We start from the raw sequence: 72,089 nt of genomic DNA on the forward strand, positions 1-72,089 counted from the left end.
TTGGCCTGACGCGTGCTGACTGAGCCTTCGAGGGTCAAAGGTGTACCCTGGACCGTGATACATCTTGACAGAAGGTCCATGATCTTAGGGAGCAAAAAGGATCTTGCCTTCTGCAGGGGGAGAGATGCGGACGTCTCCCTCATGTTCCACATCCGTGAGGACTACGCTCGCGGAGCTCTGTGAGGGCTGGTCCATAGAGTTAAAGTCTTTACCCTCCGGGATCACGGAGTGAGACCCGTAGGTAGCTTAATGACTTCTCGTTTTTTTGTAATCATTCCCCGCGGGTTAGGCAGGTGAAAATACAAATAACACCAACTAATTATTTATATATATTTTTGATTATTTGAATTTAGTTTGATTACTTTTGGTCTAATTTAGTATTTTTTTTGAATGGTTATATTTATTTACATTTATAAATTTACTTTCATAATGGTCAATAATTTTTTTAGGTAAAGATCAATTTTTGATTAGTTTTTTTAAATAATTATTTTAATTATTATTACATCAAGTATATCGACTTGGATATAAAGATAACACAATAAGGGATGACTCATTTTATGAGTGAGAGAAGAATCACAACAATGTAGAAGTAAAGTCTAAAGGAATGAGAAAGACTATTTAACTTTTTTTTTTTTCAATTATATATACTTTTGGCTCTTCACTTATTGATTAATGTGTAAAAATATATATTTATTTTGTAAAAAATGTTAGAATATCTTAAGTCATAATTAGTATTTTTATTATTTTAGTTAGATATATTTTTAAGATTGAAAATATTTAATTGTGACTTGATTTATTTTATTGTGTAGATAAATGTGAGAAAAATTACAATCAATTGAATTAAGCTTGATTTAAAGAAGAATTGGAAGTCGCCGTTACTTTTCTCAAGTTTACTACCCAAAGTTCTATATACCATTTTGGATTAGTCAATATTTCCATTGGGCCAAGTTTAATTTTCACACTTTGCAAGCCCAATAATTGATTGTCCATGTGATTCGACTCAATTACTGTCCAAGAATGAAAGCCAGCGTAAAAGCTTTTCCAGTGTACAACAAAGGTGGAACACGGTCCCCTTCAATAGCCAAACTACCCATCGTGTCCCACGTACCTGACGCTGGCAACAGAAGCACGACATATGTCCTACTTGTCCCTCTTTCCCACTCCGCCTGACGCAAATGGGACATTTTGTCCCCAAATTTTCTCAGCTTTTTTTTTTTTGCTGGAGAACCAATCTCTATTGCAGAAACACCAGAAGAAAAACAAATGTTCACAGGCAGTCAAACCAGAAAAAAGAAAGAAAAAAAAAAACAAATGTTCACATGGCCACAAGAGGGACCAAGTCCTCTGCAGAAAACAAGCCAGAAACCGAATTTGAAAACGCCCACTTTGCAAGCTTGTGAGCAGCTAGAACACCTGCACGGGGTGTCCATTCGATCTTCACATCGGGGAGTGCATCGAGCATCTCCACCAGCTGCCAGAAAACACCAGCCAGCCGCCAATCCAGAGTCCTCCGAGCATGTAAACCATGCACCAGCAGTTGACAATCCGAGGCAATAACCATCAGGTTCCAGCCCCTCATAGTGCACCACTTCACCGCATTAACCAACGCCACCAATTCAGCCTCCAGCGGCTGGTTTGCCTCATAACACACAGCCATAGCCTCTGACAAATTGCCCTCCGAGATAGCCACCACTATCCCAGCTGCAGCACGAAGATCCTTGAACGCTGCATCCACTAGTAACACCGGATTACCTGTGTATATTGTAGCAGGGTTGTGCTGCAGACCACCAGCATTTGTAGGAGACTCCCAAGCCGAGTGGAGGTAGGCAGTAGCACTAGTCACCTTGGCAAGAACACCTCTCCAAGTAGGACTAATCTGATCGTGAAAAGCTCTATTGCGGGCAGTCCACAAAGCATCAAACAAGCAAACCCCAAATCTCCAAAGCTCACCCGAGACTTCAACATCAGCACCTTGCAAGAACTCCGGAGATAAGAGCCACACCACCATGTCTCTAGGAGCACCAAAGTTAAGTGTATCACTTCTAATAGCCCAACGACTTGCAAACCACACGGCCTTAGCAAGCGGACACTTGAAGAATAGGTGTAGGGCCGAGTCCTCCGCTTCACCACAAATCACACATCTAGTGCTATTTCTGAAGATCCTTTGAAGCCGGTTCCCAAACGGAATGATATCTCTACAAAGTTTCCAAAAGAAACATTTTCAACCGCTCAGTGATTTGAAGCTTCCAAATCTGGAGCCATATTTGATCCGTCTCACCCCAGCGACTCTTGATAATGGATTTATACGCCACGCTAGGGGAGAACATACCATTAGTAGCATCTTTCCACACGAGAAGATCATCTTGAGAGCTTGGAAACCACTGAATTCGATGCAGAGAGCTAGCCACACTTGGCACAAACCATCTTTGAACCGAACTAGCTATCCACTCACCATCCGCTCCAATCAGGGTAGAGACCTTGATTGGATTCGGCACACACAATGGATTGAAGGCAGCTCTAGACTTATCCCAATCTAGCCAAGGTATCCATGGGGAGGCCCACAGATCCACCTTCCCCCCGTCCGCAAGGATCCAACAAGCTTCGTTTCGAATCAAATCCCTCGTCGCCATGATACCTTTGGCCCCGAAAGAAGCATTCCTTGGCAAATCCGAATTCCAAAATGCTTGCTCCCTATTCCCCCAATACTTAGCCTTAAAGACCTTACACCATAAGGAATCCTCCTCCTTTGCAAGTTTCCAACCAAGCTTCGCCACCAAGGCAAGGTTAACATCTCCGAACTTCTTGAAATTAAGCCCACCTCTATCCAAAGGTAAGCAAAGAGAGTTCCAATCACAAAGAGCTAGGAACCGATCCTTAGACTCACTACCCATCCACCAGAACTTCCGGACAGCCTGATCCATCTCATGACACAGGGTTTTGGGGAAAAGGTAGGTAGCCATAGAATACACCGGGGTACTCTAAGCTACAGCGCGGATCAGAGTGGACCTACCTGCTTGGGATAAAAGCTTGCACCTCTACCCTTCAATCTTTGAAAAAATCTTGTCCTTAATATACCTCAGATTTTTAGTCTTACTATTCGACCAGATAATCGGGTTCCCCAGGAATCTATCCTCCTTGCCAAGCTTCCGGAACCCCAGAAACTGCGACAACTCAGCCTGGGTGTCTTCGTTGACATTTTTTGAGCAAATATAAGCAGATTTCTGAACATTCAGACATTGACCAGACCAAGACCAAAGAGTTGGACACATTCCATCACAGCCCCCACTTCTTCAAGATTGGCTTTACAGAATACAAAGATATCATCCGCATACATTAAGTGAGAGATAGAGGGGCTCTGAGGGCTAACCTTAAAACCCGAGAGCAATCCTGTCTCTTCCTTTCGCAATAGCATCCTTGAAAGCACCTCACTACACAAAATGAAGAGATAGGGCGAAATAGGGTCGCCTTGACGAAGACCTCTACCAGGGCAGAACTGTTTCAGCGGGCCTCCATTTAGTAAGATGGAAAAGGACACAGAACTAATACATTGCATAACCATTAGGATGAATTTGGACTCAAATCCAAAAGCCTCCATGGTTCTTCTCAGGAAACTCCACTCAATCCGGTCATAAGCTTTGGACATATCCAGCTTGAGACCAACAAACCCAGCTCTCCCCTTTAACTTGTTGAAAGAATCCAGAACTTCATGAGCCATTATACTATTCTCAGCGATCCATCTCCCCGGAACAAAGGCCGACTGGTAAGGCGAAATTAGCATCTACAGGAGGGGCCGAAGCCGATTCGCCAAGATCTTAGAAATAATCTTATAAGTAAAGTTGCAGAGGCTTATGGGGCGGAACTCATCAAAACATTTGGCCCCGGTCTTCTTAGGAATCAACACAATAAAAGTCTGATTAATCTCCTTTACAAACTCCCCGGTCTCAAAGAATTGGATCACCGTAGCTACCACATCACTACCCACTATCTCCCAGTGGTCTTTAAAAAATTTTCTAGGCATACCGTCCGGCCCCGGGGCTTTGAGGGAAGGCATAGACCACACCACTTTTTTGATCTCCTCCACAGAGGGAACTCGGACAAGGGACTGATTGGCCTCCTCCGAGATCGAGTTCGAAACCAAGTCATCAAGCAGAGGGTCAGGTGGGAAAGTCGACGACAAAATCGACACAAAATTCGACCGAAAATACTCACCAACCAGCTGACGCCCTTCAATCCAATCAGTCTCATTCAAGCAGACCGCATTAATAAAATTCCTCTTACGTTTGATCACCGTGGCAGCATGAAAAAACTTTGAGTTTCTATCCCCATTGCAATACCAGAGTTCTCTAGACTTTTGCTTTCAAATTTCCGCATAACGCGATTCGACCTCATCAATTTCAAGAAGAATATCCGCCTCCAACTTCAAATTGGACTCCGAGGGCGTCCGCCGTTGCACTTCCAACAAGAGATTATTGAGGGTCTTAAGTTTCTCTTTACATATCCCGAAATGCGTTTTATTCCATTTTGCCAAGCACCGTCGAGTATTGTCCAAACGGGCAACTAGTTGGAAACTCCTGACCCCCCTAACATCTATGGCCCAAGCCTGTTGAATAACCGTTTTACACCCCTCATCCCTGCTCCAGGCATCAAGATACCTGAGCGGGGTATGAAATCTCTCACGATCCAAAAGGAGGTCCAAAACCAGAGGGGCATGATCTGAATCCTTAATGGCCAAAGCGCGCACCCCAGCCTTCGGATAAGACACCATCCACTCTGGGTCACACAAAGCATGATCAAGCCTCTCCTTAATGAGATCTTGAAAGCTCCTCCCATTAGTCCAAGTAAAAAGGTTCCCCACGCATCCAAAATCCACACCCCCCGTGGCATCCAGGAGATCATTGAGATCACTACTGTCACTCTCCTCCACCTCGCGACCTCCGAACTTATCCTGTTGACCCGTGATGGTATTGAGATCACCCATCAAGAGCCAAGGATGGTTTAAAGCCAAAACATCCATGGTTCTTTCTATTGGAAATTATTTTACCAGGATCCTAGATCTACTCACAAGTATGTTTATTAACATCCTAAATAAGAACTTTCTAAAACGATAAATTAAACACATATAAAGTTTAGGAAACCTTACATTGGGTGCAGCGGAATAATATGACTCCTTCCGTTCAGATATCTAGCCCTTGATTCCTTTCTGTAGCAGAGCATTATCAATATCTGAACCTGGATCTCTTTCTCTGAATCTTTGATGCTGAAACTCCTTTGCTGATGATCTTTCTTCACGATCTTCCTCACTATGATTGAGGTATCACTTGCTGTGTGTGGGCACTACTCTCACATTAAGGATTTCGAAATTCAAGAGGGAAGAGAAAGAAGAAGTGGCAGCTAAAGATAGGGAGAGAGAAAGGCTCAGGTTTTTCTCTGAAGGAAAAATAGAAAATTTAAGTGTAATTTTCCTGAAGCCTTCACTATCTATTTATAGCATTCCCCTAGGGTTGGGTTTGAATTATTTGGCATTAAAATAATGAAAATATCAGTTTAAATTTCCTACAAAAGTGGCTGGCCCTATACTAGTGGATTTGGGCCTCACTTTTTGCAATTTTGCAGTTTTACCTTTTCTGCATCTGATTTTCTCAAAAACGCCAATTTTCTAATTCAACCATTTAAATGTCAATTCTAACTATTTAATAACTATGAATAATTATTAAATAATATTGTCATTTATCATATTTATTAATTGAACCATACAAAGTATCATAATTAACAAATATGCCCCTAAAACTCTTTCTTTACAATTTCGCCCCTTACTTAGTGAAAAATTCACAAATAGACATTCTAATTTGAGAATTATAATTGATTAATCAAAACCAATTACATGAGTCTTACAAGCAATATTATCTCAACTAGTGGGGGGACCATGGGTCTATATAACCGAGCTTCCAATAAGTAGATCAAGAATTTAGCACTAAAATTCACTAACTTATTAATTCTTCGTTGAATCCACGCATAGAACTTAGAATTGCACTCTCAGTATATAGAATGCTCTATATGTTCCACCATATAGACACATCATTAGTTATCCATTGTTATAATCCTAATGTGATCAATTATCCTCTATATGAATGATCTACACAGTAAAGGGATTAAATTACCGTAACACCCTACTATGTATTTTATCCTTAAAACACTTGACCCCGTATAAATGATATTTCAGCTTATGTGAAATGAGATCTCCACCATTTATTTTCGTTTGGTCAAGCTCGAAGGAGATCATCCTTTGCTTACTATTCGCTAGATAGAAGCTATAGATTCCATGTTTATGCTAGCGCTCCCACTCAATTGCACTACCGTGTTCCCAAAAAGTACGTATCACCCTGACCTAAAAGTAGGCTTAACTAACAATTCAAAGAACACGAATAGCCTTTCAAGATTGAGCCTAATCATAACAGGATTAAGATCATTTGATCTAGGATCAACTAGGCGATATTGACTTGAATAGATTTTACGGTAAGTTTAATTAAATCTAAGTCAAAGTTCAATATCGGTCCCTTCCGATGCATACTCCATGCATCCAACCTGAGCTTTACTTTAACCAATGCTCTGGAAAGAACATAGCACTTCTCCAAATGCAAGTAAACTCTGTTGTAGATTATCATATCAGTAAAACCCTGTGTTTGATAAATCTAGGAAACTTTATTCACATAGTCATGTTTACTTTCCAATGTGTTGACGACACAATAAACAGGATCAAGTATGTGAAAAGGGTTTCAGATGAATTTATACATTATGTACATATAATCATGAAATAAATCATGTGAACCATGCAACATTAAATGTTATTTCTGATCTATATTAATAAGTAAATCTGATTATATTGAAATGAGTTTTATTTAGGGCATAAAACCCAACAAACTCCCCCTTGCACTAATATAAAACAAAAAGTGTGTTTCAAATAATCTCAACACCTTGATATACAAATCAAGTGTAGTAGTAGTAAACTCCTCATAATAGGATCTGAAAGGTTGAATTAAACACAACCTTTTCTCCACTATTACTCTTCCTTTAATCACAAAATCATTGATAATGTGAAATTCCTCTCTATCTCTCTTGGGATACTGGATTCTATATCTTTGGCAACTACATTTGGTTAATTAGGAAATTAACACTAGTAGTTTAAGGCAATTTGGAATGATGCCAAAAATGTATAGAACTTTCCTTAGACTGAATAAGTACCTTTCCTGCAACCTTAACATTCAGTCCCTCTCTGGTAGACCTAGAGACTTCAGATAGGTTTTTACACTTCTCCAAAATCACTACTCCACCCCCAGAGTAATCACCATCTTATCAGAAATATTTACTAGCACATAGGCAAATTTCGAAATCTGATGTGGTGTAGTCTAAGAGTTTTAAACACACTCTTATAGACTAACATATAGTTCCTCTTCTTAATCTTAGGATTTGCTTGATTGTCTTCCAATGTTCTTCTCCTGGATTAATCTGATACCTACTCATTACTCCCACTCAACAGCAGGTGTCTGGTCTAAGGCATACAAAAGCATATCTAAGACCTCTCACTGTTGATATAAGAAATTCTTTCATGGCTTTATCTTTTCTGGAATAGTTAAGACTTTTCCTTAGATAAATAAAATCTATACCTAAGAAGTTGTGAAGCTTCTATAGATTGCCATTAGAAAGAAAATGCTTCAGCATCTTACTAAAATAAGTTGCTTGCATTAGAGTAAGTAATTACCAGGTATACCACAAGCCATAGGTTTAGATAAACTCAAACCTATAATACTAGGAACAGGAAGTTTTGTTAAGTCCATTGAATGGACTTATAAACAAAAATTTCCTTTTATGTCCTTGTAATAGAAAACTTTAGGTTATTCCATGTGAATGGATTAAACCATAGTTCTATTGGCTTTCTTCTTAGTTTCTTATCTTGACAATCCATTACTTGTTTAAACTCACAATGGATTTTAATCACTAGTGTCTCTCAAGTCATAAGAAGGTGAGTTCCTAGAAACTCTCCCACTACGACAAGGCACCGTGAATTATGTCTAAGAAAACTAAATGGTATTGATCTCTTCGGTTGTGACAAGACAACAGAGGCAGTGGGATCATCATATGTTATATAAGATGATAGAACACTTTTGGAATCAAGAATTAAATATCTCCTTTATTTGCTACTTGTTTTTCAGACTTAGTCATTTTCTTAGAAAAGTAGTATTTGTTTGAACAAACACTTTCTTATCTATTGACAATGGGATGGTCCACCCCTAATCACTTAGAATAGCTAACAAACCATGGTTAACAGTTCTAGCTTTTCTTAAGATTTTAATTAGGTCATCCATGAATCTAGTAATGTTTTACATTAAGTATACAACCATTACATCATTCTGAAATTGTATTACCATAGAAGGATTTAGGCAACGACTAGTAACTAATCATCAATATGCAACTCGAAATTTACGGGAGGTAAGTTTGGATATAATTCAAAAATCAATTTAATGATCTTTGAACTGCATATCTACTAACTATTTCTCCACCCCTATCAGTTCGCAAGATCTTTAACCACTTACCTTAATGGTTTTAACCATTGCTAGAAATTAATGAAAATTTTCAAACATTTTAAATTTCTTTGCTAAAAGGTATAATCTAGAGTTATCGTTTTAAGAATACAACGAAAAACTCATATCCACCCCTGAATGTACATCCATCTGCGAATGAGATGAACTACTTTCAGTGGATATAGGCATATTAACTCTTTGCAGAGATTGATCTTGTCAAATCCACTATGAACAAGATACAAATGCCATAGATTAAAAAAAATGTGGTAGTGTCTATGATGACATAGGTTTAGTTACATCAAAAAGTTCTTAGAATACTGCAAGTGGATCCTGGTCACAGAATACCTAACTCATATTCCATACAGTTTTAATCCATTAATAGAAGATGGATATTAAACACTTGAGAAAGTGTAACTGTATTGTATCTGGAATTAGAAATATAAGAAAATTTCTATTTGGAATCTAAAATTAAAGTCAAAGACTTAAATTTATACCAAATATTATGAGTAATTCTATCTTGGACCAAAGACTACTAATACAAACTCTAAGTCAGATTTTCCCATACAAGTAGGAGATTTCTAAGATTGAGGATTTATATCAATTGGGAATAGAATTTCGGGATTATAATCATATGCGTCATTTAATTTCTTAAGAGAAAATATAATGACATGAAATGATTTATAGACCATCCATCCAATGATATATTATGGAGCTAATTCGAAATGAATAAGCTAAGAGGAATTAGGATAATTTCGTTTATAAATAAGAATCCAACGATGCTTCGATTAGCGAAAGACAAAGTAATCTTATTTATGTAATCTTCTTGTTTCATATTGTAAAAATACTAGTCTAAGGTGTCATCAATTGATGAACAGCTAGATGTTGCATATACAATATTTATCTTTCGAGATCTTACACTATTATGTATGTCTAATGGTGAAAATCCATTAGGGATTTATCTCATTAGAAAAACAAACATGTTAGACCAACAATGAAGATTCAAAATTAAACTACAACTTAATAACAGAAAATAACATGGTTCAATATAAATTCATACACAATTCAGAAATTATAAACATATAGCAAGTAGGAATGACTAGTGAAAATACTAAAACATACAATCCTAAATAATTTCCAAGGTTTTCAACAACCGATACGGTGTCCGGTAGGCGAGAGTCAAAGTATCATTTATTGAATAGAGTTGTCGACTCATCTAAAATAGAAACCATTCTAGCAACCTTTTATTCGATCAAAATAAGAATCCAACGTTGTCCCGGTAGGCGAGAGTCAAGGTTATTCTCATTTTATGAGCTTCCACCATTGTTTCATGTTTTATGAGTTTATCTCTAAGTAGTCACCGTAGGGGAGAGTCTAAATAGAGACGAAAACTCACAAAACACTTATCAAATGAAATCTTACGGTGTTAAATGCGTTCAACGAATAACCATCCATAGGGGGACGAAGTCTAGCGTCTCGAGGTTATATTGAAAACATTTAACTTTTGTAAGACCAACAATGGAGATCGAATATCTTAATAATAATCAAGCTCATTATTTAAAGTGAGTTGTATTTTCTTTGATTCTCTTTATTTAATTTATTTATTTTAAATATATATTTATTTAAAATTTCATATTTAGAATGAAAAATTCTAAATATAAATTTTAATTTAATATTTATAAATTTTACTTAGATGGATATAAAAATAACATGAATTATTTCCATCTTAGTAATAATTTCCAATAAATATTTAGAAAAATATTCAATTTAAGTTGTTACAAAATTAATATAAATTAATTTACAACTCAAATTTAATTTTCTATAAATATATATTGCATTTCAAAAAATTAAAGTATTTAAGAATACAATTTTCGAAAATGCATGTTAAAATAAAAAATTAATCCTGGAAAAATTATTCTAATTTAATGTTGGCCCAAAATTAATTAATAAAATTAATTTACAACAAAAAATATAATTTTCCTATTTAATTAAATATATAAGAAATTTTTTAAATATTTAAGTATAATGATGAAAATCAACTTAAATATTAATTTTCTATTTAATTAAATACACTAGAAAAATACTTCAAGCAAAAATATCATCTATCTAGATTTTACTTTGACTAATTAATTCAATTTCTAATAATATACTTTAAATCAATTTATTTTAAATTAATCAATAAATGAAAAAATCATTGATTTAAGTTGATCCAAGAATTAATTAAAATAAATAATTAATTTACAACTTAATCTATTTTTCAAGATAAAATTCGAAATTCCAGCATTTAAGAAATGCAATTTCGAAATTTGATTAATAAAATAAAGAAAAAATATATTTTGAAAATTATTTAAATTTAGTTGAAAAAATAAATTTCAACTAAAAATAATTTTCTATATAATTAAATGTCATGAAAAAGAAATATTTAAGTATGATGATAAAAATCAACTTAGATATTCAATTTTCAAATTAATTAAATGTATTAAATTCAAGAAATAAATAATTAAGTGTAGAGAAGACTTAATTATTAGTCTCTAGTTTAATACTAGGAAAAATATACTTAAAATAAATTGTACCAAAATTAATTATATAAATAATTAATTTCACAATGTATAATATTTTCCTATTTAATATTAGAAATAATAAGTAGTCTAGAAATAACTATCTAGAAAATATCTTATTTGACTAAGTATCTTTTCCACAAAATTTGAAAAAAAAATATCTAATTTAAGTTGTATTAGAAAAAATCTAGAACTTAAATATTTTTCAAATTTAAATTTAATTAAATATCAAAAATTAAGTTGTAACCACTTAATTTGAAAATATTCCATTTTAAGTTAATATTCGAAAAGATATTAACTTAAAAAATATCTAAAGAATCTTAATAACCAATGCCTAAAATTCCTCAACTTAATTTTGAAATTTGAAATTCAAAAGATATTCAGATTTAAGTTGGTTAGTTGTAGATAACTAAATATCAACTTAAATAAGAATATTTAATGAAAAATTTAAATTAAGTTCCAGAAAGAATCTAGATGGTTATAATTCTATATTTAATTAAATACAAGAAAATACATATAGTTTAGCTTAGAATAAAGAATTCTTTAAACTATAATTTTCTTAATTAATTTCAAAATAAATGAAATTAATTATGTTGCTAATCAATTTTATTAGGTTAAACTAGTGTAATTAACCTAGTACAGTTGTTCAAATCAGGCAAATGGGCCTTCACAATTGGGGTGGTTCATGTGAGGGGGTGCTGGGTTCAGTATGTCGTACCCACTTCTATGGCTCCCAACTCTCACACAAGGCCCAAAAGAGAGGAATTTAACCTTAATAAGAACAACTGTTATTAATTGAATAAGCCCAATAACTAAATGGGCCTAAATAAATTCTATCAAGAACTATGATAATTTATTTTAGCAACAACAACATATATGCATCTATAATAAAATTAAACACATAGGCTCACACAGGCACACTTTGGATGGATCCAATCATGTTGCTAGGTCATACACAGATGAAAGAAGATTGTAAATATACCTGTTACAAATTATTATCTTGACCAAGGGAGCCATCAGATCATTAGATCTGGCAAAAAGTAACCATGGCTATTTGCAATCAAGTAATAATAGGTTTTGAAAACTTACACATAAGCTAAAACACATACTCCTGCAACAAAGTTGGATAGTTGGATGTAGGATTTATTTAATTTTAAATTAAATATTTAATTTCGAAAATAATTAATTAAATAAAAAAAATTCGAAAAATAAAAAAAAATTTGAAGAATTCGAATTTTTATTTTTTTTAAAAAAAATTAAATTTAAAATTAAACCTACAATTTTTGAAAAATTAGGTTTCAACCAACCTAGATATCATTTCAAAAAAAATTTGCTAACTACTTTTAAATTTTAAATGTTATTTTATAAATAAAAATTAAATAAAAAATTAGAAAAGATAAATAAATATCTTTTTCAAATTTTAAATGTAATTTAAATAAATAAAATAACAAAATTTAAAAAATTAGCAAAATATCTTATATCATTTAAAAATTACATGATTATAAATATCTTATTTTTAAATTTAAAATAAGATAAGATATAATCAAATTTTAAAATAAGATAGATTTTTAAGCAAGAAGATAGACACTAATTCTATTCAAATTCAAATTACACTAATATCTTGAATTAAATTTAAAAAATATTAAATTAATTCAAAAAGATAATTAGAATTGAATTAGGAATAGTAATAGTATAAATATAAAACTATACCAAAAATCGGAAGTTAATTCCATGAAAAAGCATGAAAAATCGAAGAAAAACAAAAAAATTGTGAACTGTACGGACAGTTTCGCGATCCCAGGAAAATTTCAGCACAACCCCGATTTTTTCAAATCTTCAAAAATTCATAACTAATTCAAATAAAATCGAAATTGAGTTTTGTAAAAGGCTAACTTGCTTAATTTTTCCCATAATATCCAATAAAAATAATTCCAGAAACAAAATCGCAAATATTTTTTCACGAAAATTTACAAACATCAATCAATCATCAAATAACACTCAATACAACATGATACCATCCAAAGAACATACAAACAATCGTTTTAAAGTCCAAATTTCTTGCAAGTAAATCAATTACCATGGCTCTGAGGTCAGTTGTTGGAAATTATTTTACCAGGATCTTAGATCTACTCACAAATATGTTTATTAACATCCTAAATAAGAACTTTCTAAAACGATAAATTAAACACATATAAAGTTTAGGAAACTTTACATTGGGTGCAGCGGAATAATATGACTCCTTCCGTTCAGATATCTAGCCCTTGATTCCTTTCTGTAGCAGAGCATTATCAATATCTGAACCTGGATCTCTTTCTCTGAATCTTTGATGCTGAAACTCCTTTGCTGATGATCTTTCTTCACGATCTTCCTCACTATGATTGAGGTATCACTTGCTGTGTGTGGGCACTACTCTCACACTAAGGATTTCGAAATTCAAGAGGGAAGAGAAAGAAGAAGTGGCAGCTAAAGATAGGGAGAGAGAAAGGCTCAGGTTTTTCTCTGAAGGAAAAATAGAAAATTTAAGTGTAATTTTCCTGAAGCCTTCACTATCTATTTATAGCATTCCACTAGGGTTGGGTTTGAATTATTTGGCATTAAAATAATGAAAATATCAGTTTAAATTTCCTACAAAAGTGGCTGGCCCTATACTAGTGGATTTGGGCCTCACTTTTTGCAATTTTGCAGTTTTACCTTTTCTGCATCTGATTTTCTCAAAAATGCCAATTTTCTAATTCAACCATTTAAATGCCAATTCTAACTATTTAATAACTATGAATAATTATTAAATAATATTGTCATTTATCATATTTATTAATTGAACCATACAAAGTATCATAATTAACAAATATGCCCCTAAAACTCTTTCTTTACAATTTCGCCCCTTACTTAGTGAAAAATTCACAAATAGACATAGTCTAATTTGAGAATTATAATTGATTAATCAAAACCAATTACATGAGTCTTACAAGCAATATTATCTCAACTAGTGGGGGGACCATGGGTCTATATAACCGAGCTTCCAATAAGTAGATCAAGAATTTAGCACTAAAATTCACTAACTTATTAATTCTTCGTTGAATCCACGCATAGAACTTAGAATTGCACTCTCAGTATATAGAATGCTCTATATGTTCCACCATATAGACACATCATTAGTTATCCATTGTTATAATCCTAATGTGATCAATTATCCTCTATATGAATGATCTACACAGTAAATGGATTAAATTACCGTAACACCCTACTATGTATTTTATCCTTAAAACACTTGACCCCGTATAAATGATATTTCAGCTTATGTGAAATGAGATCTCCACCATTTATTTTCGTTTGGTCAAGCTCGAAGGAGATCATCCTTTGCTTACTATTCGCCAGATAGAAGCTATAGATTCCATGTTTATGCTAGCGCTCCCACTCAATTGCACTACCGTGTTCCCAAAAAGTACGTATCACCCTGACCTAAAAGTAGGCTTAACTAACAATTCAAAGAACACGAATAGCCTTTCAAGATTGAGCCTAATCATAACAGGATTAAGATCATTTGATCTAGGATCAACTAGGCGATATTGACTTGAATAGATTTTACGGTAAGTTTAATTAAATCTAAGTCAAAGTTCAATATCGGTCCCTTCCGATGCATACTCCATGCATCCAACCTGAGCTTTACTTTAACCAATGCTCTAGAAAGAACATAGCACTTCTCCAAATGCAAGTAAACTCTGTTGTAGATTATCATATCAGTAAAACCCTGTGTCTGATAAATCTAGGAAACTTTATTCACATAGTCATGTTTACTTTCCAATGTGTTGACGACACAATAAACAGAATCAAGTATGTGAAAAGGGTTTCAGATGAATTTATACATTATGTACATATAATCATGAAATAAATCATGTGAACCATGCAACATTAAATGTTATTTCTGATCTATATTAATAAGTAAATCTGATTATATTGAAATGAGTTTTATTTAGGGCATAAAACCCAACACTTTCTTCCCAAAAATCTTTCCTTTCCTGGTACACGAAATGGTACACAAAAATACCATATTTGAGGAGCAAATTTGTACTATAAAAAGAAACCAAATACAATGAGAAAAGGGCATCAGATTTTAGAGTAGATAAATATATTTTCTCATCTTGTTCTCTCTTATTTCTATTTTATTTTACTTATTTTAGTAACAAAAATAAGTGAACTATTTTAGAAATATTGGTGAGGTTAGATTATAGCTTTTGTATTCCTTATTTCTATTATTGATATTGATTCTTTTGTGCTTCATCTTAATATCTCATTTATTAAATTGTTCTTCATCTTCTAATTTTTCTTCCAAAGTTAATAGTATCTTTTGTATAAGTTCAGTCATGCTTTTCTTATGTAAGCTAGGTTATTAATTATTTTGGTGTATTTATTATATTGTATGTCGTTTACTGCATTCTGCCTTTAGTGGTATTTTGTCGATTTATGATATATAATATGATATGCTCTTAAGTTAGAAGTGATGTTCAATTTATGCAAGATTAATTAATTTGTGCTTTTAATATATATCTTTCGGTTGTAATTAATGGTGTAGAATTACAACTGCGTTCTGAATTAATATCGGTATTAGAATAGGATTTGCATAATTACATTTCTACCTTACCAAGCTCTTTATCTGATCACTCTCTTTCTCTCATCATTTTATTTTTAATTCATTCTAATTTCTACCTTTTTCTATTTATACTAATCTTTAGTGGTAATTTACCTCCCTGTGGATACGACATATAGCCTAATTACTACCGCGACCGCAGTGTAACTAATTGGGCGACATCACTTATTAATTTTACTTATTAATCAATACTTTGAATATTATAATTTTGTAAATACGGGTTTGGTTGGCCTGTTTGTACACTTAGTTAGGGATGTGCAGAAAGTCATCCAATCCAATTACAACCGACCGAATCGATCCAATAAAATCGGATATCCAATCATAATTAGATCATATCGGATGTAAATTTTGAAAATCCAATTGGATCGGACAACCGATCCAATAGATAACCGACCAATCGATCCAATTATCATCTAATAGTCATCCAATTATATTTATATTTTTTTAAAATACATTTATAATTTTACATATTTAATATATTTTATTAATTGATTTAATATTCATTTAACACATGATATTAAAGAAAAAAACCTTAAATTTAAAATATTCATTCTCATCTACCTAAACTCTAATAAAATTGTCAATGCATATTGAATAAATTTTACTTTTAGTGGTTTTATTATGAAATCATGAGAATTAGGTTGGACTAAACTAATATTTATTATGTATGTTGGATTATTAAGTTTTAAATTATATATTTTTTTTTATATATATATACCATTTTTTTTAATGAAATCAACTTAAATGGTAGTTAAAATAAATTGGATAAATCCAATTCAATCCAATAAAAAACCACTCAATGTGTCTAATGGTTGGAGTTGATCCAATCCAACACATCTATTGGATCGAATCGGATGACTCAATTTGATTGGATGACAAAATTTAATATCTGATAAATAATTAGATTGGATCGGTTGGGTCCAAAATTTGAAAAAAAATTATATAAAAAATTAATAAGGTTAAAATTTAATACAATTTTATTAATTAGTTGTCATCAAATAAAAGATATAATTTATTTCATATATATATAATTTAAAAATTTTTAAACACGCCGAAGTGCGAATTGTTCCCTAGTTTGCACCATAATTAAGATGTAAATATTAAATTATATACATTTATAATGCAATTATTTATGTAATGAAAAACAAACACACACAAAAAAAAATGAAATGAAATAAAGAGAGGTAAGCACATCCTAGCAAATTTTTCTACACTGAAGATTTTGACCATAAAAAAATTCAGAATTACGAAACACATATCAAGAGTACTTGGAAAAATGATAGATGATAATGCAATAAAGTAAGAATGTATACATATGTACAATTATGTATTTAAAATAAAGAGAAGGTAATATAATCTTTTCAGTTGATATATATGGTACGTTGCTTAATTTATATGAAATCCCACTTCACACCAAATGCAATATATATATAACTATTAATCACCTCACATCAGTCTTCACACACCTAATATATATATAGACGGTTGTTGACATGAATGGACAAGGTTGAGTTTGGACAACCAATAAAGAGATATTTGATTTTAATCATCCAACCATGCAACCAAACAACTCTAAGAAAATGGCGGGAGGCCTTAGATCCAAACAAATAACTATCTTTCAAACTAAAAAAAAAAAAAAAAAAAAATCCTAATTACTCTTCTCTCTTTGCCTCTCCCCTTACAATGCTCTTTTGTTTAATTCTCTAGAACTAGAACAACTAACGTTAATTATTTCACCAATGGGATCTTCATCATAACCTTAATTGTCATTTTTCTTCCCCATGGGAGGTTGCGTGTCCGTGTCCGCAAGAACAGGTCTCTACAAGAGGCGGAGGGACATCAAGACAGTGACGACGACGACAGAGATCAACCCCGGCACACCCCACAAGCTAACCCTCCGCCTCTCAGCCACTCTCAGGCCGACTGCGGTCCTTGATGACCCCGTCGGCCATGACATCTTCTCAAACTACAGGTTTGGCAAGGAATTAGGGAGGGGAGAGTTCGGAGTCACCTACCAATGCTTCAAGCTCGACACAGGTGACACCTTCGCTTGTAAGATGATATCGAAAAGCAAGCTCAAGACAGAAATTGACATTGAGGATGTGCGAAGGGAAGTCCGGATCATGCGACATTTGCCGGATCATCCCAACATTGTCACGTTCAAGGAGGCTTTTGAAGACAAAGAGGCTGTTTATCTTGTCATGGAGCTCTGCCAAGGTGGTGAGCTTTTTGATCAAATTGTTAGTAAAGGCCATTACACGGAGCGTGCTGCTGCTAACATTACTAAGACAATGCTCGAAGTTTGCAAGGTTCTTTCCTTTTCATCCACCAGATATATGAAATCTCTTGTTTGTTTTCATGCTAATTTCAAATTTTAGTTTCTACTAATATTATCTACCAATTTTACTTGGATGAGAAAACAGATTTGCCATCAACATGGAGTGATACATAGGGACTTGAAACCAGAGAATTTCTTGTTTAAAGATAGCAGTGAAACTTCTCAACTTAAGGCAATTGATTTTGGACTCTCTGTATTCTTTGATTCCGGTAATTATACTTTAGAAATTGAACAAATATCCAATTTGGCTTCTTACTTCCAATTTATTATCATTTAATTAATCTATGTTTGATGTTATAATTTACTACACTGCCTAATTCGTAGGTCAGAGATTCAATGAAATTGTTGGAAGTCCATATTACATGGCTCCTGAAGTATTGAGACGAAACTATGGACCAGAAGTGGATGTTTGGAGTACTGGGGTTATCCTCTATATCCTGCTTTGCGGAGTTCCTCCTTTCTGGGCAGGTAATTGGTTTCAAAGCTAGGTTTGCTTTCATTAACTTATCTTTTATATTTAAGGGTCTTGGCTTAATTAGGAGAAATTATATATATAGAACTATCTTCTGACCATGAGAATTTATAACTAGCACAGAAACTGAGGAAGGAATTGCACAGGCAATTATTCGAGGTAGCATCGATTTCGAAAGGGACCCTTGGCCAAAGGTCTCTGCAAACGCAAAAGATCTCTTGAAGTGCATGCTTGATCCCAATCCTTACAGCAGGCTCACTGTTGAAGAAGTTCTCGGTGTGTCTCTATAATATCTTTTTTTTTTCAGCCATTTCATCTTGAAAATTTATAATTTTGATCTAAGACTAGGTATTGTAAATGAAAATTACACCAGCATTTGTAGCATTTGTTTGGAGATGAAATGAAATTAGTCTGTTTTGAAATGAATTAAATTTAATTCAATTCAATTTTTATTTTTATTCCCCAACCTATTACTATATTTTCATTCCTATTATGTTTTGGGTTAATATATATACATAGATAAACGAATAGTTTAACTTTTGTAGTTTGCCCTCGGTTTGTAGTATAGTGGTCTGTTTTTTCATTATCGTTTGTTGAAAATAACAAAAAGGAATTGGTTGACAAAGTAAATTAATATTTAGAAATCTATTTAACTTTTCAGCTATGACCACACTGCTTGCATTTAATCGCTTTATTAGATTACTCTCATAGTTATAATGAATAATTAATAAATTGGATCTAGATTAACTGCAATATTTTTCAAATTGTTTGGAATTGGATTTTGTCCAGGTTCACAATTGTAATCTTTATTGTTTGTGAAAATTCTTCACCTGTTTCATTAAATTTCATACTTAACATCATCTATGTTTCTTAACATAGCAAGCATTTCTGAACTAATATGCATTACAACTTTACCATGCAATATGAAGAACACCCTTGGATACAAAATATGGATCGAGTTCCTAATGTTAGCCTTGGAGAACATGTCAGAATAAGGATCAAGCAGTTTTCATTAATGAATAAATTTAAGAAGAGAGTTCTTAGAGTAAGTGTTTGAACCTTACTTTCTCTGTTATATATTCTTGTATTATGTTAGAACACTCTCTCAAGCATTTGTTTCATTTATTTATTTCAGGTGGTAGCTGACTACTTGTCAGAAGAAGAAATAGATGGGATTAAACAAATATTCGAATTGATGGATACTGATAAAAATGGAGATTTAACATTTGAAGAACTCAAAGAGGGATTTTGTTCCATTGGTCATCCTATTACTGATTCTGAGGTGCAGATGTTAATAGATGCTGTGAGTTATATTTTTCTTTCAGTTTCTTACTTTTATCTAATCATTAATTTCACAAGTGAGATTTTGGCATCAAATGTTATTTCTCAATCTAGTCATTCTAAAGAAAAAGAAAAAAATTGAATTGATTGGAATAACACATCATAAAATGTATTAGAGAAAAAAGAAGATGGAGAAGGTGGTTATTCCTTCCTATAATTGAAGTAGGATCATACTAATACTAATGACATGTTTACTAATAAGTAATGAAAATTAATGGTAAGGTAATCATTCCCTTACATTTATTTACTTACATTAAAATTAGAAAAAGCAGAACTTGATTAAATAAGGGAGAAAAGAAAAGTAGAACTTCATCCACCAATAATGCCATTAAGGGTAATGAATTTTATTTATTTTTATTTTATTTTTTAATATTAAATATATAATGACAATTCTGTCCTTTAAAATATATCTTACAAAATAACTACCATATAATATAGTTTAACTTAAAAGAGCAATTTAGTCAATTTAAACATTCTGATTACGTTTTCTAATAAAGTAAACAAGATAAATCACAACTATTCCGTTTCAAATTTTTTTTAGTAAACAACATATTACAAAAATTGATTCCGATTATTTTTCATTTATTCCATTACATTTCTATACAGTATAACGTGCCATAATTTTTTTTATTAAAATGTTATTTATTTTTATAATTTTTTTTAATAGAGTAATGTTTTAATTTTTCTTTCATTGTTCAAATGGTATATTTCATTTAGTATATATATATATTCCTGAATAATTTGATGAATACACCACGGTGAATATGATATCTTCATTCACAACTAAAATGATTGTTTTTATTTATAAATGGAAGGCGGATGCAGATGGAACTGGTACACTAAACTGTGAAGAGTTTGTTACAGTATCAGTGCACCTGAAGAAGATAAGTAATGAGGAAAATCTATCTCAGGCTTTCAGTTATTTTGATAAGAATGAAAGTGGATTTATCGAGTTTGATGAGTTGAAAGAAGCCTTGCTTGATCACAAACTTGATTTTGCCAATGATCAGGTTATCCATGACATCTTATTTGATGTCGACTTGGATAAGGTAATAATTTTCATTACAAAATCTCTACAAAATGTTACTAAATTGTTTCTGTTCTAGCTTATTTATTTTTACTTATAAAGTAAAAGTAATATTTACATAGATATAAATATAAATTTATTAATTGATTTTGTGATGAATACAGGATGGTAGAATCAGTTATGATGAATTTAAAGCAATGATGGGAACAGGAATGAATTGGAAAATGAGTTCTCGAAGATACTCTAGGGCCTTGCTAACTGCCCTTAGCACAAAATTATTCAAAGACAAACCATTACTGCCAAAAAAATGTTTAAAATCTGGTCCATTGTGAACTCCACTTCCTTGTCATCAACTCACATCAATTTTACTCCATCTTACTTCCACTCCAGGCAATATTAAATATTTTTTTAATAGATTAATATGTATTGATGATAAATTATAAAGAAGTTACATAGTAGAGTAAGCCCCTCTTTTTTTTTTTTTTTTTTTTTCATTTTTAAATTTTGCATTTAGTCAGACATCTCAATTTACTTTATAAGTCATTAATAAAAGAGCAATATTATAGGTACTAATATGCAAACTTTATATTTAATTATACTAATAGTTATTTTATATAAATGTTTTTTTTTTTACCATTTCTCTTAATAAAATGTGAAACTAATGTTTTGATAATATTGAACATTTAAAGCATGAATTCCCCTCCTCTAAAGTAATATATAAATATATATTTTTCTAAAAAAATATTGTATAATATAATTGGTATCTGTACATGACAAATTGGTATTAAGTATATCACTGAAACATATAGTTTGAAAGAAATTTTGACATTTGGAACCAAAAAGCATGAATATTTATGCATATATGTATATTGTTGGAACTTTTTCTTAAATTAATGAATTTTGATAAAATAAGACAGTATCTCAATGTGTAATAGAATGAGTCTCACATGGAATATGAGTTTTAGTTTACAATAGTATATAAAGTGTAATTTTGTCACTTGGGATAGGACTCCAAAAGGTACTTAATTTTGTGCGAATGAGTGAGGACACATACACTTGACCTGCCATGCGAGTGTCATCATTTCGTCCAATCATACCAAGCTAGTGTGACACTTTAATTTTTGGAGAAAATTTATTTATAAATTATTATTTTTATTTAATTAATTAAAATAGTTTTTAAACGTGTTTAATTAATTGGTACAGGAAAAAATAATTTATAGTTTAACATTTACGATTATATTATATAAGTAGTCCGAGCAGTAGTTGTTCGGTGTGGTATTTTGACGGTTCTCTATCGTGTAATAGAGCTCCGATATAGTGGTATTTTGGCTGGGCTGTTTTATCCTGGGACGACCGGCAAATCCGACTGCTTGCACATTCCTGGGCAGTGCCGCAAACGTCTTAAAGAGAGTGACCTAGCCTGTGACTCAACATAAAAATTTTATTTGGTAATAGTGTTCCTGTTTTATTTTCCAATAGCAGTCTGTATAAGAATTTTAAGACGTTCATTCTGCTATGAATATTGCCGATGATTTTTTTTGGTTCTACTACTCACATTAATAAGCTTTTTCGTTTTGAGAGTTTGCATTTTAAACGTTGGAGACAGAAGATGTTTTTTTTTTATAACTATGAAAAAAGTTGTGTTTATGTTGACTGTTTTGAAATCAGTTGTGTTTGAGACTCCACCTTTTGCTGAGAAGAAGGATGAAGTCAAGAAGTATGAATCACATGTTAAGGAAAGGGACTCCTAAGTAGAGAACGATTTTTTGTGTAAGAATTTTAATTTGAATGATTTGTCTGATGATTTGTATGATTACTATAATTCTGATAAATTTGCCAAAGAAATATGGAAAGCATTACAAAAAAAATATGATACCAAGGAGGTAGGAACAAAGAAATATGCTGAGAGCTAAAATCTGAAGTTTCAAATGATCGATGATAAATCAGTTGAAGCCCAGTCTCACGAGCTTCAAAAAATAGCTCATGAAATTCTGTCTGAAGGTATGACTATTGATAAATAATTTCAAGTTGCCGTTATAATTGATAAATTATCCCCTTCATGGTAATATTATTTTGAGGGTTTTCATTCGGTAATATTGTTTTTGTTTTATTTTTGAGTAGCAGTCTGTATAATAATTTTAAGACGTTCATTCTTCTATGACTACTACCGATGAATTTTTTAGTTCTACTATTGGCATTAACAAGCCTTTTCTTTTTGAAAGTTTGTATTTTAAACGTTGTTTTTTTTTACTATGAAAAAAGCTGTGTTAATACTGATTGTTTTGAAACCAGTTGTGTTTGAGACTCCACCTCCTGCCGAGAAGAAGGATGAAGTCGAGAAGTATGAATCGCAGGTTAATGAAGGAACTCCTAGGTTGTAATAGCCGGGATTAAGAAAAGGATTAGCAAAACCCTAATTAGATAATTATGAGTTAATTGAGGAATTATATTATTATATAGTTCAATATATGTGAAATTATATGAAATTTAACATGTTAAAGACCCCGTTGGTGAGCCAGGGGCATTTTGGTAATTATGACCCGAGAAGGGTAAATTGTTGAGATTAATTTAATTACGTGCTTAATAGAACTATATTATTATATAGTATGTCTGTGTTGTCTTTTCAGGTGTGTTCTGACAGGTTAGCGCGGTATAGTCACAACCGGGAATTTCGGTTCGGGTCCGAAATGTAAACTGAATTGGTTATTTGGCATTTTTATTTGACATGGAATAATTTGAAATTTATTTGGCAATATTTGAGTGTGAAATGGAAATTATGCCCTTGTGAGTGTGTATGCATGTTTTATAGTCCTAGGGGCAAAATGGTCTTTTGACCTTTATTGATTTACTTTGATAAAAATGGTATTTTGAGTAGAAAAGGTCAGAGTCAGTTGAATTCTATGAAGCAAATCTCCCAACAGCTGGCAAATGAAATGACTCGAGCTCAGATTGAGTTGGTCGTGGGGAAATTGGCTAATATTACCCTGCAATCCACTCTTCTAGAGAGAATTAAAGAAGCACAAAAGCAAGATTCGAAATTGATAAAAACCCGAGCTAGGGTTTCGGCTGGGAAAGCTAGTGATTTTTAGTGGATGAAATGGGAATGTTGAGATTTGGGAATCGAGTTTGTGTACCTATGGATGAGAACATCAAGAAAGAGATCATGGATGAGTCTCACACGACTCCTTATTCAGTTCATCCAGGGTCGACAAAGATGTATCAAGACTTGAAAGCCATGTTCTGGTGGCCAGGCATGAAGAATGACATCGCTGAGTATGTTGCAAAGTGCCTTACGTGTCAGCAAGTGAAAGCTGAGCACCAGCGACCTGCAGGGTTGCTGCAACCACTGAAAATACCAGAGTGGAAATGGGAAGATATAGCCATGGACTTCGTGGTAGGTATGCCTAGAACCACGGGACAATTTGACTCTGTGTGGGTCATAGTGGACAGGTTTACAAAGTCTGCTCACTTTTTACCTGTTCGGACGAATTTCTCCATTGATCAGTACGCTGAGTTATATATTAGAGAAATTGTTCGTCTGTATGGTGTCCCAAAGTCCATTGTGTCGGATAGAGATCCGAAGTTTACATCAAGATTCTGGGAGAGTCTACATCGAGCTATGGGTACTCAGTTAAAGTTCAGTACATCTTTCCATCCTCAGACGGATGGGCAATCCGAGAGGACCATTTAAATTTTAGAGGACATGCTGCGGGCATGTGTGCTTGACTTTGAGGGATCATGGGTAAAGTACCTTCCCTTGATCGAGTTTTCTTATAATAACAGCTATCAGGCAACAATCGGGATAGCTCCTTATGAACTTTTATATGGAAGAAAATGTAGATCACCTATTCACTGGGATGAAGTGGGTGAAAGAAAGTTCTTGGGTCCCGAAGCTGTTCAGAAAACAAGTGAGGCAGTTGATAAGATTAGAGCGCGAATGCTCGCGGCTCAGAGTAGGCAGAAGAGTTATGCTGATCCAAAGCGTCGAGATATTGATTTTTAGGTCGGAGACATGATATTTCTCCGAATATCTCCGATGAAAGGCGTAAAGCGCTTTGGGAAGAAAGGAAAGCTTAGCCCGAGGTTCATTGGACCTTTCAAAATCCTAGAAAGGATAGGGCAAGTAACGTACAGGTTGGCTATGCCCCCAGCGCTGGCAGCTGTACATAATGTGTTTCATGTTTCAATGCTTCGGAAGTATGTCTCAGACTCGTCCCATGTGCTAAGTTATGAAGCGTTAGAACTTCAGCCGGACTTATCATACGAGGAACAACCAGTGCAGATACTTGATAGAAGAGAGAAAGTCTTGAGAAGCAAGACTGTGGCGCTGGTGAAAGTACTGTGGAGGAACAGTAAAGTAGAAGAGGCAACCTGGGAGCTCGAGACGGATATGCAGCAGAAATATCCGGAGTTGTTCAGGTAAATTTCGGGAAGAAATTTCTATAAGGAGGGGGTAATTGTAATACCCGGGATTAAGAAAAGGATTAGCAAAACCCTAATTAGATAATTATGAGTTAATTGAGGAATTATATTATTATATAGTTCAATACATGTGAAATTATATGAAATTTAACATGTTAAAGACCCCGTTGGTGAGCCAGGGGCATTTTGGTAATTATGACCCGAGAAGGGTAAATTGTTGAGATTAATTTAATTACGTGCTTAATAGAACTATATTATTATATAGTATGTCTGTGTTGTCTTTTCAGGTGTGTTCTGACAGGTTAGCGCGGTATAGTCACAACCGGAAATTTCCCAGGCCCGAAATGTAAACTGGATTGGTTATTTGGCATTTTTATTTGACATGGAATAATTTGAAATTTATTTGGCATTATTTGAGTGTGAAATGGAAATTATGCCCTTGTGAGTGTGTATGCATGTTTTATAGTCCTAGGGGCAAAATTGTCTTTTGACCTTTATTGATTTACTTTGATAAAAATGGTATTTTGAGGAAAAACAAATTAATTTCTGGTGTTTATTTCCTCCTTGGCCAAACCCTTCCCCTCTCTCAAACCCTCTCTTATTTTCTCTTTGATTTGGTGAGAAATTGGTTGGATTTGAAGCTTAATCTTGGTGGATCTTTGTGCTAGCATTTGAATTGAATTTTGAGGTAAACTTTGTAGCTTAAATCCTTGTTATCCTTGCTGAATTTATTGTGGAAAAGCATGATTTTGTTGAAGATGATAATATGTTGCATGATTGTGAGTTTTTGTTAATTTGAGCATGTGGTACTTGAATCTTTTGGGTTTTGTGTTTGTTGAGCATGGAATGAGATTCTAGGGTATTTTCAGGGTTTGATTTCATGTTAAAGTTGGTATATTGCTGCTGGAAATCTATTGGGATGCATGGTTTTGAAGCTCTAATTCAAGAGCTTGAACTTTGCTAAGTCAAAGCATGATTTAAAATTGAATGTGTAGTTTGGATTTTGAGAGTTGTTGTTGTTTTAACTCACTGTTGTGAGGATTTTTATCTGTAAGAAATTAGTTTTGGGTACGGTTTGGTTAAGGTTCGATTATATGGTAAAATGGGCATGTTTAGACCTTAAAATCTGGTTTTCTGGGTTTTTCGAACCCAGTGGCCGCGGCCAGATCTATGGTCGCCGCGGCCATAAAACCCAGCAGAGAGCCATCTTTTTCTTGATTTTGTTTTGGCCATAACTTTTGACTCGGGACTCCGTTTGGGATGTTCTTTATACCGTTGGAAAGCTCTTTTTGAGCTCTATGTGATTATCTGTATTGTAAATGCCATGCTTTAATTTTATTGAGTTAAAAGTCTGGAGTTAACCCTATGTATGAATTATCCCAGATTTGTGTGACTAGGATTACCGGCACCTGATCAGGAGCACCCGGGGATTTGGATTCTCCTTCTATTGCTGGACAACAGGTAAGACAGTAGTTTGCACGTAGAGTATGCCCAGTGACGCTTATGTTGAATATGATATATGTGAGTTATGGTAACCGGGATTAGGGTTATTACCCTGATAGGAACGGTTTGTTAGCCTAGGGTTATTACCCTAGTGAAATATGTGTATAAATGCCATGCCATGTTAATTGAAATGAAATTTATGGATTATGCGCTCAACGCATAATCAGGTTGGACTCGGTACACATAACCGAGATGAACCACTTCTAAGGCCTTAATGTATTTAGACGTGTGAGAACAACACGTGGTTCTACGTCACGTAGATTTAATTAGATGTGTGGGCGCAACACATAGGTCTACGCCACGTAGATATAAATGGGCATGTTGATATAGTGATTAGGTCTGTGCTATACAGACATATGTAAATGAGCATATTATATTTATTGTGATTTATATTGTCTTGCTGGGCTTGGCTCACGGGTGCTCTACTGTGCAGGAAAGGGTAAGGCATTAGCTGATCAGCCATGAGTTTCAGGAGCAGGACGAAGAATGTACATGTTCACGCCACTTCAGACCAAACGGGTTATGGGTCTAACAGTGTCGACTTTTGTATTCTGTTTTGCTGCTTAGGTCGGCTAGTAAGAAAGAACTTGTAATAAGTTTGTAAATATTTTTGGGATCCCAACTATTTTGAAAAGTTTAAATATATTACAAGTTTATTTTCAGTCTGTTTAATATAAAAGTTTAAATTCTGCGCTATTTTAATTAGTAATCCCGATTAGGGGATTAGGGTTTCATAAGCATTTTGGGTAGCGTGCCTAATTATTTAGGGCATTACAATTTGGTTATTTTAATTAGTAATCCCGATTAGGGGATTAGGGTTTCATAAGTATTTTGGGTAGCGTGCCTAATTATTTAGGGCGTTACATAGGTAGAGAACGATTTTTTGTGTAAGAATTTTATTTTGAATAGTTTGTCTGATGATTTGTACGATTACTATAATTTTGAAAAATATGCTAAGGAAATATGGGAAGAGTTGCAAAAAAAATATGATACCGAGGAGGCAAAAACAAAAAAATATGTCGCGAGCAGCTACCTGAAGTTTTAAATGATCGATGATAAATCTGTTGAAGCCTAGTCTCACGAGCTTAAGAAAATAGCTCACGAAATTCTCTAAAGGTATGACTACTGATGAACAATTTTAAGTTGCTGTTATGATTGATAAATTACTCTCTTTGTGGAAAGATTTTAAAAACACTCTCAAGCATAAAACAAAAGAATTTTCATTGGATAGTTTGATCACTCGCCTTCACATTGGAGAGAAAGCTCGAAAGCAAGACCAGAAGAAAGAGATGCTTGTTGTTGGAAACAACAACATCACTAATAAAAGATTCACTACTATTCTGAAACCCAATAGGAAAAATTTTAAGAATCTGAATCGCAAAGTGAATCTGAACCGCAACAGTCAACCTCAGACTAATAATAACAATTAGAGTTGGAACCATCAAAGAACAAAATTAATAGGTTGGAAGTACCCCCTAATAGAAATAATTCTGGTTTTTTTCATGTGTTACAACTATAACAAGCCATGTCATATGGCACGAAAGTGTAAGAACATGCCTAGTTTTGCTCCACAAGCTAATTTGATAGAAGAGCTGCCATTTATATAGCTATGATTTTAGAGATCAACTTCATTGGTGGATCTGAAGGGTGGTGGGTAGCTACTGACACTTCTTGCCATGTCTGCTATGATGCCTTCCTTGTTTTGTTGGGACTATCAATCGGCCATGTTTAATTCCATTAGGGACCCTATTTGGAAAACGCTTAATGGTTGGAAGGCTAAATCTTTCACTATGGCTGGTAGAGAAATTCTTATTAAAGTAGTCATTCAATCAATCTCGGCTCATACTATGTCCCTTTTCAAGCTCCCCAAAAGTTTCGTAAAAAATATTCATCACATGTGTGCAAGATTTTGGTAGGGGTGATGATGTGAAGATAAAAATGCATTGGTGAAAATAGGAGAAATTATGTTGGCATAAGGAAGAGCGTGGAATGGGGTTCTAGGATTTAAAACTAGTCAACCAAGTCTTATTGGCTAAATAAGCTTTGTGGCTTTATCATGACCCCTCTTCACTGGCAGCCCAATTTTGAAAGGGTTGTATAATAGAAATAGACCCTTTAAGTCAATCAAGTCTTCTAAAAGTGGCTCCTTTGTTTGGAAGAATATATTGTGGGGAAAGGAATTATATGATGCTAGGAATTAGGGGTGGACATCATCCAATCCAATCTAATTGAACCGAACCGATACAATCCAATCCAATTACAAAAAGTTGAATATCCAATTACAATTGAATTGGATTGGATGCTAAAAGTTGGATTCTAATTGGATTGGATCCATTATTGGATGTCAATCTCAAATCCAATTAAAAATCGATCCAATCCAATTACATTTATATATGTGAAAATATTATTTATATAGTAAAAAATATTGAAAAATATAATATATATTCATTATATTTCTATTAGATTTTTTTGTGTGTTGAATTTATAACACTTGGTTGTTTTGTGTATTTATTTTCATGATGTTTTGTTTTATTTTATTATTTAAAAATGTTGTTGGGTTAATTATTTAAAATTTTTGGCTAGATTACACTTGTAACGTTAGTATATTTATGAAGTATTAAACTTAAATAAAATGTGATACTTAGTTTTTATATATTTTGCTTCATATTTTTAAGTTAATATTTTACTCTAGCAACGCATATGGCTAAATTAGCGGACACGTTCTAAACCGATTCTTTTTAGTAATTGGATTGGATTTTGAAGTCTAATTGGTTATGATCAGATGATGATTTTCCAAATCCAATTACTGATTGGATTGGATTGGATGAGGAAAAAAGATTGGATTAGATCGGATGCCCACCCCTACTAGGAATTATATGATTCTAGGGCTATTCGAAGAGTTGGGGATGGTAGAGAAAATGTCATTTATGAAGATATCTGGATACCTTTGACTATAGGCTTCTCTATTTTGTCTCCAAATTTACTCGGGGCTGGTAGTACGATGGATTGTTTGCAGTCTGATCTTGGTGGTTGGGATGTTGATCTGGTTTAGGGTCTTTTTTTGCACGATGAAGCTTCTGTTGGAAATATTTTACCAGGATCTAGATTTACTACCATGTATGTTTCATTAACATCCTAATATGAATTCTAAAACAATGAAAATAAACACATATAAAGTTTAAAAAACCTTACATTCATAAACTAAACATAGTCTAATTTTAGAATTATAATTGATTAATCAAAATCAATTAACTGAGTCTTACAAGCAGTATAGTCTCAACTAGTATGGGGACCATGGGCCTATATAAACCGAGCTTCCAATAAGTCGAACCGAATTTACCAAGTTAATTCCCTAACTTATTAATTCCTTATTGAATTCACACTTAGAACTTGGAATTGCTCTCTCAGTCATATAGAACGCTCTATATGTTCCACGATATAGATACGCTACTAGTTATCCATTGTTATAATCCTAATTTGATCAATGACCCTCTAATAGATGATCTACATGAATAGGCGCTAAGTTACCGTTACACCTTCAATGTATTTTATCCTTAAAACACTTAGCTCCGTATAAATGATATTTCAGCGAAGTGAAATGAGATCTCCACCATTTATCTCTGTTTAGCCAAGCTCGAAGGATATCATCGTTTCACTTCTAAATTCCTATAGAAGTTATAGACTACATATTTATGTTAGCGCTCTCACTCAATTATACTATCATCTTCCCAAAATGTACGTATCACCCTGACCCAAAAGTAGGCTTAACTAACAAATCAAAGAACATGTATAATACTCTTGAGATCGAACCTAAACATATCAGGATTAAGATCATTTGATCTAGGATCAACGGGTGATATTGAATTGAATAGATATTACAGTAAATTTTAATATATCTAATCAAAGTTCAATATCCGTCCCTTCCGATGTATACTCCATACATCCGATACTGGTAAACTTTGCCAATGCCCTGGAAAGGACATAACACTTATCCAAGGTGTAAGAATACCTATCGCTTTATACCATGTCAGTCTAAATCCAGTGTACTGACAAATCAGAGAATAAACTTTCGAACATATAATCAAGGTTATATTCCACTGTGCTGACAACACTATAATCATTAACAAATTCATATGTTCTGGACTTAAATAGAATTCATACATTATGTATATATAATCATGAAATAAATCATGTGAACCATGCAACATAAAATGTTATTTCTAATCTTTATTAATAAGTAAATCTGATTATATTGAAATGAGTTTTATTTAGGGCATAAAACCCAACAGCTTCTGCTATTCTTTTGATCCCTTGGTCAACTAACCCTTCTTAAACTGATTTGGGGACACAATCCCAATGGATTCAATTATGTAAAAAGTGGTTATTGGTTTGCTAAGAGATTATTGGAGCGCAATATACCTTCTACTTCTCATGGGTCTTCGGGATGGTGGAAGAAATTTTGGAGTCTTCATATCCCCCCAAAGTCAAAATTTTTACTTGGCAAGTTTTACACAATTAGATCCCATCCAAGTTTAATTTGAATAATACGCATGGTATGCTTACTGATAGTATTTGCCCCTTGTGCTATGCCCAGGAGGAGACCACTCATCATGCTTTGTGGGGATGCTCTTCTCTATCCCATTGCCGAAACCTTTGTGAGTTTAGCATTTGAGATCCTTTGGTCATTTGTACTAATTTCATTTCTTTCATCTATAATATGTTGGATCCTTTGCCTATCACGTAAGTGGAGTTAGCCCTTGTTATCATGTGGAGAGTTTGGTACATGAGAAATAAAATTGTGCACAATAACTTTTTGATGTCCCTTGAGTTAGTGGTAAATTGGGCCCGTAATTTCTTATGTGATTATTAGAGGCCTCCTTTGGGTTTCAAAGAGAATAGTCAACGGAGGGCGGTTGGGCAAGCCAAGCCTACTCCACCTCCCCCTATCGAGCTTGTTTGGGTTCCTCCTTATGGTTGTTGTTTCAAGGTCAATATTGATGCGACATTAAACTTGGAATGTGGTTTCTGTGGCTTGGGCATGGTTATACGTAATGCTCATGGGGTTGTCTTTAGCTCGACAATTTGGCACATGATTGGTTTTTTTCAACCTAAAATTACTAAAGCTCTCGCTCTTCGCCCTGCTGGCACCCAATGTCATTCTTGGGTTTAGATAATGTTCAATTTGAATCTGACTATCTAAATGTGGTTAATAAGATTAACAACAAAATAGCATTAGACTGATCACTGTGATTAATTTTTCGTGACATTCATTATAATATGGCTCTCTTCCATAATATAAGTATTTTTCATTGTTTTAGAATAGTTAATATTATTGCCTATAACCTTGCTAAGTATGCTTTGTCTATGACTACTAGTAAAGTTTGGTCATCTAGATTGTATTCATTCCTAGAAAAAGAATAGATATACTCCAAATTAATAATATTTTGCGTGACCACTAGCACATTCTTGTACTATGGTTTGATGTATCGCAGGAGCACTTATGAAATTGTCAACAGAAGCACATGTGTTTAGCCGTGTGCCTAGCACTCGCAGATGTAGATATCTAGGTTATATGTATAAGTTTATCCTATATATTTTCTTACTCAATTGAAAGTTTGGGTTGCTAAAATTTAAGTGTAACCCACCTAATTTAAAAAAAAAATTAAAAACCGACTAACGATTTGGGCGGTTTGGTCGGGTTAACCCGCCAAAACCGGCCAAACTTTTTTCGTTTTTTGTTTTAGATTTCAAAGTCAATAAAAATTAAAAAGATAAATTAAAAATATCAAATTCCACCAAAGCACAACACAATATATATGACTTTGAAACCAACAATTAAGTATACAATTTTATATTATTATATATTTAATCATTTATGTTATATATATAAGAAAACCTAAAAATTAAAAAAAAAAAAAAAGCCAAAGTTGAGTTGGTCAGGTTATTCAATTTAATTGGGCGGATTGGACCTATTTTCAACCCGCGGTTGGACCTATTTTCAACCCGCCAAATTAATAAATTGGACGAGTTGTAATTTTTTCGGGTTATTTCAGTTTGTAATTTTTATCTATTTTTTCGGTTCGGTTTCGACGAGTTATTCGGTTTAGGCGGTTTAAACTTTTTTTGTACAGCCCTATAAGCTGAAACTCACGCGTGACTGAATCCAATTTGTTACCAAATACGTAATATTATATTTATTTATATAATCAATCAATATGACCGAAAGTTGGACGTGGGTGGAGAAGTGGACCACTCACTCAAAATAATGCAAATGTAATGCAATCCAGCTAAATGCTAAACTCCACTGAAATAAGTCCTGTTATTAAGTTATGCATGCATGTTTATTAAGTTGACCTTAGCATATTTTTGGTAGGAGTTAAAATTCGAACACATAAAATTAATTTTTTTTTATTATTTTTTTAATTTTGTGTTGTTTCAACATTATTTTTTGTTGTTGTAATATTATATTATATTTCCACAATGTCAAAACATGTAAGTAATAGTATTTATTTTAGAAATAGTCTGTAACAAAAACGCCTGTAAAAATATATAAGAAAAAGGAAAAAAAAAAACTTAAAATTCCATTACAAATATAAATTTTCAGTTAAAGATATTTTTAATAGTATTGCTGAAATAATTCCTTTAAAATTATATGTTAAATGGAAATGTTCGAGGAGGATGAAAAATGTTTGAAAATTTGCATGTAAATTATGCTTTTTGGTATGGAAATATTCAATTTAATTATTTTGTCTTTTCCTAGCAAAGTGAAAATTATTTTGTCTTTTATCCATTATTTCAAAATTTACAACAAAAATTTTAATAATACATTTAATGTGTGGAAACCTAATAAGCATAGACTACTCCCTCTTATTATCAATTAATTTTATAACAAAATCTCATATGTCTTATCATACACCAAACATTCATGCTTTCTTCACACCAAACTTTGCATAAAAATAAAAAATAATATATATATAAATGTGTTTAGATGTAAAATGATAATTATATATAAATTTATATTGTTTTGTTCGAGAATATAGCTAGTATTATTGAAATAATTTTTGGCCTTTAAATTTTGACATGTATTAAATGATATCCCTTGAACTATTTCGGTCGTTAAAAATTCTTCTTGAATTATTAAGATTAATTTGATAATTGTCCATATACTAAATTATACTACCAAGACTTTGATACTATCAAATCATGCCCTCCAAATTTTGATATACCAAATTATACCTCCTAAACTTTAAATATGCTAGACTTTCTTTATAAAAATTCGATAAAAGTCATTAATGTTAGACTATAATATAATATAAAAATAAAGCATATGTGAACGATATGTAAAGCGGAATAACTATAGACATATCGAAATCGCATATGCGATGAAAAGACCGAAATACCTATAGCTATTGATGTTTGAGCTTCAATCCCAGTGATAGCTTCGATATGGAAATTCAGGCTTCCTCGCTCTCTCAACTCTCTTTAGATGAAATTTTGCTGTTTTCACAGAATGAGTGAAGAGCTCGGGGAACAAGACCCAATATTTATAGGTGAGATACTCCATCAGTATCTACACAACATTAATTGTCAGAACGCACTCATGATCTGATTCTGAGTCATCATCATCTGGTTTGTGGTTGGTTGTTCTTCTACTCCTTGTACATCCTTTGTTATCGAAGGAAAGAAGTCTTCTAGAATAGGGATCATTTCATCCTCTAATTCATTATCGCCAATCGCTACACCATCAACAACATCCTCTGGCTCCCCGTGATAGGTCCACTTCTCATATCCTTTCATGAAACCTCGATCAAATACGTATGCTCTAACCCTATCTATTTTTTCAAACATATTATTTGAACATCTCACACAAGGACATCTAATTCTTCCATCGCAATCCTTATATTCTGATGTCATTGTTAAAATAGCTTGTAAACCATCCGAAATTCATGACAACCACGATTTCTGATTTTAATCCAACTTATTGATTGTCGCCATCTACAATGTAGGCGACAAATATAGTATTAATAGTTTGAATGATTTGTAAAGTTTTATGAAAGTTTTATGAAATTTTTTATTGGCATGTATATCTATCGCTCTTGTATATTGCAAATAAAGTACATAACAATTTTGTTCTAGACTTTATTTGCAATTATACACAAGCTATGTTATATTTTCAAATATAACAAAGCTATGGTATATATTTCTAAGTATACCAAAGCTATGATGTATTCTTTTCAACTATTTCTTATTAACTATATATGTAAAATATAATGAAAATTTGATGAATTACACACATATTAGTTCATCTTTTAAGTATAACAATAATATTAACAATTTCTTTCTTAAAAACTTAATAAAAGTTTTATTCATTTAATTACAATTTATATTTAAATTAAAAAAATAAACAAATTCTTCTTTATGAATTATTTTTTAAAACAAACTATTATTATTTAAGAATTTATATTATTTATTAAAATTTAAACTAAATTTTTATTTAATTTCTAAAATTAAAAGTTTATCTTTATAAAAAAAGTTTACATTAAATTATACTTTTTTTTTTCATTATTTTCAATTTTTTTATAACAATAAAATTATACCAACATAAAATTACGTTAACAAATTTTTTCTTAAAAACTTAAATAAAAGTTTTATTCATTTAATTACAATTTATATTAAAATTAAAAAAAAAATAAATGCCTCTTTTTTTAACTTTTTAATTTTTAATATTTAAATTATTCATTAATTTATTTAAAAAATAACAAATTACTAAACTTTACTTTCTAAAATTATATAACATAACTTAATAATTTTTTTAAACATACTATTATAATTTAAAATTTTATATTATTTATTAAAATATAAACTAATTTTTAAGTTAATTCCTAAACTTAAAAATTTATCTTTATAAAATAAATTTATCTTAAATTATATATTTTTAATTTTTTTTTTATTATTCTCACTTTTTTATGATAATATTACATTTTTAACATACCCAACAAACTCAGATAATTTACATAAAATCTAAAATAAAAAAAAAAATACATTATTAAAAACATACATTTCACAAAAGAAATTTTGTGTACACCTTCTTCAAGCTACTAAAGATCCTTTTGTATAATCTGAAAATAAAAAAATAAATACTTTTAATTACAGAAATAAATTAAAAAAAAAATATACAACAAAATGCATATTAAATAAACTGTACAAAATATATTTATTATATAAATACATCCAAATTTTCTTTTTAAATTATATACACATATATATAAATAAAAAAAATTATATATACACACAGAAAATATATTATACTTCAAAAAAATATATATACGCAAATAAAATATATATATTCACAGATATATACATTTAAATAATTTATATATATAGTAGACTGAAAATATATTACACTTTAAAAATATACATATACACAGATAAAATATATTTTCTACAAATTTTTTCGACAACCATAAATTTTTTTCTCTGACAAAGCCGCACAGAAAATCCCGTTACCAAATCAATAATCATAAAAAATTAATGCAAAGCCGCACAAAAAAATTAGATCTAAAGAAATACATAAACTCGTTACCAAATCAAAAAAAAGCCAAAAAAACAAATCAAAAATAAATAAAACGCCACACAGAAAAATACATCGAAAATAAGAGGAAGAAGGGTTTGGGTCTGTACCTGTTTGGAGTAGCCGCACGCAAAGAGAAAGGTTGTGGTGGTGGTCGCCAATGAGAGGAGAAGGGGGTCTGATGGAGTAGTCACACGAAGAAATGAAGAGGAAAAGGGGGTCTGATGGAGTAGTCGCACGAAGAAATGAAGAGAAAAAGGGGGTCTGATTTAGGGTTAGGGATTTGAAGAAGAAAAGGGGAAATGGGGGTTGTGGGTCTGATGGGGTATATATAGACCAATTAGCGGCAGACTATTAACGACGGAGAGTCCGTCGCTGATAGTTAATCACTATTTTTTTTTATTTTTAAATTATTATTAGCGGCGGGGTCCGCCGCTAATAATATTCGAACTGAATGGGCGAGATTTTTTTCTGCCCACTTATTAGTGGCGGGGTATTAGCGGCGGACCCCGCCGCTAATACTATTACCATCGGGAAATAGCGGCGAACTGCCTGCCGCTAATAATATTTTTTTTAAAAAAAATAACCCCCAAATTAGGGGCGAGCATTGGGATTCACCGCTAATACTACCATTATTAGCGGCGGAATTGGTCCGCCACCAATTGGGGAATGTGTTGTAGTATTGATATTGTTGGGTTTTATGCCCTAAATAAAACTCATTTCAATATAATCAGATTTACTTATTAATATAGATCAGAAATAACATTTAATGTTGCATGGTTCACATGATTTACTTCATGATTATATGTACATAACGTATGAATTCATCTGAAACCCTTTTCACATATTTGATCCTGTTTATTGTGCCGTCAACACATTGGAAAGTAAACATGACTATGTGAATAAAGTTTCCTAGATTTATCAGACATAGGGTTTTACTGATATGATAATCTACAACAGAGTTTACTTGCATTTGGAGAAGTGCTAAGTTCTTTCCAGAGCATTAGTTAAAGTAAAGCTCAGGTTGGATGCATGGAGTATGCATCGGAAGGGACCGATATTGAACTTTGACTTAGATTTATTAAACTTACCATAATATCTATTCAAGTCAATATCGCCTAGTTGATCTTAGATCAAATGATCTTAATCCTGATATGATTAGGCTCAATCTCGAGAGGCTATTCGTGTTCTTTGATTTGTTAGTTAAGCCTACTTTTAGGTCAGGGTGATACGTACACTTTGGGAACACGGTAGTGCAATTGAGTGGGAGTGCTAGCATAAACATGGAATCTATAGCTTTTATCTGGCGAATAGTAAGCAAAGGATGATCTCCTTCGAGCTTGACCAAACGAACATAAATGGTGGAGTACTCATTTCACATAAGTTGAAATATCATTTATACGGGGTCAAGTGTTTTAAGGATAAAATACATAGTAGGGTGTTACGGTAGTCTAATCCCTTTACAGTGTAGATCATTCATATAGAGGATCATTGATCACATTAGGATTATAACAATGGATAACGAATGATGTGTCTATATGGTGGAACATATAGAGCATTCTATATACTGAGAGTGCAATTCTAAGTTCTATGCGTGGATTCAACGAAGAATTAATAAGTTAGTGAATTTTAGTAATAAATTCTTGATCTACTTATTGGAAGCTCGGTTATGTTGACCCATGGTCCCCGCACTAGTTGAGATAATATTGCTTGTAAGACTCATGTAATTGGTTTTGATTAATCAATTATAATTCTCAATTTAGACTATGTCTATTTGTGAATTTTTCACTAAGTAAGGGCGAAATTGTAAAGAAAGAGTTAATAGGGGCATATTTGTTAATTATGATACTTTGTATGGTTCAATTAATAAATATGATAAATGACAATATTATTTAATAATTATTTATAGTTATTAAATAGTTAGAATTGGCATTTAAATGGTTGAATTAGAAAATTGGCGTTTTTGAGAAAATCAGATGCAGAAAAGATAAAACTGCAAAATTGCAAAAAGTGAGGCCCAAATCCACTTGTATAGGGCCGGCCACTTTTGTAGGAAATTTAAACTGATATTTTCATTATTTTAATGCCAAATAATTCAAACCTAACCCTAGTGGAATGCTATAAATAGATAGTGAAGGCTTGAGGAAATTTACACTAAATTTCTACTTCTTCTGATTCAGAATAAACTGAGCCTTCTCTCTCTCCCTATCTTTGGCCGAACCTTCTCTTTCTCCTTCCCTCTTCAATTTCGAAAATCTTAGTGTGAGAATAGTGCCCACACACAGCAAGTGATACCTCAATCATAGTGAGGAAGATCGTGAAGAAAGACTTTCAGCAAGAAGGAGGTTTCAATATCAAAGATTTAGAGAAAGAGATCCAGGTTAAGATATTAATAATGCTCTGCTACAGAAAGGAATCAAGGGCTAGATATCTGAACGGAAGGAGTCATTATATTCCGCTGCACCCAATGTAAGGTTCCCTAAACTTTATACGTGTTTATTTCATCGTTTTAGAAAGTTCATATTTAGGGTGTTAATCAACATACTTGTGAGTAGATCTAAGATCCTGGTAAAATAATTTCCAACAACTGGCCTCAGAGCCATGGTAATTGATTTACTTGCAAGAAATTTAGACTTTAAAACGATTGTTTGTTTGTTTTTGGATGGTATCATGTTGTATTGAGTGTTATTTGATGATTGATTGATGTTTGTGAATTTTCGTGAAAATAATTGAATATCTGTTTCTGGAATTATTTTTATTGGATAGTATGGAAAAAATTAAGCAAGTTACTTTTTTACAGAACTCAATTTCGGTTTAATTTGAATTAGTTATGATTTTTTGAAGATCCGAAAAAAACGGAGTTGTGCTGAAATTCTCATGCGCGCGCGAAAACTGTCCGTACAGCTCGCATTTTTTTCGTTTTTCTTCGATTTTTCATGCTTTTTCATGGAATTAACTTCCGATTTTTTGTGTAGTTTTATATTTATACTATTACTATTCCTAATTCAATTCTAATTATCATTATAAATTAATTTAATATTTTTTAAATTTAATTCAAGATATTAGTGTAATTTGAATTTAAAAATAGTTAGTATCTATCTTATTTGCTTTATAATCTATTTTATTTTTAAATTTGATTATATCTTATCTTATTTTTAAATTTAAGGTCAGATTTCAAATATTTTAAATTAAATCTTTTTTAAAATAATTTGATCTTATTTAAATTTAAAATAAGATAACTATAATCATGTAATTTTAAAAAGATGTAAGATATTTTGCTAATTTTTAAATTTTGTTATTTTATTTATTTAAATTACATTTAAAATCTGAAAAAGATATTCATTTATCTTTTTTTAATTTTTTATTTATAAAATAACATTTAAATTTAAAAAGTAGTTAGCAAATTTTGAAATGATATTTAGGTTGGTTGAAACCTAATTTTTCAAAATTGTAAGTTTAATTTTAAATTTAATTTTTTTTTAAATTTTCCAATTTTTCAATTTTTTTTTTAAAAATTTTCGAAAATTATTTTTTTAATTAATTATTTATTTTCGAAATTAATTATTTAATTTAAAATTAAATAAATCCTACATCCAACTATCTAGCTAGCCTTGTTGCAAGAGTATTTGTTTTAGCTTGTGTGTAAGTTTTCAAAACCTATTATTGCTTGATTGCAAATAGCCATGGTTAACTTGTTGACAGATCCAATGATCTGATTTTAACTCATGGCTCCCTTAGTCAAGTAAATAATTTGTAACAGGTATATTTACAATCTTCTTTCATCTGTGTATGACCAGCAACATGATAGGACCCATCCAAAGTGTGCCTGTGTGAGCCTATGTGTTTAATATCATTATAGATGGATATAGGTTGTTGTTGCTAAATAAAATGTCATAGTCATTGATAGATTTTATTTAGGCCCATTTAGTTTTTGGGCCTATTCAATTAATAACAATTGTTCATTTTAAGGTTAAATTCCTCTCTTTTGGGCCTTGTGTGAGAGTTGGGAGCCATAGTAGTGGGTACGACATACTGAACCCAGCACCCCCTCACATGAACCACCCCAATTGTGAAGGCCCATTTGCCTGATTTGAATAACTGTACTAGGTTAATTAAACTAGTTTAACCTAATAAAATTGATTAGCAACATAATTAATTTCATTTATTTGAAATTAATTTAAGAAAATTATAGTTTAAAGAATTTTTTATTCTAAGCTAAACTATATGTATTTTCTTGTATTTAATTAAATATAGAATTTTAACCATCTAGATTCTTTCTGAAGCTTAATTTAAATTTTTCATTAAATATTCCTATTTAAGTTGATATTTAGTTATCTACAACTAACCAACTTAAATCTGAATATCTTTTGGATTTAAAATTCCAAAATTAAGTTTAGAAATTTTAGGCATTGGTTATTAAGATTCTTTAGATATTTTTTAAGTTAATATCTTTTCGAATATTAGCTTAAAATGGAATATTTTAGATATTTTTTAAGTTAATATCTTTTCGAATATTAACTTAAAATGGAATATTTTTGAATTAAGTGGTTACAACTTAATTTTTTATATTTAATTAAATTTAAATTTGAAAATATTTAAGTTCTAGATTTTTTCTAATACAACTTAAATTAGATATTTTTTTCAAATTTTGTGGAAAAGATACTTAGTCAAATAAGAAATTTTCTAGATAGTTATTTCTAGACTACTTATTATTTCTAATATTAAAATAGGAAAATATTATAAATTGTGAAATTAAATATTTCAATAATTAATTTTGGTACAATTTATTTTAAGTATATTTTTCCTAGTATTAAACTAGAGATTAATAATTAAGCCTTCTCTACACTTAATTATTTATTTCTTGAATTTAATACATTTAATTAATTTGAAAATTAAATATCTAAGTTGATTTTCATCATCATACTTAAATATTTCTTTTTCATGACACTTAATTAAATAGAAAATTATTTTTAGTTGAAATTTATTTTTTCAACTAAATTTAAATAATTTTCAAAATATATTTTTTCTATATTTTATTAATCAAATTTCGAAATTACATTTCTTCAATGCTGGAATTTCGAATTTTATTTGAAAAATAGATTAAAGTTGTAAATTATTTATTTTAATTTTGGACCAACTTAAATCAATGATTTTTTTCATTTATTGATTAAATTAAAATAAATGAAGTAAAATATATTTTATTAGAAATTTAATTAATTAGTCAAAGGAAAATCTAGATAGGTGATATTTTTGCTTGAAGTATTTTTCTAGTGTATTTAATTAAATAGAAAATTAATATTTAAGTTGATTTTCATCATCATACTTAAATATTTGAAATTTTTCTTATACATATTTAATTAAATAGGAAAATTATATTTTTTGTTGTAAATTAATTTTATTAATTAATTTTGGGCCAACTTTAAATTAGAATAATTTTTCCAGGATTTATTTTTCATTTTAATATGCAATTTCGAAAATTGTATTCTTAAATACTTTAATTTTTCGAAATGCAATATATATTTATAGAAAATTAAATTTGAGTTGTAAATTAATTTAAATTAATTTTGTAACAACTTAAATTGAATATTTTTCTAAATATTTATTGGAAATTATTACTAAGATGGAAATAATTTATGTTATTTTCATATCCATCTAAGTAAAATTTATAAATATTAAATTAAAATTTATATTTAGAATTTTTCATTCTAAATTGGAAATTTTAAATAAATATATATTTAAAATAAATAGATTAAATAAAGAGAATCAAAGAAAATACAACTCACTTTAAATAATGAGCTTGATTATTATTAAGATATTCGATCTCCATTGTTGGTCTTACAAAAGTTAAATGTTTTCAATATAACCTCGAGACGCTAGACTTCGTCCCCCTATGGATGGTTATTCGTTGAACGCATTTAACACCGTAAAATCTCATTTGATAAGTGTTTTGTAAGTTTTCGTCTCTATTAAACTCTCCCCTACGGTGACTACTTAGAGATAAACTTATGAAACATGAAACAATGGTGGAAGCTCATAAAATGAGAATAACCTTGACTCTCGCCTACCGGGACAACGTTGGATTCTTATTTTGATCGAATAAAAGGTTGCTAGAATGGTTTGCATTTTAGATGAGCTGACAACTCTATTCAATGAATGATACTTTGACTCTCGCCTACCGGGACACTGTATCAGTTTGTTGAAAAATTTGGAAATTATTTAGGATTGTAAGTTTTAGTATTTTCACTGGTTATTCCTACTTGCTATATGTTTAATAATTTCTGAATTGTGTATGAATTTATATTGAACCATGTTAATTTCTATTATTAAATTGTAGTTTAATTTCGAATCTTCATTGTTGGTCTAACATGTTTGTTTATCTAATGAGATAAATCCCTAATGGATTTTCACCATTAGACATACATAATAGTGTAAGATCTCGAAAGATAAATATTGTATATGCAACATCTAGCTGTTCATCAATTGATGACACCTTAGACTAGTATTTTTACAATATGAAACAAGAAGATTACATAAATAAGATTACTTTGTCTTTCGCTAATCGAAGCATCGTTGGATTCTTATTTATAAACGAAATTATCCTAATTCCTCTTAGCTTATTCATTTCGAATTAGCTTCAAAACATATCATTGGATGAATGGTCTATAAATCATTTCATGTCATTCTATATTTTCTCTTAAGAAATTAAATGACCCATATGATTATAATCCCGAAGTTCTATTCCCAATTGATATAAATCCTCAATCTTAGAAATCTCCTACTTGTATGGGAAAATCTGACTTAGAGTTTGTATTAGTAGTGCTGGTCCAAGATAGAATTACTCATTCCAGGAAGCAATACAGTTACACTTTCCAAGTGTTCAATATCCATCTTCTATTAATGAATTCAAACTGTATGGAATATGAGTTTGGTATTCTGTGACCAGGATGCACTTGCACTATTCTAAGAACTCTTTGATGTAACTATACCTAAATCATCAAAAGACTCAACCACATTTTTCATTAATCTATGGCATTTGTATCTTGTTCATAGTGGATTTGACAAGATCAATCTCTGCAAAGAGTTAATATGCCTATATCCACTGAAAGTAGTTCATCTCATTCGCAGATGGATGTACATTCAGGGGTGGATATGAGTTTTTCGTTGTATTCATAAAACGATCACTCTAGATTATACCTTATGCAAAGAAATTTGAAATGTTTGAAAAATTTCATTAATTTCTAGCAATGGTTAAAACCATTAAAGTAAGTGGTTAAAGATCTTGCAAACTGATAGGGGTGGAGAAATAGTTAGTAGATATGCAGTTCAAAGATCATTAATTTGATTTTTGAATTATATCCAAACTTACCTCCCCAGAAATTTCGAGTTGCATGTTGATGATTAGTTACTAGTCGTTGCCTAATTCCTTCTATGGTAATACAATTTCAGAATGATGTAATGGTTGTATACTTAATGTAAATCATTACTAGATTCATGGATGACCTAATCAAAATCTTAAGAAAAGCTAGAACTGTTAACCATGGTTTGTTAGCTGTTCTAAGTGATTAGGGGTGGACCATCCCATTGTCAATAGATAAGAAAGTGTGTTCAAACAAATACTACTTTTCTAAGATAATGACTAAGTCTGAAAACAAGTAGCAAATAAAGGAGATATTTTTCTTGATTCCAAAAGTGTTCTATCATCTTATATAACATATGATGATCCCACTGCCTCTGTTGTCTTGTCACAACCGAAGAGATCAATACCATTTAGTTTTCTTAGACATAATTCACGGTACATTATCGTAGTGGGAGAGTTTCTAGGAACTCACCTTCTTATGACTTGGGAGACACTAGTGATTAAAATCCATTGTGAGTTTAAACAAGTAATGGATTGTCAAGATAAGAAACTAAGAAGAAAGCCAATAGAACTATGGTTTAATCCATTCACATGGAGTAACCTAAAGTTTTCTATTACAAGGACATAAAAGGAAATTTTCGTTTATAAGTCTATTCAATGGACTTAACAAACTTCCTGTTCCTAGTATTATAGGTTTGAGTTTATCTAAACCTATGGCTTGTGGTATACCTGGTAATTACTTACTCTAATGCAAGCAACTTACTTTAGTAAGATGTTGAAGCATTTTCTTTCTAATGGCAATCTATAGAAGCTTCACAACTTCTTAGACATAGATTTTATTTATCTAAGGAAAAGTCTCAACTATTCCAGAAAAGATAAAGCCATTTCTTATATCAACAGTGGAGGTCTTAGATATGCTTTTGTATGCCTTAGACCAGACACCTGCTGTTGAGTAGGAGTAATGAGTAGGTATCAGATTAATCCAGGAGAAGAACATTGGAAGACAATCAAGTAAATCCTAAGATTAAGAAGAGGAACTATATGTTAGTCTATAAGGGCGTGTTTAAAACTCTTAGACTACACCATATCAGATTTCGAAATTTGCCTTTGTGCTAGTAAATCTTTCTGATAAGATGGTGATTACTCTGGGGGTGGAATAGTGATTTTGGAGAAGTGTAAAAACCTATCTGAAGTCTCTAGCTCTACCAGATAGGGACTGAATGTTAAAGCTGCAGAAAAGGTACTTATTCAGTCTAAGGAAAGTTCTATACATTTTTGGCATCATTCCAAATTGCCTTAAACTACTAGTGTTAATTTCATGATTAACCAAAAGTAGTTGCCAAAGATATAGAATCCGGTATCCCAAGAGAGTAGACATATAGAGAGGAATTTCACATTATCAATGATTTTGTGATTAAGGAAGAGTAATGGTGGAGAAAAGGTTGTGGTTAATTCAACTTTTTAGATCCTATTACGAGGAGTTTACTACTACTACACTTGATTTGTATATCAAGGTGTTGAGATTATTTGAAATGCACATTTTGTTTTATATTAGTGCAAGTGGGAGTTTGTTGGGTTTTATGCCCTAAATAAAACTCATTTCAATATAATCAGATTCACTTATTAATATAGATCAGAAATAACATTTAATGTTGCATGGTTCACATGATTTACTTCATGATTATATGTACATAATGTATGAATTCATCTGAAACCCTTTTGACATACTTGATCCTGTTTATTGTGCCGTCAACACATTGGAAAGTAAACATAACTATGTGAATAAAGTTTCCTAGATTTATCAGACATAGGGTTTTACTGATATGATAATCTACAACAGAGTTTACTTGCATTTGGAGAAGTGCTAAGTTCTTTCCAGAGCATTAGTTAAAGTAAAACTCAGGTTGGATGTAAGGAGTATGCATCGGAAGGGACCGATATTGAACTTTGACTTAGATTTATTAAACTTACCGTAATATCTATTCAAGTCAATATCGCCTAGTTGATCTTAGATCAAATGATCTTAATCCTGATATGATTAGGCTCAATCTCGAGAGGCTATTCGTGTTCTTTGATTTGTTAGTTAAGCCTACTTTTAGGTCAGTATGATATGTACATTTTGGGAACACGGTAGTGCAATTGAGTGGGAGCGCTAGCATAAACATGGAATCTATAGCTTTTATCTGGCGAATAGTAAGCAAAGGATGATCTCCTTCGAGCTTGACCAAACGAACATAAATGGTGGAGTACTCATTTCACATAAGTTGAAATATCATTTATACGGGGTCAAGTGTGTTAAGGATAAAATACATAGTAGGGTGTTACGGTAATCTAATCCCTTTACAATGTAGATCATTCATATAGAGAATCATTGATCACATTAGGATTATAACAATGGATAACGAATGATGCGTCTATATGGTGGAACATATAGAGCATTCTATATACTGAGAGTGCAATTCTAAGTTCTATGCGTGGATTCAACAAAGCATTAATAAGTTAGTGAATTTTAGTAATAAATTCTTGATCTACTTATTGGAAGCTTGGTTATGTAGACCCATGGTCCCCGTACTAGTTGAGATAATATTGCTTGTAAGACTCATGTAATTGGTTTTGATTAATCAATTATAATTCTCAATTTAGACTATGTCTATTTGTGAATTTTTCACTAAGTAAGGGCGAAATTGTAAAGAAAGAGTTAATAGGGGCATATTTGTTAATTATGATACTTTGTATGGTTCAATTAATAAATATGATAAATTACAATATTATTTAATAATTATTTATAGTTATTAAATAGTTAGAATTGGCATTTAAATGGTTGAATTAGAAAATTGGCGTTTTTGAGAAAATCAGATGCAGAAAAGATAAAACTGCAAAATTGCAAAAAGTGAGGCCCAAATCCACTTGTATAGGGCCGGCCACTTTTGTAGGAAATTTAAACTGATATCTTCATTATTTTAATGCCAAATAATTCAAACCTAACCCTAGTGGAATGCTATAAATAGATAGTGAAGGCTTCAGGAAATTTACACTAAATTTCTACTTCTTCTGATTCAGAAAAAACTGAGCCTTCTCTCTTCCTATCTTTGGCCGAACCTTCTCTTTCTCCTTCCCTCTTCAATTTCGAAAATCTTAGTGTGAGAATAGTGCCCACACACAGCAAGTGATACCTCAATCATAGTGAGGAAGATCGTGAAGAAAGACTTTCAGCAAGAAGGAGGTTTCAACATCAAAGATTCAGAGAAAGAGATCCATGTTCAGATATTGATAATGCTCTGCTACAGAAAGGAATCAAGGGCTAGATATCTGAACGGAAGGAGTCATTATATTCCGCTGCACCCAATGTAAGGTTTCCTAAACTTTATACGTGTTTATTTCATCGTTTTAGAAAGTTCATATTTAGGGTGTTAATCAACATACTTGTGAGTAGATCTAAGCTCCTGGTAAAATAATTTCCAACAGATATCTACTAGTCTCTTCCAAAACCAGCTACAATCAGTTGGAGGCCGGTACACTCTCACCAATCTCTATTCTGCAAGTATATTAATCTATTTCACAAACAAGTTATCTTTTAAGTTAGCAATGACCCAAATATATTTTTCTATTGCAACCATGTTCCACTCAATAATTCTCCTATATAACACCAAATCCCCCTAATTTTTTTTAGTGAACATACCTACTGCCAAGCCACCAAATTGGGTCTAGAAGAATCAACTACTCCTTTCAAAAGAAATGCTCTACAAACAACTTCTACATCCTTTAGCAATTTCTTTGGAAGAATTACGATTTGTGCCGAACATGAGTAATTGGTAATTAATAGCAAATTAGTTAGAGTAATTCTCCCCATGACAAATCGCTCGCAATCCAAACTCTAATTTTAGCGACCATTTTCTCCAGAATAATATTACATTCAGTAGTTGAGATTTTCTTTGAACAGATTAAAATGCCAAGATATCGAAAAAATAAATGAGCTTTTGAAGCACCAGATATCTCAAGCACACCTTACTGACCTCACTTTCTTGCATTCCACTGCAATATACAGTAAATTTCTCTTTACTTGGAACTAAACCCGAAGATATCTAAAAAAAATTATGATTATTGTAATAATTAATAGAATACATAATGTTTCATTTTATTTAAAATAATACAATCTCTATACAGCCTATCAAATTATATCCTTTGAATTTAATCTTTTCTTGTACATACGGGCCTATTCATGCACCCCTTTGCTTTTTATTTGGCTAAGTGTTAGAGACACTTCCTCAAAAAGGTCAAACATGAGATTCTTGAAATAATGATCTCATTGGACACAAGCTTTTTTATGTTTAGGAGTTAGTTTGTGAACCATAACCTTTGAACTTTTTAGTGATTTGCTTGAGATATAGCATGCTTCATTAATACGGAAGAGTGTGGAGTATTTTACTAGAAGAGGGGCGAAGCACGAGAGAGGTAAAGGCCTTAATTAGGTGTGTGAACACTCTTTGGTGGTGCAAGCATTGGGTGTGAACCTACATGGTAGACTTTTAGGTGGCGTTTGGTTGGGAGGAATGAAAATATAAGAATAGGAATGAGAATGGGAATTCGAATTGGAATAGGAATGGTATAAAAAATTTAAAATGCATAAAAAATATGATAAAAAAAATGATTAAATTTTTTAAAATCTTGTATTGGAATGATCTTTCCTTCTATTTCAAAATGGAATAGTCATTTCACCAAAATGATAGAAATGCCATTCCATTAGAATAGTATTTCAATAGTTTTAAATGCAACCAAGGAATGAAATAAAAATTATTTTCTTTCGGTTCCATTCTATTTTATTACCTCTAACCAAACGCTACCTTGAGGTGTTCCAAGCCTGGGGAGTGAACCAAGGGTTGCTGAGTGCCGTTCGTGCTTAGAACATTCCACGTTAACAATAATGTGTTAGATACACTTTTGATATAGATAAAACACTATATGTAACATGTGGTTGCCCATTTAACATTTTATTTTTTATTTTTTGAAAAATATGTATATTTCTTATTAATTAATCGGATACATATATTAATATTAGATTTAATCACACTGAATAACATACATTGTTGTGTTAAGCAAATACTTATCAATTCATTATGTGCTGGACTAATTGCTGATTGAATATTTGGTACGTGTCGACCTACATGCAATATAATAAGGTGATAATTATTGTGGTGATCACCACTAATTTTTTGCAGTACTACCTGGATTGGCCATAGGGTAGGGTGGAAAAAAAGATAAATCCACTATCTTCGACTTTTTCAGTGTTTTTTTTTTATTATTATTATATTTTATCTCACTTCGGTCAAACTTGTTTCTAAAGCAAATAAAATAAAAATTAATAAACATATTCATTTTTATATCTATAAATATAGTAACATTAAACACTAATCAGTTAGTTGTAGAGGTAATCTCGTGTGCATATATATATGCATTGCCATATATAGCAAGTAAAGTAGCTAGGAATCCTTATATTTGCACGCTCTTGTGATCGATCATCCGATCGGAGCTGAATACATATAATTAAAATTAATTAATTAATTAATTGAATAGGTGAAAATGGTGGAGTTTGTATTTGGGAATAAGTTTGTGAGCAGTAGTAGTGTGATAATACTATTAATGATGAAAGTGATAGTGGTGATGAGTGGATACAGATTTGGTGTAGCAAATGGTGTGAGTATGAATTACTATGTAATGAGTTGCCCCATGGCTGATATCATCGTCCAGAACACTGTCAATAGAGCTTTGAGGAATGATCCCACTCTTGCTGCCTCTCTTATCAGATTGCATTTCCACGACTGTTTCGTTCAGGTATATATACCTTATAACTACTATATATATAGGCATATACATTAATTAATATGTATGTTATTGTTTAAATATTTAATATATGAATCGATTGATCATGTAGGGGTGCGATGCATCAATTCTGATAGACTCAACAAAGGACAACACAGCAGAAAAGGATTCGCCAGCAAATCTTAGTTTGCGTGGGTATGAGCTTATAGATGAAGTGAAAGAGGAGCTGGAACAACAATGTCCTGGCGTTGTTTCCTGTGCTGATATTGTGGCTATGGCTGCTAGAGATGCCGTTTTCTTTGTATGCAATTAATTAATAATTTAAATGTTTGCTAAATTGTTATATATTATTTAATTGTACACGCATATATTTATATGATTCTATGTATGTTATTTAGGCAGGAGGCCCTGTGTACGACATACCGAAAGGACGAAAGGACGGAAGGATATCCAAAATAGAAGAGACCATCAAGCTGCCGTTTCCCTCCATGAATGCCTCAGAGCTCATCAGAGTATTTGGGCAGCACGGCTTAACTGCCCAAGATATGGTTGCTCTCTCTGGTCAGTATTATATATTTATAATAATAAAATATATTATTCCATCAACTCAACTCTATTAATTTAGTTGTTTCATTATTAGTACTATATATATTAACAGCATTCATAACACATCAAGAGAGAAATTTATATATACATATATATATATATATACTCAAGATATGAATCTTAGTTTTATTAATATTGTTTAAAAAAATCCACTAACAAAAATTTACTACAAAGATGTTGAAACTTATCGAAGTAATAATGAATTCGTTAGTACTTAATCAAGACCCCAATCCCATATACATTATTATTTTATGTGTTTTTATAATATACATTTTGTGTCATTGTAAGATATAAATAATGAACAAACATGAACTCTTTTATATTTCATTTTTAAACTTTCCTATGTTCATATTTTGTTGCCCTGACCAATATAATTTTGAACAAAACAAATCAATTATTATTTTCAGCAAAATAAATGGATATGAGAAAAAAAAATCTCTAACCTTTGTAACTTATTTTTGTTAATTTCATCTTTCTTTTTTTAAATTATTTGAATTTTCAATGACACACGAAATGTTAATGGCAATGTTGATATATGTTAAATTATTATGAGAAAGCACTGAAAGAAAAATTTAGACTTATAGTAAAGTTGAACATTTAATTAATATATGTAATTTAAATTGTTGTATACATATATAGTTGTAAAGGGATCTAGAGTAAATTCGAAACATATAAGGATTCCACTTCATGATAGGAGCAACTGTGACCACATATAGCTAGTGGGATGACAAATGATACACTATAATTTTATTGTCATCTCGATAGTGGTCAATCAATTAAATATGAAAAAAAAACAAAAAGGACGAAACACTATCTAAAATTTGATATGTTTATCGTATAATATAATTTATCATTATGAAATTTAATAATAATAATAATAATAATAATTAATAATTAATACAGGAGCACATACACTAGGAGTTGCTCGATGCTCATCGTTCAAAAGTCGTTTGAGCGAAGCAGATCCAACGCTAGATTCGGACTTCGCAAGGACGCTATCGAAAACATGCAGCGCAGGGGACACGGCGGAGCAGCCATTCGACGCCACTCGAAACGACTTCGACAATGTTTACTTCAATGGTCTTGTTAGGAAGAACGGTGTGCTGACCTCAGACCAAACTCTGTACGCTTCCCCAAGGACAAGATCCATTGTCAATGCCTACGCATTCAACCAAGCCATGTTCTTCTTGGACTTCCAGCAGGCCTTCATCAAAATGGGCTTACTCGATCTCAAACAGGGTTCTCAAGGAGAGGTCCGAGCATCTTGCCGTACTATCAATTAATTAATTATTAATTTGTACCTGCCTGGCCTCTAAACAATATTTTCAAATATTGTTCATATTATATTATATATAAATATATACCTATATATGTTCTCATACATAAATATATATGTATGTCTGTAAGAAATTATAATGTATGATTTTTATCAATTTTATCTTGATTTTATGGTATCAAGAACTAAGTCACGCATAGAATTAAAATGAGTAGGTGGCCTTAATTACACTCACGGATGAATAAAAGTAGTCTTTCAGTTCTCTAAGTCAACACTCAATGAATCAGAAACTAAACATTGTACAAGACAATGACAGACAAGTACAAAACTAATCGGTTTTTTTTCTCTCTTATTTTTCGGCAAGTAATTAAGTGAGAAATTTTATTGCTTCCAACCAAATACAACACCAATATCAGATCCTAGCATAGAGGAAACTGCACAAACAAATACATATGGCAGCAAGTCACCTATACATGTAAAGTATGGATCCAATTTCTATTATCTATACAAGTTTTTTCATTCAAAAAAGATTAATCAATTTGAGCTAAAACATCTCTTTTAACTTGTTCACTATATAATCAACTCTATGAACTCCTAAATCCCAAAAAGCCCGGCCCATTCCGAGCCCACCAAATCTGATAATATCAAAGCTGCTAGAGCAGCCACAAAAAAGTTCCTGGAAAATTTGGATAAACCATGATCTCCATCGCCTAAAGCATCTCAACAATCTATGCATATTAGTTTCTCGGGTCCTCCAACCCAATTCTAAGTTTCTATATGTGCAAGACACTCAAAATACAATTGAAGAACAAATGGGAAACACTACAATGGGGGTTCATAGTCATACCATGCCTCCTCTAGTCTTCAATCTGTCCAAACAAGTTAATTAAAGCATGGCGGAATGTTTGGAATATTAACTTATTCCAAATAAAAGCAAGGTTCAACACACTTAATTGTTGGTTTAGACATGTGAGTTTGTTATAGATGTGATGAAGGCTATATTTCTCAACTAAAAAGTCCTGCTGCAATAAGATAGATTTAAGCAAATTTTTAGCCTTTACAACCTCCTTCCAAAACAAAATAAGGGTTTCATAATTCCTATAAGGAGCATGGTTCTGAGATAAAGTGAGCGAATTAATACTCACAAGTACTCTTTGTCATTTTCAAATAGCCCAAAAGTATTTTCTAAGAGCTGCTAAGTTCCAAGTTTCACATCTCTAATACCAAGGCCACCCTTTTTCTTGTTCTTACAGACAACTTTGCAAGCAAAACTTGGCAGGCCATCTAAATGAACAGAGCCTTTCCACAGAAAAGCTCCACAAATCTCATTGATCTTGTTAAGAATACACCTTGAAAACCTTGAAAGAATCATAGTTTGAGTCCAATGAGTGTGTATAAAAATTAAAACAGAGTTAGTGAGAATCAACTGAGCTACAAAAGATAAAAATTTAGTACTCCAACCTCTTATCCAAGCAACCATGTTTTCAATGATACTATCCCAATTTTTTAACTTTAATTTTTTGGCACTAATAAGAATTCCGAGATAACCAAAATGCATGGTACTTTTGTTGGGAATATTTCACCAGGATCTAGATTTACTAATACATAAGAGTTTAGAAAATCTTACATTGATTGCAGCGGAATATTATGACTCCTTCCGCTCAAATCTCTAACCCTTGTTCCTTTCTGTCGTAGAGTATTATCAAGATCTGAGCTTGAATCTCTTTCTCTCTTTCGGGTTGGTTACCACCGTCTTACTCACTATAATTGAATACTTGACTTGCTATGTGTGGGCATGGCACTCTATCACTAAAGGCTCGAGTATGAAGAACAATGAAGGAGGCTTGAAAATCATATAGAAGGAACTCTCTCATCTACTAGTTGTCTGACAGAGAAAACTAGGTTTGATTTAGTTGAAGGTAAAAATTGGATGAGATGAGAGCATCTTGTTCCTTTTATAGTGTTTCAACTAGGGCTTAGGTTGAATTATATGAATTAAGAAAGAATAAAATATTGGGCAAAAATCACTTAATGGCCGGCCACTTAAAGGGTCCATTCTCTAGTTATGATTTTGCCATATTATTTCAATCACATATTCTTCCTTCAATAATACATTATTTTCTGATTCGATTCTATAAATGCCAAAACTATTTATTTAAGAATTATAATTAATTATCAAATAAAATTGTCATTTATATTATTTATTAATTAGACCATACAAAGTCTCCTAATTAATAAATTGACCTCAAAATCTCTTTTCTTCACAATTAAGCTCTTGCTTAGTGAAAATTCATAAATAAGACATAGTCTAATTTTATAATTATAATTGATTAATTAAAACCAATTAACTGAGTCTGCAAGCAGTATTATCTCAACTAGTGAGGGGACCATGTGTTGGAATTATTTTACCAGGATCTTAGATCTACTCACAAGTATGTTGATTTAACAACCTAAATATGAACTTCTAAAACGATGGAAAATTAAACACATAAAAGTAAGAGAAATCTTACATTGGGTGCAGCGGAATATATGTCTCCTCCCACTCAGATCTCTAACCCTTGATTCCTTTCTGTCGCAGAGTATAATCAAGATCTGAGCCCGATAGTCCTTCTTTGTAGTCTCTGAATTCTACACAGCCTTCCTCACTATGATTGAGGTATTACTTGATGTGTGTGGGCACTACTCTATCACTCATAGAATTTCGAAAACAGAGAAGGTAGAGAGAGAGAGAGAGTGGCAGCTTGAAGAGTTTTTGTGTGAGAGAAAATTCTGTCAAAAGTGTTACAAAAACTGAAGTCTTTACCTTCTATTTATAGAAGACCACCTAGGGCTATGGTTGAATTAATTGACATTTAAAAATTGAAAAATCAATGTGAAAAGGGAAGCAAGGTGGCCGGCCTAGGCATTGTGGAAACAAGGCTTGCCACTTTTCCAACTTTCCTTTTCCTACATTGCTAATTTCCTGTTTTGTTAAAAACTGCCAATTCCTTTGTTCAACCACATAAATGTCAAATCTAATTATTTAATAATTAAAATTAATTATCAAATAATATATTGTCATTTATTTATTAATAATAAAACTAATTAAAGTTTCCTAATTAATAAATATGCACTTCAAAATCTCTATTTACTGTTTTGCCCTTAATAAGTGATAAATTCTCAAATAGACACAGTCTAACTTGAGAATTATAATTGATTAATTAAAATCAATTAAATGAGTCTTACAAGTAATATTGTCTCAACTAGTGGGGGGACCATGGGTCTATATATCCGAGCTTTCAATAAGCAGATCAAGAATTTACTTCTTAAATTCACTGACTTATTAATTCTTCGTTGAATCCACGCATAGAACTTAGAATTGCACTCTCAGTATATAGAATGCTCTATATGTTCCACCATATAGACACATCATTAGTTATCCATTGTTATAATCCTAATTTGATCAATGATCCTCTATATGGATGATTTACATTGTAAAGGGACTTAATTACCGTAACACCCTACAATGTATTTTATCCTTAAAACACTTAACCCTGTATAAATGATATTTCAGCTAAGTGAAATGAGTACTCCACCATTTATTTCGCTTGGTTAAGCTCGAAGGAAATAATCCTTTGCTTACTATTCGCCAGATAGAAGCTATAGATTCCATGTTTATGTTAGCGCTCCCACTCAATTGCACTACCGTGTTCCCAAAATGTACGTATCACCCTGACCTAAAAGTAGGCTTAACTAACAAATCAAAGAACACGAATAGTACTCTTGAGATTGAACCTAACCATATCAGGATTTAGATCATTTGATTTAGGATCAACTTAGTGATATTGAATTGAATAGATATTACGGTAAGTTTTATAAATCTATTTCAAAGTTCAATATCGGTCCATTCCAATGTATACTCCATGCATCCAACCTGAGCTTTACTTTAACCAATGTTCTGGAAAGAACATAACATTTCTCCAAATGCAAGTAAACTCTGTTGTAGATTGTTATATCAGTAAAACCCAGTGTTTTGATAAATCTAAGAATCCTTTATTCACATAGTCATGTTTACTTTCCACTGTGTTGACAACACAATAAACATGATCAAGTATGTGAAAGGGGTTTGGATGAATTTATAAATCAAATAGACAAACAATTGATAAAGTGAACCAAAACATACACAAATGAATGAAAAATACTTTTGTTACTTTATTGATATTGAATAATCTGGATTACATTGAAATAGAGTTTTATTTAGGGCATAAAACCCAACAAACTCCCACTTGCACTAATATAAAACTAATCAGTACATTTCAATTAACCCTAAATTCTGACGGTGCTTTTCGAATGCAGTCACTGCCAAGACTTTGGTGAATGGATCAGCTAAGTTGTCCTGTGTGTCCACTTTCTCCACCAGTACATCCCCTCTTGCCACATATTCTCTGATAATATGATATTTTCTTTCTATATGCTTACTTCTCTTGTGGCTCCGAGGTTCCTTACTGTTGGCTATAGCTCCATTGTTATCACAAAGCAAGACTAGAGGCTTTTCCATTCCAGGTACTACACCAAGACTGGTGAAGAACTTTCTAAGCCAGACAACCTCTTTAGCTGCTTCAGCCGAAGCTATGTATTCTGCTTCCATGGTAGAATCCGAAATCGCGGTTTGTTTCGCACTTCTCCAAACCACTGCTCCACCCCCAAGAGTAAACACCATCCCAGATGTAGATTTCTTGTCTTCAAGACATGCCTGGAAATCTGAGTCTGTATAGCCTATGGGATTTAAAGCACCACCCTTGTAGACTAATACTTAATTCCTTGTACTCTTTAAGTATTTCAAAATATACTTAACAACATTCCAATGTTCCTGTCCTGGATTTGACTGATACCTGCTCACGATTCCAACTGCATAGCAGATGTCAGGTTTAGTGCATAATATTGCATACATTAGACTTCCAACTGCAGAAGCATAAGGAACTTTTGCCATGTCTTCTATCTCTTGAGGATCAGTAGGACACTGTTCCTTAGATAGACGGATACCATATCTAGAAGGCATATTCGCCCCATTGGTATTAGTCATGGAGAATCTCTCTAGAACTTTGTCAATGTAAGTTGTTTGAGAGAGAGCAAGGGATATGTTCTTCCGGTTTCTGATAATCTGAATACCGAGAACTAGGTTGCCTCACCCAAGTCTTTCATGTCGAATTGAGTGTCAAGCCATTCCTTGATGTGAGTCATTTTCTTGACATTATTGCCAATGATCAAAATGTCATCAACATAAAAGACCAGGAATACTACTACTTGGTCTACCTTGAGTTGGTAAACACAAGGTTCATCTTCATTCTGATGAAAGCCGTAGGTTTTAATGATCTCATCAAACCTTTTATTCCATGAGCGAGAAGCTTGCTTAAGTCCATAAATGGACCTATTTAAGTTGCAAACTTTATTTTCCTGCCCAGGAAGAACATAACCTTCTGGTTGCTCCATATAGATGGTTTCTTCAAGAAGCCCATTAAGAAAGGCTGTCTTGACATCCATTTGCAGGATTTCATAATCGAAAGCAGCTGCGATGGAGAGAAGAATTCAGATGGATTTGAGCATGGCAACCGGACTAAAAGTTTCCTCATAGTCCACACCTTCTCTTTGGGTATAACCCTTGGCGACCAGTCCAGCTTTGAAAGTTTCGACTTCGCCTCCAGCGCCTCTTTTCTTCTTGTAGACCCATTTGCATCCAATTGGACGATAATCATCGAGTGGATCAACATATTCCAAGACTTTGTTCTTTTTCATGTAATCCATTTCTGAATCCATGCCGGCTGACCATCGCTTACGTTGCGTACTTGCCATTGCTTGTTTATAGGTTAATGGGTCGTCATCAATATCGTCACCAACGACCATATTGATTTCACCATCTAGGCCATAACGAGATGGTTTTGTAGAAACCCTCCCACTACGACGAGGAGCGGTGACCTTCTGAACAGGAGCTTTGGTAGTAGTTTTCTCAGTTGCTACAACTGAGGGAGTGGGATGGTCCTCTTCTTGAGTAGAAGTGGATGGAACATTTGAAGGAACTGTATCTGTAAGAATTTCCTCTAATACAACTTCACTTTTCAGTTTGTTGTCTTTCATATAGTTATCTTCAAGGAAAGTAGGATTTGTAGAAACAAATACTTTGTTATCCTTGTTGCCTTCTTTCTTTCTCAAGACGTGAGCAGGGCACCCCCAAATCCTATAATGGCGTAAACTAGGTGTACGACCATTCCATAGTTCGACGAGTGTCTTAGGGACTGCTTTAGATGGTACAACATTTAAAATTTCGTTTGCCATTTGAATAGCATATCCCCAGAAGGACGTAGACAGAGTTGAATAACTCAGCATTGACCTAACCATTTCCAAGAGAGTGCGATTTCTTCTTTCTGCAACTCCATTTTTTTGTGGAGTGCTTGGGGCAGTATATTGGGATTCAATTCCAAGTTCAATTAAATGATCTTTTAACTGCATATCCATATATTCTCCACCCCTATCAGTTCGCAAGATCTTTAATGTTTTACCTAATTGGTTTTGAGCCAAAGCATGAAATTCCTGAAACTTTTCAAACGTTTCAGATTTCTTTTGCATTAGGTAAAGAAAACTGTATCCAGAGAAGTCGTCAATGAAAGTGACGAAATACTCATAACCACCTCGGGCTTTTACATTCAGAGGTCCGCAAACATCTGAATGCACTAACCCTAGGGGTTGTTTGGCACGCTCTCCCTTTGCAGAGAAAGAACGTTTGGTCATTTTTCCTTCTAAGCAAGACTCGCATACTGGCAGTTCTCCTAAGATGACATTTTTCAATGGACCGTCTTTGGTTAGCCTATTGAGTCTATCAAAACCTATATGACCTAAACGTAAATGCATAGATAAGTTTGATCATCATTATCAATCTCTTTTCTCTTAAGGCTTCTAGGTTTAGCTACATTGAAAAGTTCAGTATTTAGTGAGATTTCAGTATCAGGTCTTCAAACATAAAGCCCTTGTTCCATGTTAGCAACACATATATGAAATCCATTACGAGAAATTGAACAATTTGTACTCGAAAAATTCAATATATAAAATTGTGTTTGTAAACATGAAACACTAATCAAGTTTGACGTCAAAGAAAACTAGATTTGATTTGGTTGAAGGTAAAAATTGGATGAGATGAGAGCATCATGTTCTTTTTATAGTGTTTCAACTAGGGTTTAGGTTGAATTATATGGATTAAAAAAGAATAAAATATTGGGCAAAAATCACTTAATGGCCGCCCACTTAAGGGACCATTCTCTAGTTACGATTTTGCCACTTTATTTCAATCACATATTCTTCTTTCAATAATACCATATTTTCCAATTCAATCCTATAAATGCTAAAATTATTTATTTAATAATTATAATAAATTGTCAAATAAAATTATCCTTTATATTATTTATTAATTAGACCATACAAAGTCTCCTAATTAATACCTCAAAATCTCTTTTCTTCACAATTAAGCCCTTGCTTAGTGAAAATTCATAAATAAGACATAGTCTAATTTTAAAATTATAATTGATTAATTAAAACCAATTAACTGAGTCTGCAAGCAGTATTATCTCAACTAGTGAGGGGACCATGGGCCTATATAACCGAGCTTACAATAAGTAGATCTAGATTTTACCAAGTAAACTTTCTAACTTATTAATTTCGCCTTGCGCCACTATAGATTTGGAGGTGAATTCACTCTCAATTATATAGAACGCTCTATATGTACCACAATATAGATACGTTATGATTATCCATTGTTACAATTTTAATAATCAAAGATCCTCTATAGATGATTTAATTGAATAGGAACAAATTTACCGTTCTACCCTTCAATATATTTTATCCTTAAAACACTTAGGTACCTATAAATGATACTTCAGTAAATTAATATAATTACTAAAATGAGATCTCAATCATTTATCTCTGTTTAGCCAAGCTCGAAGGAAATCAGCATTTCACTTCTAAATTCTTATAGAAGTTATAGATTCTATATCTATGATTAGCGCTCCCACTGAATTGAACTACCATGTTTCCAAGATTTAAATATCCACAAAAACTATTGGTTAGCATCCACGAACAATTTGAAGAACATAAATAATACAACTAAGTTGAACCTAACCATATCAGGATTAAGATCCATAGGCCTAAGAGCAACTATTGATATTGACTTAAAAAGATATAATGGTAAGTTTATGATATCTTATCCAACATTAATATCAGTCCTTCCAATGTATACTTCATACATCTGATACTGGTAAACTTTGTCAATGTCTTGGAAATGACATAACACTTATCCAAGGTGTAAGTATACATTATCGCCGATTATCATCTCAGTCTAAATTCAGTGAACTGACAAATAATGAGAATTAAACTTTTGAACATATAATCATGATTATATTCCACTGTGATGGCGACATTATAATCATGAATAAATATATAACATATATTTATATATGTTCTAGACTTATAGAATTTATACATTAACTATGTAATCATGAAATAAATCATGTAAACCATGCAACATAAAACTATTTTTGATCTTTTATTAATTAGTAAATATGATTATATTAAAATGGGTTTTATTTAGGGCAGACAACCCAACAAACTCCCACTTGCACTAATATAAAAGAAAAGTGCATTTCAAATAATCTCAACACCTTGATATCCAGATCAATTGTAATATGTAGTATTCTCTCTGTAATAGGATCTGACAGGTTGTATTCAATACAAACTTCTCTACCATTACATATCCTTAGTCACCAAATCCTTGATATTGTAAAATTTCTCTCTATATGTCTACTCTTCTAGGGATATTGGATTCTTTACTTTTTGGAAACTACTTATGTGTTAGTCAAGAAGTAACACTAGTAGTTAATTAATTATTGGTACAATGCCAAAAAATGTATAGAATTTCCATAGGCTGAATAAGTATCTTTCCTACAACTTTAACATTCAGTCTCACTGGTAGAGTTAGAGACCTCAGATCGATTTTCATACTTCTCCAAAATCACTGCTCTACCCCTAGAGTAATCATCATCACATCAGTAGCATTAACACAAGTCTAGAAACTTGATTTGGTGTAGTCTAAGAGTATTAAAATACCACCCTTATCAACTAACATATAGTTCATCTTCTTTATCTTAAGATTTACTTGATTATCTTCCAATGTTACTTTTCCTGGATTAATCTGATACCAACTCATTACTCCCACTCAACTGCAGGTATCTGGTCTAATGTATAGAAAAAGCATACATAAGATCTCTCACTGTTGATCCTTAGGGAATTCTTGCCTTGGCCCTTATCTTTTCTGGAATAGTTGAAACTTTTCCTTAGATAAATAAAATATATGTCTAGAAGTCGATAAGCTTCTGTAGATGTAGCCATTAAAAAAATTCTCTAGCATCTTACTAAAGTAAGCTGCTTGCACTAGAGTAATTAAATCACCAAGCATACCACAAGCCATATGTTTAGATAGATTCAAACCTTTGATACTAGGATCATGAAGTTTTGTTAAATCCATTTAATAGACTTATTTTCAAAATTTTCTTTCTTGTCCTTGTAATAGAAAACCTTTCGGTTACTCTATATGAATGGTTTTAACCATAGTTTTCTTGGCTTTGCTACTTAGTTCCTTATTCTGACTATCCATTACTTGCTTAAACTAGCAATGGATTTTTAATCACAAGTGTCTTCCAAGTCATAACAGGGTGAGTTCCTTAAGACCCTCCCACTATGACAAGGTACCGTGACTTTCTGTCTAAGAACCTAAATGGTATTGTCCTCATCGGTTGCATCAATACAGCAGAGGCAGTGGGATCATCTTATAAGAATAAGAAGATAAAACAGTATGGAATCAAAAAAATATCTCCTCTACTTTGCTATTTTATTTTCAGATTTAGTCATATTCTTAGGAAAGTAGTGTTTGTTGAAACAAACACTTTCTTATCTTAATGACCATAGGATGGTCCACCCCTAATCACTTAGAATAGCTATCAAACATGCAAACTTTTGTTAACAGTTCTAGCTTTTCTTAAGGTCACAATCTGGACATCCATGAATCTAGTAATGGTGTAAACTAATGTAACGCCCTGTCCCACAGGGATGCTACGTGTGTGAGCTTTTTACAAAATTTATATTTTTTTTTTATTTATAATTATACAAAAGTGTGGGTAATTAAAAGTTGTAGTCAAAACAAACACTCAACTTTTATAAAAGATAACTATTAATATTTACGGGGACCCCCTGTTTTAAAATATTTACAATCAATACTAAAAGTGACTTTACAAAATAAGTTCACACTTCAAAATACATCAAAAAAGAGAAATCATGTCAACTGGGGTCGTGGCACCGCGACTGATATGTACACTGCTGCAGAGACCTCAAACTCATGGTTGCTCAACTTTGCCCTTCCCTTTACCTGCACCATTAAGCACCCGTGAGTCACAGAGACTCAACAAGAAAAGTGACTAAATACAAAAGCAATATAAAATCCAAGTAATCATACCATAACAAGATGTACGCAATCATAACACATCACATATTAATATGCCTATACAATTTCACATAATTATAATCATACAAACTCAGTGCTTCATAAAGCACACTTACCACTCGTTATCCACGAGCTATGTATGTCACTATCGTTGCCCAATATAGCGAACGATAAGTAAGAAACCTATCCAAAGTTTTAAGAGTAATTACTCATAACGGTAATGACCGTTTCCAACCCTCAATCATAATCGAGGCACAACAAACACATATCGAGATCTCGATCACAGTTGAGACTATAACAATCATAATCGTTTAACCATAACCAGTGCATAAGACTTTTCTTACCTCAGTCCAGAAATTAGGCGTGCGGGCCGACCTGAGTGGAAATAGAGCTGGACGATCCCAGTCCTATGTCACGACAACAAAATTCAATAAATGCCTTAAACTAAAATTTTGGGAACAAACCCTAATCCCCGTAACTGGACAAAACCTAACCTCCAATAGCTCTAAAATAGGCCATACAACATATAAATAACCTAAATCAGATACTAGGTACCATCCCGAGGCAAAACTAAACTTGAAGAAAACTCAGAAATTTTTCCTACAGGGCAACCGGTCGACTGGTTCTGACATACAAAAAATTCTTAGGTTTTCTTCTCCAAACTCGAACTAAACTCCCTCCAAACCTGCCCAACAGCTCCAGTACAATATATTAATCATAAAAAAGTATTCAACCCATCAATTTACAACAATTCATTAATTATTCTAAATTACTAAGTTTGAACCTAAATTGAATACTAAAACCAAACTTTTCTAATTTCACACATAACAACCATTAAAACCATTTATCCCAGGCTCAAACCTACCCTAAAACAGGCCTAAAAACACAAAGTCAATTCCATTTAATACTACAACCACGAAATCACAAAACCCTAATCTAAAACTAACTTAAAACTTTAAAATTCTCAATCCACATAGCAAAGAACTCACCTCAAATGCTTCTAGGTTGCCTTAAGGAGTAATATCACCTAGAATTGGATGGATTTTGCTGAAGAAATCTTCAACCTTGGTTGGTTTCCAGGTTATTCAAAAAGAAGAAGAGAGGGTCACTTAGGCATTATTTTCTCTTAATTATCCATTAAACAACTTCATTTTCAGCATATGTATATACTATTAACCTAAGGCTTAAATTAATTAAAGCAATACAAAACAAAAAGAAGAAAAACACACCTAAGAAATTACTATTCTACCCTCACCTACAAATTCAAGTTGTATAAAACTTAAGGTAATTCGATAATTCTAACTAATCCGCCAAACCGACAACTTAAAATTCTAAACTAATCCGGTCTAATCTCAATTCTAAATTAGAATCAATAATTAAGTTGATTTTATTTTAGGTACTTAATTATTTCCATTTTAATGAATTTAATTAAATAAAAAATTATATTTAAGCTAGAAATTTTTAAATTTCAGAGCAACTTAAATTAGCATAATTTTCAAAATATATTTTATTTCATTTTAATAATCATTTTCCACTTAAATTTTGAATTGCAATATTTTTAATATAGATATTTCAAAAAATTTCAATTTTGAAAATTAGATTAAGTTAAAAATTAATTTTAATTAATTTTAGATCAACTTAAATCAAGTAATTTTCATTAATGATTTAATTAAAATAAATAGACTAAAATATATTAAATTTTAAATTAGAAGATAAATAATTAGTTTATGAATTATCTAGATAGATATTTTCTAGGTAGACTTTTTGGTATTTTTTTAGATATATTTAATAAAATAAGAAAATTAATATTTAAGTTGATTATGTTCTAGACACTTAAATATTTGATATTTTTCTTAAGAGATTTAATTAAATAAAAAATTATATTTATGTTGAAAATTAATTTATTTAATTTTAGAACAACATAAATTAGAATAATTTTTTCAGTTTTATTTTATTTTATTTTATTTCGAAAATGTATTTTTATAATACATTGGATTTTAAATTCTGTCATATATATTTATAGAAAATTAAATTTGAGATGAAAATTAATTTAATTAATTTTGGATCAACTTAAATTAAGTAATGTTCATAATATTTATTGGAAATTTAATACTAAGGATGAATTTTTTTTTTTTTATTTTGCAAATCTTCCTAGGGTATAATTTTATAAATATTAAATTAAAATTTATATTTAGAGTTATCTAAATTAGTAATTTTAATTAAATAAATATATATTAAAATACATAGATTAAAATAAGTATCAAAAGAAAATACAACTCTTTAAAATAATGAGCTTTTAGTTATAAGGATATTCGATCTCCATTGTTGGTCCTACATGGTTAATTGTTTTCAATATAACCTCGAGACGCTAGACTTCGTCCCCCTTATGGATGGTTATTCGTTGAAGCATTTAACACTGTAACGATCTCTTATGATAAGTATTTTGTAAGTTTTCATCTCTATTAGACTCTCCCCTACGGTGACTACTTAGAGATAAATTTACTGTTGCCTTTGATTTTTCCCAAAATACGTGGACACGGATAAGGGCGACATGTAGATCTGTAAGATCACCCACGTACTAAAACAACCAAGTCTTGGACAAAAAAGAACACAGCAAGGAGTGGGCCTTCCGGAGGAGAGCATAAGAAACATTTACTCTCCGGGAGGCTAGAGCCATGTTAAGGCATTTTCGGGAGGTAAAGAGATTACTTGAACAATCACTTCGCATTTAATGTCGCATGGGGGAAAACGTATTAGAACCTCCATAAAAGATGTGTCAGATGGCGTAAGCCCCTTTTTACGATGATTACACAACAATCGATGAGTCTAGTGACGGCTACGTTATGAGGAATCACATCAGTCAAGAGAGGATAAAAGATTATATCCACCTAACTCCTAAGATACCTACGGTATAGGTCATGTATTTCCTATTTAGTATCTACTAGGAATATATGCCCCTAGGAAGCTAAACACAGAAAGACAAGTGATCCATTTCTAGGGATCCCCTCAGAAAAACACTATAAATACCCCACAAACAAACTGTAAACGGGTCGATCGATTTTAGTGAAGGAATCAAGGACAGAAAATAGGAGAGAAATCCGCCAAGAACATTCTCTATAATAAACAATCTCATAAATACCAAAGACTCGTGGACTAAGGCTCATTAATGCCCTAACCACGTAAAAATCTCCTGCATTAAACTTTCTACAACTCTTCTCATTATATTATTTGATTGGTTGCCGAAAACCTCTGTCAACATTTTGGTGCTTTCGTTGAGAGGTGAAAAAAGCGTCTTTAAACAGACAACAATTAGAAAAGTTGGATCAACAATGGTGGAAACTCGCAACAATACACGTCAGCCCCGTCCTCCTCAGGATGCTCAAAACCTAGACGACGAGGAAGTAGCCTCAAGAGTGAACGTGGGATCTGAAGAGCAAGATGAGGCCAATGACGAAGAGTACGAAGAGAACTTTGACGAGTATGACACTTACGACGAAGGTAGCTATACAGAGTTACTAGTCTTGAGGCAAAAGGCTGCTGATCATGAAGCCGAGATTGCAGCAAAGAAATAGCAGAATAGAAAAATGCAAGAGGTGATGGTCGCCATGGAGACGGCAGGAATTCACATACACCCCAAGGCCATCCCAGCAAGACTCGAAGAAAATCGAAAGAGTCCTCACCGAGCACTCAGAAACCCAAGACCAGGGAACCAAGCCCTATACAGTACCCTCCAGAGGAAAACCATGGGAAATCTCATTTTAATCCCCGGGAGAAAGAAAAAGGTGCAGGATCCGCGAAAAGTCCGCTCAAATTTCCCGAAAGGGAAAGGTCCGTAGAGGGGCAAGCTCCCTAAAGCGAGTCTTGACTCTCAGGATTAAGAGGATCGAAAAAGCGTATCCGTGCACCAGGAGCCCGTAGAGAGAGGAAGGAAAAACCAGAGATACCCTCCAGTTGACTTAAGAGAAAAAATCAACGAAAAATACGGTGATCTACGAGATCACCTAGACAAAAAGAAACATGCACCAGCGGTCTCCGCGGGAACACTAAATGAAGGAATTCTGGCTGAGTTGGCAACGCTGCACAAAGACATTACTAGGGTCTCCCGAAGGCAAAAAGGGGATGACTCAGATTCCGATTGAGAGGACCGGGAGCCATGCGCCTGACACATATTGGAGGCAGAACTCCCTAAGAATTTCAAGATGCCCAAGATGGCAGCATATATCGGAGACTCGGACCCCAGTGATCATTTGTCCCGTTTTAACCAGGTAATGACGGTCATGAGGGTTAGCAATGATGCTAAGTGTCTATGTTTTCTGCTAACATTAAGTGGTTCTGCTGAGGAATGGTTCAAAAAGTTAGAACCAGGATCAGTGGACTGTTGGAACAAACTACAAGGCAGCTTCCGGAGGCAGTTTGTCGCAGCGAGAAAGATTAATCTCGAAGGTAGCGCTTTGACTAACATAAAACAATTGCCCGCAGAAACCTTGAAGAACTTTATAAAAAGGTTCAAAGAGAAAGCTTCAAAGACCAAGAAGGTGGATGACGGACAACAGCTTGCACTTCTCCAAGCTGGGATCCGTACGAGGACAAATTACAATAAGAGGGAGCAACCAATCTCCAGGATTCCAGAAGAGGGTCCAAAAGTACATCAATTTGGAAGAAGCCTAGATAGTGGCCTACAGGGGATACTATCCAGCCGGAGTGTCAGGATATGTACCCAGATCTTAGCTTTCGGGAGCCATGCCCCTGGCCACTCCTCAAATGAGCGGCATACAATTCTCCACCATAGCAGGATATAATCAGAGCCTAACCTTGCCCCCGCGTCATCACACTTTGGGAATCCCATTAACAACCCCTAGAAGATGAGTGGTCAAGCTCTGTCACAGTCCGCTCCTACTGCAAGCCTGACAAGACCTCTTCAGAGCTCCCAGAGGAAGAGGTCCTCAAAGGGTAGCAACCAGATGGAGGATAAGCGACAACGGAGGGGATACACCCTTCAATACACCCAATACACGAAGCTCACGGCAGCGCATGAGTGGGTATACTTTGCCACGAGGCAAAATACACATTACCAGAAGCCTCCTCCCCTGTACAGGGACAGTTCTCGATGGGATCCCAGCAAGAGATGCGAATACCACAATGACATTGGCCACAGTACCAATGAGTGCAAAAACTTGAAGGACGAGATCAAAAAACTTAATACGATTGGGTCATTTATATGAATGGATTAAGAACCGGTTACCCCATCTAACCTCGATTCCAGTAGGGGGCCGTTACCTCGAGAGGCACCAGAGGGTGTACCCGGAGCACTAGCACCCGTTGTACCCCCCAGGGGAGCAATCCCTCAGGAGGTCCTTGGGCTCCCACCAAGACCCAATGAGAGAGTGGCCATGATCTCCGGTGGGCCCCATATTGGGGGAACCACCAGAAAAGAGTTAAAACGCTACGCTGGAGCCATAAAGCACGATGAAGTGTGGGAAGTCACCTAGCTTCCAGCACAAAGGCCCCGACTCATGGACCATCCCATTACTTTCACGGAAGAGGACGCAAAACTGGTGCGTTTCTCTCACCATGACCCTCTGGTCATAGAGACTCCTATCGCCAATAAAATTGTGGCTAGAATATTGGTCGATAATGGGAGTTCCACGAATTTGTTGTTCAAAGAAGCCTTCACAGCCATAGGCCTCACAGACAGGGATTTGTCGCCCAGCGGCTCCCAGCTCACAAGATTCAATGGGTCCACACTTATCCCAATAAGAAAAGTGAGATTTCTAGTCACCCTGTGCCCGGATATGCCTTAAAGTACTTTTAAGTACTGCACCTTTGTGGTGGTAGATTGCCCAACCGCATACAACGCCATCCTTGGCTGGCCGGCCTTGGTTGACTTGGGTGTAATCACATCCATCCAGCACTTATGCCTGAAATTCCCCACTCAGGAGGCCGGAGTAGGGACCATGAGGGGAAATCAGGGAGAGGCCACGCAGTGCTATAATGTTGCAGCACATTTGTTGGTGTTAGTGGTCCGTGAGGGCATTGAACCCGCGTTGGTGGAAAAACATGAGTTGGAGCCCCGCGTGGGATTCGAAAAAACTGTAGAGCCTACGGAGGACATCGAGAAAGTACAAGTGTGCGACCTCGACCCTACCAAGATCCTCCATCTAGGAAAAAGCCTAGAGCCAGAGGAAAGAAACAAAATTATTGAAGTACTAAGAGCGGCTATAGATGTTTTCGCGTGATGCCAAGGAGTCTGTTGGGTTTTATGCCCTAAATAAAACTCATTTCAATATAATCAGATTTGCTTATTAATATAGATCAGAAATAACATTTAATGTTGCATGGTTCACATGATTTATTTCATGATTATATGTACATAATGTATAAATTCATCTGAAACCCTTTTCACATACTTGATCCTGTTTATTGTGCCGTCAACACATTGGAAAGTAAACATGACTATGTGAATAAAGTTTCCTAGATTTATCAGACACAGGGTTTTACTGATATGATAATCTACAACAAGAGTTTACTTGTATTTGGAGAAATACTATGTTCTTTCCAGAACATTGGTTAAAGTAAAGCTCAGGTTGGATGCATGGAGTATGCATCGGAAGGGACCGATATTGAACTTTGACTTAGATTTAATTAAACTTACCGTAAAATCTATTCAAGTCAATATCGCCTAGTTGATCCTAGATCAAATGATCTTAATCCTGATATGATTAGGCTCAATCTCGAGAGGCTATTCGTGTTTTTTGATTTGTTAGTTAAGCCTACTTTTCGGTCAGGGTGATACGTACATTTTGGGAACACGGTAGTGCAATTGAGTGGGAGCGCTATCATAAACATGGAATCTATAGCTTCTATCTGGCGAATAGTAAGCAAAGGATGATCTCCTTCGAGCTTGACCAAACGAACATAAATGGTGGAGTACTCATTTCACATAAGCTGAAATATCATTTATACGGGGTCAAGTGTTTTAAGGAATAAATACATTGTAGGGTGTAACGGTAATTTAATCCCTTTACAGTGTAGATCATTCATATAGAGGATCATTGATCACATTAGGATTATAACAATGGATAACTAATGATGTGTCTATATGGTGGAACATATAGAGCATTCTATATACTGAGAGTGCAATTCTAAGTTCTATGCGTGGATTCAACGAAGAATTAATAAGTTAGTGAATTTTAGTGCTAAATTCTTGATCTACTTATTGGAAGCTCGGTTATATAGACCCATGGTCCCCCCACTAGCTGAGATAATATTGCTTGTAAGACTCATGTAATTGGTTTTGATTAATCAATTATAATTCTCAAATTAGACTATGTCTATTTGTGAATTTTTCACTAAGTAAGGGCGAAATTGTAAAGAAAGAGTTTATAGGGGCATATTTGTTAATTATGATACTTTGTATGGTTCAATTAATAAATATGATAAATGACAATATTATTTAATAATTATTTATAGTTATTAAATAGTTAGAATTGGCATTTAAAGGTTGAATTAGAAAATTAGCATTTTTGAGAAAATCAGATGCAGAAAAGATAAAGTTGCAAAATTGCAAAAAGTGAGGCCCAAATCCACTAGTATAGGGCCTGCCACTTTTGTAGGAAATTTAAACTGATATTTTCATTATTTTAATGCCAAATAATTCAAACCTAACCCTAGTGGAATGCTATAAATAGATAGTGAAGGCTTCAGGAAAATTACACTTAAATTTTCTATTTTTCCTTCAGAGAAAAACCTGAGCCTTCTCTCTCCCTATCTTTGGCTGAACCCACTCTCTCTCTCTTCCTCATTGAGATTTCGAAATACTTAGTGTATGAGTAGTGCCCACACACAGCAAGTGATACCTCAATCATAGCGAGGAAGATCGTGAAGAAAGACTTTCAGCAAGAAGGAGTTTCAGCATCAAAGATTCAGAGAAAGAGATCCAGGTTCAGATATTGATAATGCTCTGCTATAGAAAGGAATCAATGGCTAGATATCTGAACGGAAGGAGTCATTTAATTCCGCTGCACCCATTGTAAGGTTTCCTAAACTTTATATGTGTTTATTTTATCGTTTTAGAAAGTTCATATTTAGGATGTTAATAAACATACTTGTGAGTAGATCTAAGATCCTGGTAAAATAATTTTCAACAGAGACATGATCGACATAAGCCCCCACATGATTACCCATGTCCTAAACGTTAACCCAGACATGCCTCCAGTACAGCAGAAGTGACGTCCCCTTTCTCCGGTAAAAGTAGACGCCCTGGAAAAGGAAGTAGACAAGCTGCTGACCAACGACCTGATCCGGGACGTATACTACCCGGAATGGCTAGCTAATCCGATACTAGTGCCAAAGCCAAATGGGACATGGTGGGTATGTATAGATTTTACCGATCTCAACAAGGCCTGCCCGAAAGACTGCTTCCCTTTACCTCAGATTGACCAGATGGTAAACGCCACCTCTGGATTCAAGTTACTGTATTTTATGGATGCCTCTCCGGATACAACCAGATTAAGATGCACATTGCAGATCAAGAGTGAACTAGCTTCAGGACCAACAAGGGGGTATACTGCTACTTGGTTATGCCTTTTAGATTAAAAAATGCTGGTGCAACATATCAGAGAATGGTGAACTGGATGTTCAAAGGCCTCCTAGGAAGAAATATGGAGGTTTACGTGGACAATATGCTAGTCAAATCCAAAGCATGCATGAGTCATGCGGACGACCTCGCAGAGTGCTTCGAAGTAGTCCGGAGGTATGGAATGAAACTTAACCCAAAGAAGTGCACTTTCGGAGTCAAGTGTGGGAAATTTCTGGGATTCATCATTAGCCAAAGGGGAATAGAGGCAAACCCTGAAAAAATTCAAGCTTTATTGAACATTCCTGAAGCACAAAGATGTGCAAAACTTGACCGAAAAGGTTGCTGCCTTAAGCCGATTCATTTCCCGATCAACCGACAAGTGCATCCCTTTTTTCAACATCTTAAAGAAATGTCAAAAATTTGAATGGACTGAAGAATGCGAGGAGGCATTCAGAAAACTAAAAGAACACATGGCTAAACCACCGATTCTATCAAAAAAAGTTTACGGAGAAGACTTGTTGTTATACTTAACCGTCTCCAAGAACGCTGTTAGCGCGACCCTAGTCTGGGAAGAGGACAAAGTCCAGCATCTGGTATACTACGTTAGCAAGCGCATGATAGGGGCTGAGATACGGTATTCTTTGATTGAGAAGTTAGTGTTTTTGCCTCTTGATGGCTTCAAGGAAGTTGAGACCCTACTTCTAGGCTCATCCCATTAAAGTACTTACAAACCACCCGCTTTGGCAAGTCTTATAGAAGCCGGAAGTGTCAGGAAGACTCCTCAAATGGGTCATGGAATTGGGCTAGTTTAACATACACTACGTTCCATGCATTTCCATAAAAGGACAAGCCCTAGCAGACTTCATAACAGAGTGTAATGATTGAGATCTCATTTTAGTGATTATATTAGTTCACTAAAATATCATTTATAGGTGGCCAAGTGTTTTAAGGATAAAATACATTGAAAGGGTGTAACGGTAATTTTATCCCTATGCAATGTAGATCATCTATAGAGGATCATTGATTATTGGGATTATAATAATGGATAATTAATATCATATCTATATTGTGGAACATATAGAGCGTTCTATGTAACTGAGAGTGCAATTCCAAGTTCTATGGTGGATGCAATGAATAATTAATAAGTTAGTGAATTTACTTCGTAAATTCTAGATCTGCTTATTGGAAGCTCGGTTATATAGGCCCATGGTCCCCATACTAGTTGAGACAAACTGCTTGTAAGACTCAGTTAATTGATTTTAGTTAATCAATTATAATTCTAAAATTAGACTATGTCTAGTTTATGAATTTTTCACTAAGATATGGCTTGATTGTGAAGAAATAGTGTTTTAGGGTTTATTTGTTAATTAAGAGACTTTATGGGGTCTAAGTAATAAATATTGTAAATGACAATTTTATTTGATAGTTATTTTAATTATTAAATAAATAGTTTTTGCATTTATAAGGTTGAAAGTGCAAAAAGTGGTAT

The 72,089-nt window shown here is 33.1% G+C and overlaps 3 protein-coding genes across 3 annotated transcripts; 2 read left to right on the forward strand and 1 right to left on the reverse strand.

Annotated features, from left to right (window-relative positions):
• Window positions 1-1,315: 1,315 nt before the first annotated feature.
• On the reverse strand, window positions 1,316-2,960 carry LOC133031349 (uncharacterized). Its single transcript, XM_061104834.1, has 2 exons — window positions 2,308-2,960; window positions 1,316-2,195 (listed from the first exon to the last, which is right to left on the reverse strand). The coding sequence occupies exons 1-2, from the start codon at window positions 2,958-2,960 to the stop codon at window positions 1,316-1,318; spliced, it is 1,533 nt and encodes a 510-aa protein (XP_060960817.1).
• Window positions 2,961-17,253: 14,293 nt separating this feature from the next.
• Window positions 17,254-21,527, forward strand: LOC115721780 (calcium-dependent protein kinase 24). The gene is made up of 8 exons (XM_030650855.2): window positions 17,254-18,085; window positions 18,200-18,323; window positions 18,439-18,582; window positions 18,710-18,862; window positions 19,516-19,631; window positions 19,722-19,889; window positions 20,743-20,976; window positions 21,119-21,527. Exons 1-8 carry the CDS (start codon window positions 17,558-17,560, stop codon window positions 21,284-21,286), a joined length of 1,635 nt encoding a protein of 544 aa, XP_030506715.2. The 5' UTR covers window positions 17,254-17,557; the 3' UTR covers window positions 21,287-21,527.
• A 27,685-nt stretch (window positions 21,528-49,212) lies between these two features.
• On the forward strand, window positions 49,213-51,672 carry LOC115723455 (peroxidase 47). Its single transcript, XM_030652943.2, has 4 exons — window positions 49,213-49,636; window positions 49,737-49,925; window positions 50,023-50,185; window positions 51,134-51,672. Exons 1-4 carry the CDS (start codon window positions 49,385-49,387, stop codon window positions 51,511-51,513), a joined length of 984 nt encoding a protein of 327 aa, XP_030508803.2. The 5' UTR covers window positions 49,213-49,384; the 3' UTR covers window positions 51,514-51,672.
• The last annotated feature ends 20,417 nt before the right edge of the window (window positions 51,673-72,089 follow it).

The sequence above is a fragment of the Cannabis sativa genome, chromosome 9 (genome assembly GCF_029168945.1).
Source record: "Cannabis sativa cultivar Pink pepper isolate KNU-18-1 chromosome 9, ASM2916894v1, whole genome shotgun sequence".
NCBI classification, from domain to species: Eukaryota; Viridiplantae; Streptophyta; class Magnoliopsida; order Rosales; family Cannabaceae; genus Cannabis; species Cannabis sativa.

What these genes read in the sequence shown, in the direction of transcription:
- LOC115723455 (XM_030652943.2), top strand. Translation starts at nt 49,385, where the DNA reads ATGGTGGAGTTTGTATTTGGGAATAAGTTTGTGAGCAGTAGTAGTGTG. An exon ending in TCCACGACTGTTTCGTTCAG is followed by an intron (nt 49,637 to 49,736) that starts GTATATATACCT and finishes TTGATCATGTAG; the next exon opens with GGGTGCGATGCATCAATTCT. An exon ending in CTAGAGATGCCGTTTTCTTT is followed by an intron (nt 49,926 to 50,022) that starts GTATGCAATTAA and finishes TATGTTATTTAG; the next exon opens with GCAGGAGGCCCTGTGTACGA.
- LOC133031349 (XM_061104834.1), bottom strand. Translation starts at nt 2,960, where the DNA reads ATGGCTACCTACCTTTTCCCCAAAACCCTGTGTCATGAGATGGATCAG. An exon ending in ATGTTCTCCCCTAGCGTGGC is followed by an intron (nt 2,196 to 2,307) that starts GTATAAATCCAT and finishes GAAACTTTGTAG; the next exon opens with AGATATCATTCCGTTTGGGA.
- LOC115721780 (XM_030650855.2), top strand. Translation starts at nt 17,558, where the DNA reads ATGGGAGGTTGCGTGTCCGTGTCCGCAAGAACAGGTCTCTACAAGAGG. An exon ending in CACTGTTGAAGAAGTTCTCG is followed by an intron (nt 18,863 to 19,515) that starts GTGTGTCTCTAT and finishes TGCAATATGAAG; the next exon opens with AACACCCTTGGATACAAAAT. An exon ending in TGCAGATGTTAATAGATGCT is followed by an intron (nt 19,890 to 20,742) that starts GTGAGTTATATT and finishes TATAAATGGAAG; the next exon opens with GCGGATGCAGATGGAACTGG.